The following is a 72,089-nucleotide window of genomic DNA, read 5'->3' as shown; positions in this document are numbered from 1 at the left end:
TTTTACAGATAGTCTTCTGCAGCTGTGGAGAACTTAGCACAAAAAAATTATTTGTATAGAAAATTATGCCTATAATGTTAAAGTGTTGTCTGATAAAATTACAAGGCAATTTTGATCGCATACACACATTTCTATAAAAGTCGTGACTGGTTTTAACTGCTGATGTCCATGTCTCGCACATAGATTTCTGCATTGTGTCACCATGTCCTCATGACACCTTTGGAGTATGGTCCGATGATGATCTATGACTACAGCCAGTGAGCGTTATTAAATGAATTTCCAAATGCGTTCAAGACTGATTTTCATTTTTATTAAATATTTTTGACGGTCACTACTATTTCCATTTACGATTAAAAAATCCTTGATACCACCTGTATACAAATGACGACGCCAGCAATAACATTTCTTACCAGTTGCTTGAAAGCTTCCTCAAAGGCTTGTGGAAAGCCCAGTACCCGCCTAATGGCGAGACAGCTCCTGAGGACGGCATTAGTTTCTTGTAGAGACGTCGGCAGGGAGCCTGTTGTACGCAATAGCGAAGTAATTTCTCTGTCGCATCGTTAATGTGAGGGTGCGGGCGTTGCGGTAAACGGGGAGCGGTGCATCGGTTACAAGCTGCTAGACTCCCATGAGAGGTTCCATGCGCGCCAGTGTCACAGATGTACACTAGCAGAATGAATCCGTCAATGTCCTCGAGGCTTATGCTACAGCCCAGTACCCGCATAATGGCGAGACAGCTCCTGAGGGCATAATTAGTCTCTTGGAGAGAAATCGGCCGGATGCCTGCAGTATGAAATCGCGAAGGAATTTCTATGATGCAGCGTCGATATGATGGTGTGAGGGTTACAGTAAACAGGCAGCAGTGCATCGGTTACAATCTACTGGACTCCCAGGAGAGTTTCGATGTGATGACTGTAGCCGTGATAGTATCTTAGATGTACCGAAGCATAATGATTCCGACAATGTCCTCGAGACATGCAATAGTCCGGCACCCGCCTAATGGTGAGACATCTCCTGAGGACAGTATTAGTCAGTTGGAGAGAAGAGATAAGTAATCGCAAAGCAATTTCTGTCTCACATCATTAATGTGAGATTGAGGGCTACAGTGAACGAACAGTGGTGCATTGGGTACAAGATGCTGGGCACCAACACCCATGAGAGGATCCATGTGGTTACCCTAGCCGCGAAATATCTTAGATATACGCTAGCAGATTCATTCCAACAATGTCCTCGAGGCTTATGCTGGAGCCCAGACCCCAGCTAATGGCAAGTCAACTCCGGAGGGCACCATTAGTCTCTTGGAGAGATATTGGCTGGAAACCTGTAGTATGCAATCGCGTAGCTGTTTCTCTGTTTCTCTGCCAAATTTTCATTGTGAGGGTGCGACGGTTACAGAAAAAAGGCAGCGGTGCATCGGTTACAGACTAGTGAACTCCCAGAGAGGTTCCACTGAGAGACCGTGACCACGCCACCATCATAGATGTACACTAGCAGAATGACTCCAACAGTGTCCTCGAGCCTTATGTAATAGCCCAGCATGCGCCTAATTGCGAGAAATCTCCTAAGGGCTGCATTAGTCTCTGTGATAGACATCGGCATGGAGCCTGTAGTATGCAATTGTTAGCAATTTCGGCGTCACTTTGTCAATGTGAGGGTGCAATTATAATAGTAAATGGGCCGCGGTGGGATGGTTACATGCTACTGGACTCCCAGGAGAGTTTCGATGTGGCAACTGTAGCCACGCCTGTATCATAGAAGTACACAACCATAACGATTCCGATAATGTCCTCGATGCTTATGCAATAGCCCAGCACCCGCCTATGGCGTGACGACTCCAAAGGGTGATTTTAGTCTCTTGGATAGACGTCGACAGAGAGCTTGTAGTATGGAATCGCAATGCTATTTTTTGCGTCACGTCGCCAATGTGAGAGTTCAACGGTTACAGTAAACACACAGTAGTGAGTCGGTTAGGATCTACTGGACTCCCAGAGAGGTTCCGTGTGGTGACCGTAGACGCGACAGCATTACAGATGTACACTGGCAGAATGACTCCAACAAAGTCCTCGAGGCATATACAATAGCCAGACACGTTCCTAATGGTGGGACACCTCAGGAGGGCGGCATTTGTCTCTTGGATGGACGTCGGCTTGGATCCTGTAGTTTGCAGTTGCGAAGCAATTGTTGTATCACATTGTCAATGTGAGAGTGCGAGGGTTACAATGAATGGGCATCGGTGCATCGGTTAAAAGCTACTGGGCTCCCAGGAGATGTTAAATGCGGTGAACGTAGCCGCGGTAGTATCATAGGTGTACACTAGCGAAACGACTCCGACTGTCTCCCCGTTTGCAACTTCTCAGCACAATAATGGCGATGCAACTCTTGTGGACACCATTAGTCTCGAGGACAGATGTCGGGTGCGAACCTGTAGTATGCAATTGTGTAGCCAATTCTGTGATGCATTGCCAATGTGAGCGTGCGAAGGTTACAGTATACAGGCACCCGTGCATCGCTTACATACTACTGGGCTACCAGGAGAGGTTCTATGGGTTGACCATAGTCACGCCAGTTTCATAGATGTACATTAGGAGAATGACTCCGACAAAGACCTCTCGGCTTATATAATATACCAGCACCTGCTTACTGGCATGAGAAATCCTGAGAGCATCTTGGTTCTCTCGGTGGGAAGTCGGCAGGGCGCTTGTAGGTAGCAATCGGGAAGCAAGTTCTCTGTCACATCATCAATGTGGGAGTGCGAGGGTTACATTAAACGTACAGTGGTACATGAGTTAAACGTTACGGGACTCCCAGAGGAGGTTCCTTGCTGTGTCCGCATCAGGGGCAGTATGTGCAGTAGCAAAGTAACTCTGATATTACCCTCGAGGCTTATGCAATAGCCCAGCACCCGCCTAACGGTGAGACAACTCCTCATTTTGGCACGTATCTCTTGGAAAGGGGTATTCATGAAGCTCGTAGTATTCAATCAAGATGTATATTCTGTATCGCATCGTCACAGTGTGGGTATCAGGGTTACAGCAAACATGCAGTGATGCATCGGAAGCAAGCTACTTTTCTCCCAGGAGGGGTTCTTGGCGGTGTCCGTATCCGCGTCAGTATCATAAATGTACTAGCAGAATGACTCTAACAATGTCCTCGAGACTTATACAATGTCTGTGTAAACGGCAACGGTGCATCGGTTACAAGCTACTGGACTCCCAGGAGATTATCCATAGGGCGACCGTAGCCGCGCCAGATATACACTACCAGAAAGACTCCGACAATGTTCTCGAGGATAATGCGGTTGCCCAGCACCCGCCTACTGGCGAGACACCTCCTGGACAAGTCGGCAATGGGCATCCATTATGCAATTCCGAAGCAATTTCTGTAACGCAATGTCAATAAGCCGGTGCGAGGGTTAGGCCGTACAGTAAACATGCAGTGGTGCATTGGTTACACGCTGCTGCCATTCTGCGAGAGATTTCATTCGATGACAGTTCTCGCGCCAGTAATATTCATGTACACTAGCAGAATGACTAAGACAATGTCCTCGAGAAAACTCGTGAGAACGACTCTAGGCAGCTGGAGACAAGTCTTCAGGGAGTCTTTCGTACACAATCACGTAGCAATTTCTGTATCAAATAGTGAGTATGAGAGTCCTACGGTTACAGCAAACGAGCAGCGGTGAATCGGTTTCATTCTACTGGACTCCCAGGAGATATTCCATAGGGTGACCGTAGCGGCGCCAGTATCTTAGATACACGCTAGCAGAATGATTCCGACAAGGACCTCAAGACTATAGTGCAACGCCCGCCTAATGGCAAGACAATTCCTGAGGGCGGCATTAGTCTCTTGTAGAGCAATCGACAGTGTGCCTATCCTATGCAATCTGAAAGAAATTTCTGTGTCCCATCGTCAATGTCAGGGTGTGAGAGTTACAGTACACATGCAGCTGTGCGTTGGTAAGATGCTATTGGACTAACAGGAGACGTTCCATGCGGTGACCGTAGCTGTGCCAGTGTCATAGATGTATACTAGAGAAAGACTCCGTCAAAGTCCTGGAGGCTTATGGAATATCCCAGAACCCGCCTAATGGTGAGACTACTCCTGAGGGTGGCAAAAGTCTCTTGGAGAGACGTCGGCAGAAAGCGTATAGTATGCACTCGCAAAGCAAGTTCCGTGTCGCATCGTCAATGAGAGCGTGCAAGGGTTACAATAAACGTGCAGCCGAGCTTCGGCTACAAGCTACTGGACTCCCAGGAATGGTTATATGAGGTGACAGTATTAAGCCCAGTATCACAGATGTACATTAGCAGAATGACTCTGACAATGTACTTGTGGCTAATGCAGTAGCCCAGAACCCACCTACTGGCGAGAAACCTCCTGAGGCCGGCGTTAGTCATTTGGAGAGATGTCGGCAGGATGGTTATATGAGGTGACAGTATTAAGCCCAGTATCACAGATGTACATTAGCAGAATGACTCTGACAATGTTCTTGTGGCTAATGCAGTAGCCCAGAACCCACCTACTGGCGAGAAATCTCCTGACGCCGGCGTTAGTCATTTGGAGAGATGTCGGCAGGGAGCTTGTAGTATGCAATCGCGGAGCAATTTATGTTCCACATCGTCATTGTGATGCGAGCTTTACGGTAAACAGGCAGGAGTGCATCGGTTACAAGCTACTGTACTCCCTGGAGAGCTTACATAGGGTGACCGTAACCGCGCCAGTACTACAGATACAGACTAGCAGAATGACTCCAATATAATCGAGGCTTATATAGTAGTTCACCACCCACCTAATGAGGAGATAATCCTGTGGGCGGTTTTAGTCTCTTGGAGAGACCGTGGCATGAACCTGCAATATGCTATCGCGAAGCAATGTCTGTGTCACATCGTCAATGTAAGGTTGTGACGGTTACAGTAAACGGACAGTGGTGCATCGGTTACTAGCTACTAGACTCCCAGGAGAGGTTCCATATACACTAGCAGAATGATTCCGGCAATGTCCTCGAGGCTTATGCAGTAGCCCAGCACCCGCCTAATGTTGAGACATCTCGTGAGTTCGGTATTAGTCTCTTGGAGAGAAGTCGGCAGGAAGCCTGTAGTACGCAATGGAAAAGCAATTTCTGTGTCGCATCGTCAGTGTGAGGGTGCGAGGGTTTCAGTAAACGAGCAGCGGTGCATCGGCTACAAGCTACTGGACTTCCAGGAGTGGACTGATTATTTGATCGTAGCCGCGCCAGTGTTATAGAAGTACGGTAGCAGAATGACCCTGACAATGTCCTCGAGGCCTTTGTTCTGTTCTAAATAGTCCATGATACTTTAGAATGTAATTAAATGCTGGGAACGACATAAGAAGACACTCAAACAGATTTTATTCGATCGTTTGATTTTTTTTTTAATTATTAACTTTAGAACAAGAACGGCTTACTAGGTAGAAACATTATAATGAAATCTACAAATGTTTCTAAACATTCTATCAGATGGACTAATTATATGGTCCTCAGCAACATTTTTGTTTCGTTTCTAATTGTCAGTTTTTTTCTCAGTATTCGGTAATCACTGTGTCGAAGCGCTAAGGCTTTTTACTGTAATTTTCACTTCATGTTGATACCAAGCTAAACAGTAATTGTCCGTTGTTTCTTACAAGTTTCTTAAAAGGTCCTCAGCATATGTACACCGCATTGTGTCATAATAAGAAACTATAAATTAATAGTAGTGCAGTTTCTCATCAAATCATAGCTAAATCGGTAAGTGTCTGATTTCAGTGTCATTTTACCTATCTAAAGCTTCCATTCTGTTTCGTCGATGGTGTGTACCAGTGCAAGACTCGTGGGGTACGCACAACTGCGTGACAGTGTGTAGTAGAGATGTGGTTACTCTATTGCCGAGAGCGTGATAAACCTTACTTGCAAATGTAGCTCTGTGTGAAAGTGAGAAGACAGCAGCCAACATAAAAACTCGTTGAATTCCACTTTCGATTACTTTTTTCTTTCACGACTGGAATAGTCTCCATTCTGTAAATAATTTCATACATTATTCCGTTCTATCATTTGCTCTTAGTATAATAGTACATTCACCTATATACCTCTCAGTAAAAATACGCTATGTGCTATCCTCATTACCAGATACAGCTGCAGAATTGAGGTACTAGCTTTGGAAATGATTTTCGTTTTATTCATAACTGGATCCGTCATGCAAAAGAGACAAGAATCAGTAATAAGATATTGAATGAAAATATTCGTTATTGTTGATTGTAAGGGCATTTCTTTACTCTATGACTGAGATCCTATAATTTTATTTCTATTATGTGCAACATCACCAAAAATTACATCAAAGCGTATGTAAACCAAAAGTACTTACAAAGTGCTGAATATATTTCTGAATTTACAGTGGATTCATTGCTTCCTTTCGATAACAAAACGGAAAGTACTGTGGTCGACCACACATAGAAATGAAGTGGAAAGTTGTTCCAATCAGTTACGCTAATCGACGAGTATTTCCTTGTATGTTTATCGTTCCCATACCGATGTACAGTCAATGTTGGGTTGAAGTACACTGCTCATAAATGAGATGGTTTTACCGTTGTTCTGACCACCTTGTTACGTGTCATGATACGTATTTTCCATTCATTTGTCGTTCACCTGGCGGAGGAGAGCGTAGTAAGAATACGAAGCACTCATCAACTGAAACAAGGCACACGAAACAACAAATCCATTAACACTCGCAGCTAAAGAAGCTGAATATAGAGAAATCTATACGTTCTTGTTGAGCTGAACTAGCACTATTTTCTTTGGTTAAAACAAGTAGTAAAATAAGATCAAGACAAGCATGTATGGGAATGTATATTCTTCTCTCCAAAATTCTCTCTGTATTTCCAAACAAAAAATTTTTGGTTGGAGTCGTTCTTTAATGTAACACATTTAATACAATAACAATTTTACTAAAGGAAGGTCATCCATGGTTGCGGTTATAACAGACAATACTCGCATGAAAATACTTAAATTTTTGTGACAACTACGTCTCTAATACTATACAGAGTGCATCAAAAAATTTACACACACTTTAAACTCACACCTACAAACGTAAGTCTGGTTAAACTCGTTGTTCAGAATGGAGAAGAAAGGATAGGTTCAGTTGGATTTCTGCACCGATTCATTTCTAAGTACGAACCACGAAAGATTCCGTGAAGTGCAATAAATTATCCAGAAGGTTTATTACACCCACCGCTTGTATCTCAACTAGCTATGTGTCCTCTCTGCATGATCTATGATTGTTCACTTCATCATATAATAAAAGACTTGTACTTATTGGAAAAATATTTGACTGGAAAAATCGAGCAGCGTATGCACTGGTGAACGTGCAGAAAACTCTGTTGGTCCACTATGTCCAATATTGTCTTCTGGAACATTACCACCGCGATGCGTTAGTGCATTCCTATGACACTGCTGTGGGGTGCCAATTTGTTATAAGGAAACCTGTCACTATCGTACTTAGTAAAACAGGAAGGAGACATCAGCAAGCACTGAAGCAGTGATACGTCCTTTCTCTCCAGTTTCAGCTGATTCAGGACGGAAAGGTCCCATGAAACCTCTGGAAGACAAGCCGGAGCACGTGATGAAAAACACAGCTTTGCAATTTTAGTGTGAGGATTATTTGCAACCCAGTAAAAACAATTCTACCAATTCACTGTTCTGTTTAATTTGGGTTGTGCCTTATCCGAGGAAACAGTGCTGGCCGTAAATCCTAGTATAAGTATATCGATGCCTTGAACCCATTCACTAAACTGTTCCCTGCGATCTGGCTCGTCGTTGGTACTGCTGTTCCATCCTAAGAACTAGTTGATGCAGCCTGTTTCTCTTTATAATGTATCGCAACCAAATAACACTTGCATCACTCTAACATGAATCTGGCTTCCAGGTTCTGAAATGTAGATTGAAACAGTTGCAATACACATTCCAGGATTCATCACTTGTGTCTGTGTGAGGTTAGTCTCATTGGATTTTGAATATATAGCCACAACTCCATGGAACTCGAATTCAGCTTGAAGATTTGTAACTGATAACCTCGTAGCTGGAAACGACAAATGAGGATCTATTAGACGACGATCAGTTTGGCTATCGGAAAGGTAAGTGCACCACAGAAGCAGTTCTTCCAATATAACTATGTCTTCACATTAGAACGTGCGACCTATAAGAATGGAATACCAAGAACAAAATGCTCGCATTAGAAATGTTGGAAGACGGGGCTGCAGTGTTTCCCCCTTACTGTTCAATCTTCAATCGAAGGGATCAAAAATAAGTATGAAAAGATATTGATGATATGATTCGGTGATGACCTTCCTATCCTCGGTGATAGCGTGGAAGAACTATACGAAAGCAAGTCTAATTAGTACAGAATATAGATTGAGAGGAGATTGGAAATAGGCGGAAGTAATGAGGAGCAGCAGAAATATGATTACGTATAAACTTGACATCACAATTGGGTGCCTCGAAGTAGACGCAGTTAAGGAGTGCTTCAATGTTGCTACCGAAATAACACACGATGGTTGAAGCAAGAAACACATGAGAAACAGATTAGTACTGGCAAAGAGGGCGTAACGGGCCTAAGAAAGTCTAGTAATATTAAACTTTGGCCTTAAAATGGTTCAAAAGGCTCTGAGGACTATGGGACTTAACTTCTGAGGTCATCAGTCCCCTAGAACTGCTTGAACCTAACTAACCTGAGGAGATCAAACACATCCATGCTCGAGGCAGGATTCGAACCTGCTACCGTAGCGGTCGCGCGGTTCTAGACTGTAGCGCTTAGAACCGCTCGGCCACCGAGCCGGGCTTGGCTTTAAAAAGAACATATGAAAATTACTGCCGAGGAGAAGGCACAAGATTATAGGAATGTGCTAAGACATCAGGAGATAACTCCCATAGTAGTAGAGGGAGCTGTAGGAGATAAAAGGGGTACCGCAAGGCAGATATAATCAGTCGGTACTTTCGCGAAACAGTCCCTCAAATACTCCTCAATGGTACCCAACTACCATACCAAAAAACAGTAAAGGACCTTGGATTAATCTTGGATGAACACCTAAACTGGGAAGAACAAACAGTCTCAGCTTGCCGGAAATCGCTCTCCTCCCTACATGCAAATTTAGAAAAATATTTCCAACCCATGTTAAACAAAAAGTAGTCCAAACACTAGTCTTGCCTAATCTTTACTACTGTGATGTAGTTCAACACGGCACAAATAGTGAAAATTCGAGATGCCTCGAGCTAGTGATGAACGCTTGCGTTAGATACGTATGCAACATACGGTTGTATGATAATATCAGTCCTTCATATTCCCAGCTAGGTTGGATACGCCCACATAAGGCACGCGATCTCCACACGATGTGCTTACTTCATCGATTTCTTAGCCACTGGTGCCCTCAATACTTATCTTCTCACATTAAACACCTATCATCATTCCACATCCGCAATACCAGATCGGATATGTCTAGCATCTTGGCTGTACCTTTACATAACACAAAATCTTTCTCCGTGTCATTCTCCATCTCAGCCATACGACTATGGAACGCGCTCCCCTGTGATCTGCGTCTTATCCAGAACCACTCAACATTCAAGAGGGAACTCAAGACTTACATATTAGGAACGGTATAGCCACCATTGTTGTGCCCCTCTCATCTTTTTCTTTCTCCTCTCCATCATAGCTTCGAATTTTACCATTCTATTTCTCTTCCTATAACCTATCTACCTCTTCTATATCTCTTTTACCACATTCCATCGTCTTTTGTCTCTGCTTGATGAGAATAACTCACAAGCTGCAAGAATATAACGAGAAAATTCCCAACTAGCAATAGGACTGACATTCATAAAAGAAAAATATGTTTACTTTCATATACATAGTCATTATTATTATTATTATTATTATTATTATTATTGATTGTTATAATTATTTTTTGATTGTTATAACTATCATTGAACTACTTTTATAATTTCTATTTTTTTCTTTAACATTAATACTGTATAACATGTTATATGTCCTTAATGTTCTGTAGAAACTGAAATTTGTTGAATCTGAGTATGCCTGGTTAGGTGTAAGAGAGGGCCTGAAGGCCATAATCTTGCCAGGTAAACTAAATGCATAAATAAATAAATAAATAAATATTGGAACATATACAAAAAATTACTGAGAAGCTAGGGTGCACGTGGTACTCTTTGATGAAGGGGTTGACACACGAAAATTCGTGGTGAGCAGCACAGAACCATTCATAAGACCGACGACATGAAAAAGAAAACAAGACTACTTTAGGCACTTATTCAGAAAGCCCTTTTTTCCAAGGTGTCGGATATTACGCAGTCTTCCACTGCCACTTCCACACTTACATCTACATCTACATCCGTACCCACATAGATACCAAGCATACTTGGTAGCCTGCATTCGTTCTTCAAACTTCGAAAACTACTCTTGCCATTGACACAGTTTCATAAGGCTACAACGACGGTTCTACAGTCATTTATGGATGAAACTTAACATCGTTTTTCTTCTGCAAACTTAAACTTGTGGTTGGGAAATAAAATTTACATGACAGTTACAAACTTGCAGATTTTTGTACACCCCTTAGATTTGTACGGAACGAGCTCAATACCATAGATTAGAGAAATAACATTACATAAATTGTTATATGTCTAGAACTATATGCGATGATTAACTTCGTGAATCCAGTTGGGCGTGACCCCGACAATACAGGAAACAATGCTTTTAAACATAGTGAGATTGTAGCCGAAGTATATCAGGTTTCTTTACTGGGTTAAAATCCCTCCAGAGGAGTGACTAAATAGTTGCCAACGATAACATTTCCTTCGTAAGTTCGATAGATGGGCTACCGAACGAACGTACAGGTAAGAAAACTAGTCTTACTTTTAGAAATACTTGTAGGTTTGTAACAAGGCCAGCTTTCACTATATTCAGTAGATTTAAAGCAAACACACTTAGTGGAAACGTTTACTGTATTCTTCCTGATGTAATGATTGTTCGCAACGGGCTACAAAATCGAGAGCAGATTGTAAATAGCAGAAAAAAGGAGAGAGAAGAGAGAAGTAGCCTACAACGAATGTAAACTTAACTGATATAACGTATTTACTGAAAGTGCAGCCTTATATGGAAGTAAAACGTGATATATGTACATGTGAGATTAGGACAGCACAGAAAAAATTGAAATCTGATTTTACAGAAGAATGCTGAAAATTTAATGGGTAGGTTGGCCTACTAATGAGAAGGTACTGAATCAATTCATGGAGATGTGTGGCAGCAGCTGACGAAAAGATTGGACTGATTGATAATGAGACTTCAAATAACCGTCAACATGTATACCGCCGTTGTAAACAGGTGCCCTTAGGATTCAGACTGACCTGTCAAATGCCATTTATTGTAGCTAATCTGAATATGATTTGTGATGAAAGAAGTGGTTGCGCTATTGCTCTAAATGCACATGAGTTAATCCTTGCTGAGTGCAATTAAGTTTGGATGAAATTAGCTTGATGTTATTTTAAAATTGCTCCACCATGTTATAGTTCCATAGAACAGCAAGCAGTCCACCAGACGGATCCATAAATTTTATGGGTTGATGTGCTGGTCAGCCAAGCCACACCTGGCAGAACTATGCTGATTACAGTAGAGAGCTGGGACAGCATTTAGTCATCATAGTTGGTACAATGGTACGACTACTCGAGTGGTAAGCAGCAATATTACCAATCCCATTTTTCAATTGGTTTTAATCTTCTGATGACTTTACTACACGGTAAATAAAAGCATCGTCTGCGAACGATCTAAGAGCACTGCTCACATAATCTCTTGAATCTTATATGTAAGTTAAGAACAGCAGAAGGCTTATAGCGCTTCTTCGGGAAACGCCGGAGAACACTTCTGTTGTATTCAAAGATTTTCCGTCGATTACTATGTGCCGTGACATTGCTGTGAGGAAATTTCGGATACAGTCACATGCTCCATAGCCACGCAATTTGATTGGAAGTTTCTTGTGAGAAACTTTGTCATAAGGCGTTTGATAATATACAAATATGGAATCAATTTAATATCCCCTGAAGAGAGCACTCATTTCTTTGTACGAATGTGCTGGTAGTATGTCACAAGAACTACATTTTCTGAATTCTTGCTGACTGTGCGTCTATAGACCATTACTTTCGAGATCGTTCATAATGTTCGAGCACAGTATCGAAATCTTGCTGTAAATTGAATTCAGCGGATTGCTCCTATCTCCTTTCTTGAGTATCGGTGTGACATGTATAACCTCTAGGTTTTTGGTACGGATCTTTCGTCGAGCGAGCGTTCTTGCATGATTGTTATGCATGGGGCTATTGGATTAGTGTAATCTGAAAGGGAGCGTAGTGATATGCTATCTGGTCTTGAAAACCTCGTTACTCCGAGGACATCTCGGCCTAACTTCCTCATGTTGGCCGTTATTGGTGTTTCGAATTCTGGAATATTTTTTTAATTACATTTTCCGTTCACTCTTGGTCGGTTTGGGTGCTGCGGTGGTCAGTCTCGCAGCAGCTATCTTGTGGTTACTAATCCCTGCATCCATCATGATTCTCCTTATTTGCTCATGATTATTTATTGCTCAGTGGTCAAGTACATTACCACAATCACGTACACATGGAATGTGCTGCTAAACTCATTGCTCAAAATAATTTTCGTACAAAGCATTTACTACACTTTCTGACGAAATTCTACACCTACCACCAGCTCTGAATACGTATTTTCTCCAACAAATCGAGGATAAACTAAAGTAACCACCAGCAGTAGCTGTAACAACTTGAGCTCCATTGATTTCAGGACGCACTTTTAGCTCTGGTTCTTTTGAAACATAGCTATGATAGTTTACAACTAAAATATTCATTGTAGCTGTGTCTACCCTCTTCCTGTGTTCATCCTGCACCCTTAGAAGCTAAAGCCCTTTCTGCACTTTCCATGGACCCTCTGCTCTTCTCCGTCTAAGGGATTTAACCAAACTGCGCGTGTTTTTGGTCGAAGTCAAATATTACTCCAAGTTCCTACTACATGCTAGTCCCATTCTGTAACACCTCAGTCACTTGCGTGAAAGGGGAGTGTTCCACAACTGGACATCTCTCAGGAGACCAGGATTCTAACTAATTAAAAACCACGCTCAACTCCGTCCCTTGTCTCCCGACTTTCTCTCCCAAACGTCCATTGTTAGTGGTGGCCAAAGCATTCGCCTATGGCACTGGGATGGTTCCAGCACAAGAAATAAGGATGCCACCAAACAATCAGTTGTATGCACTTCCAAGACCTTGACAGGACAACTACTCAGAGATTGTAAGAAAGGCATTTCCGATAGTGTTTGTGTTAAAAAATTCTTGACTATGTTTCTGGGGCAAAGTGCTCTCTAATTACAGATCATAAACCTTGGACACATTGTTATGGCCCCAATACAACATCCCTGAGCAAACAGCTCAATGCCTCGAATGCTAGACGTACCACCCAGTTTAAGCCCATGGCACAACTTTCGAACACTTATACCTTGATGCATCCAGCATCTAGCTAAGATAATTTCGACCAACAGGAGTTCCTATGCTTCCGGACTGACAGTTCACTACAAAATACAACAAGCAGTTTCTCCTTCATGACCACACATGTAACCGCAACCACACGCCATCACCCCACCTTGCAGCAAGTCCGCCAATAGCCATAGCTGACTAGCCTTCCTCTCCATTTGCTGGTGACTGATCCCAGCCCCTGGAAACACATAGCTCCAGGGTCCTCAGTTGTCGATGACGTCATTCTCTTTGATACTGAGACTCAAATGCATTGATAATCATTCCAGTTAAATTGCAGTTATGAGTCCTGAGCTTGTGACGCTGGGGACATTGGGGAATATCCTCCATGAATAAGTTGGTTCACCAACATGTGTACTGGCCAGGTATCGACAGCAACATCAATATAATGGTACATGCCCACACAGTGTATGCCTGGCTTCAAGGGGAACCACCAAAATCCTTTCTACCTTGGCCTACATCCTACCGTCCCTGGTTCTGCAAAAGTCGCGACTCTATGAGCATACTTCTGGGATTGATTTGGTTACTCATTGTGAATTTCTACTCAAAGCACTGATATATGTTACATACGTCTATCTACATATACATACATACTCCGCAGTGCACCATGCGGTGCGTGGCGGAGGGTACATCGTACCACAACTAGCATCTTCTCTCCCTGTTCCGTTCCCAAACACAACGAGGGAAAAATGACTGCCTATATGCCTTTGTACGAGGCCTAATCTGTCTTATCCTTTCTTTGTTGTCTTTCGGCGAAATATAAGTTGGCGGCAGTAAAATATTGTGTTCACCTTGACTGAACTCGTTCTCACTGCCTTGCCCAAGGTTTCGAACATCGAAAGGTTACCTTGAATTTTGGCCTCTGATAATGGGTCACAATTCACAGCGTCTGCTTTCAAGGAGTTCTGTGCCGCTAATGGTATAAAATGTATCTTCATCCCTCCCATAGATCCTTTCTCAAACCGTAAAGTGGAATGTCTCTGTTGGATCTTTAAGCAACAAATGAAGAAACGTGTCGAATCCTCCTGCCACTACATGAGTTATCACCCTGTTTTTTAGCAGCTATCACACAATGCCATTGAGATGTCCCATGGGTGGGAAATGGAGACCCTGCCTCATCTTCTGATGGTGTCCCTCCTGGCCATCCCAGCATCATGCACCTGCCATGGCTGTGTGAGTCAACTCCTATTGCAATACTGTGATTTGGATGCTGTAGATGGTGGTAGAGACCTACAGGCGACGAGTTACGTGTGTCGAAACACAGAATGGGCTTCAGCGCCGCTACTACAACCATCTCCATCTTCAAGCACAGCATCATATCAACCACCACCCCATCCCTCCTTCTTCATCTTCTAGTGACCTTATGTCCCAGGGCTGGCGCCAGTAACGATTGCTGGCGACTCCCTACAGGCACACAAAATCTAGCTTCTGTACCGATGGAGATCAGGGGAAGCCTCTAGCGCTCTCACCTCTAATGATATCTAGATGAACACTCCTCAACAGGCTGTCGAAGGGACTGGGTCACTGGGCCTTCACCCACACCTTTTAAACCCCCCCCCCCCCCCCTCCAGACACGCACAAAGCATTCCTGAGCATTTCCACCCATACATGCTTGTTTTGGGGAGGGAGGCAATAGTATATTTATGTGTTGTGTTTAACACACTAATCAGCATTAATGTAGTGTTACACATGACTGAAAACTGTCTAACAAAGTTCAGACAGTTTTTCAATTTCACGCCTGTGCATAGCATGTTGGTAACCTCAGGGGTAGAACGCACACCTAAGGAGATGGACTAGGATAGCTGTCAGGGGCAACGTGTCATCACAGTTCTGTCCTCACCTGTCGAGTGTGCCACCATCTCACCAAGAGTTCGGTGCCCAATAGTGTTCCACGTAGCTGGCATACAGGGTGTATCAAACCTTTTGGGTGAGATTAATACAGGTGGTAATTTGTCCACAACCACTTATATTGAGATAGGGAACCAATGATAGGAAACGCATGTTTATTGGTTACAGACATAGACAGCATACAATGCATAACAGCAACTTTGCTCGTATTAATTGTTCAAAGTGGTGACTGCCAGTCTCAGTTCATGCATGGCAACGTTGCATAAAGTTCTTCTGCACTCTCTCAAAGATCCCTGTTGTCTGTCAAACTGGGAGACAGGCAGTAACATGCATCACCATGGACACATCACAAGCTGTCTGATGCAATGGACAACAGATGCTAGGGACAGTGGTGTGCATGTGGCATAGATTAATGTATGGGGTGATGCATGCACTCATCACACAACACATTTGCTATGAGTTAAGTTGTATATCATATGTCTGTTTGGTCCTCAGGGGTATAGCAGACGCCTGAGATCTTTTAGAGAGAGTGGCAAACTGTATGTGACGTTGTAGTATAACCATTGAGACGGGTGGTGCCGCTTTGGACAATTTTTATGAGCTTTATTGTTAGGGGATATACTCTGTGTTTGACCATAACACTATAAATATGAATTTCTGACCATTCATTCGTTGTCTCAGTATAACTGATTATGGACAAACTATCACCTGTTTGAATTTGACCCAAAAGTTTGGGGCACCCTGTATAAATGGCTGCCTAGTGCACAGTCGATAACCTCAGGGCTTGCGCATGATGCTGTGGCCATATCTTCGCTATATTAAGACTGATTGATAACTACCTTGCTTGTAACCAACTTACTCTCTTTGGCCACAACTTTGATTTGTAATTCTACTATCGTTGCCCATGTTGTCATCGTCCTGGCAGCATTTTTGCGTAGCACCTTGTTCTCGTCTAGGTTGTCTATTCTTGTCCTATTCTCTTGTCCACATATTTGACATAGGTTCAGTCACTTGTTTGTCGGTATGACGTTACTTGCTGTCTGTCAGTCTGTCACTCATGAGCGTGATAGTTACTGTGATTTTATGTTTCTACATGAGTGGCATGTGACATTTATTGACTAATTTATCACACCACACGATGGTCGTAGATACAAACTTGTAGTAAATGGTTTGTTCTAATGATGTTTTGTGTGTTGAGTTTTCTGCAACATACATATACCGCCGATAATCGCCTACTGGAAACAAAATTCCTGAATAATTAACCTGTAAAGCGTCGACTACGCCAAATCCCGGTACCATTGTCACCAGAAAAGCTAAACAAAACTTATTTAATAATAGGGGAGGAAATAAAATGTTACATAGTTGCACCTATGAGATCCCTATAGGTACAAGCATCTCGAAAATTTATTCACTGGTGGTAGACTGCTTTGAATGATGCCTAGGATTTTACAGCACTCCGCAATATCATTTCTTTCAGATGTGCTAGTTCTGCAAAGTTCGCAGGAGAGCTTCTGTAAAGTTTGGGAGGCAGGAGACGAGGTACTGGTAGAAGTGAGGCTGTGAGGACGGGCCGCGAGTCGTCCTTCGGTAGCTCAAATGGTAGAGCACTTGCCTGCGAAAGGCAAAGGCCCCGAGTTGGAGTCTCGTTCCGGCACACAGTTTTAATCTGCCAGGAACTTTTGGCTTCCAGCATAGTTGTGGGCATCTATTTTTTTAAAAGATGTAGATCTTTTAGTTTTAAGCGTAACATATTTCAAATTCTTGTAAGGAAGTATATTCGAGTACCATGCACGCCAGGAAATTTAAAATGCCGTGTCACTTTGAAGATTAGCAATATTTCTTTTAACTGAATCGGTTTTGTGGGAGCTCTGTTTACAGACAATCCCCTAAATTTAGTTTACAATGAATTTTGGACTGTGTAGTGAATTCCGGTGAGTATATGGTTCTAAAATAATCTCAGACGAATCAGTTATACCTTGTTTGCTGTAGCAAGTGTCTTCTGTGTCGCACACAAACTCCGTTCACTGCCATTTCGCCACTTAGATCTTAACGGAATTGGTTGCTCCTGTTTGATACGAAGACTGCTAAGAAATTCCTGCTCACATATCTTGTATTTTTTAGCCAATCTCAGTGTTATACATAACGCTTTGGCTTTGTAACTCAACATCACTTGAATGTTCGTCATTGTAACAGTAAATTCATCAGCGTTATACCTTAAAGCGAAAAGGTACGAAAGACCTCTCTGGAAATAGCAGAGAGTCTATGAAATTCCTTTATCTTTGTAGAACTGAGCAAGAGAAGATCCTTACAACATCTCCCTTTAGTAGAGAGGGAGCAACATCTGTGCAGTGATGTGCGAAGAACCAAAGATGCAGGGGCCAAGTAACGAAGACAGTGTAATTAACAAAATAAAGGAGTACGACATACAAATTTTAGGTTTAGGTGAAGTGTTGTGGAAGAAAGAAGAAGAACTGAAAGATAGAGACTATAAAGTGCTATTCAGTGCAGAAGAGGCAAGATCTAAACGTGCCGCATTAATATCTGCATAAAAACATTAAGAAATATTACTGAATGGAAGAGTGATAGCAGCTGAGGCACTGCGCAGGCCTGTGGATATTGTCATAGAAGTTTACATACCAACATTTGTTACTTCTGAAATACGTGACGTACATGAACAAATAGCGCAAGTATAAGAAGGATATGGAAAGAGACAAGTAAAAACTGCAATAACGGGACACTTCTTCTTGTTTATCTTCTGTGTCTCATCGGCTCTGGGTTATGAACAGATTTGGCATGATAAGTTTATGGGATGGCCTGGTGCCAATCCCGCTGCCTCAGCCGCCCCCGGGGTGGAATATGTGTACCCCAACTGTCTGTGTGTGGTGTTATTCATATAAAAGTGAGGGAAAGGTTTTGCATGTTCGCACGTTTGCATGTTTCGGTGCTCGGGTAACAGACTCGTATTTCCCAAAGTGGTGTGTGGGAAACAGCCTTAGCACCACATCTAGGTAGTCTGGTACACAGATCGTCGTCGTTAATCCGCCAGGAAGAATCGATACGGGGCTTGCATACCTACCTGTCCTGGAAGTGTAATAATACAAAGCCTTCATTTATTAAGAAAACTGCATAGGAAAAGTGAGGATCAGATGGGAAAACCAGGTTGGGTTCAGGAAAGTAAAAGGAACACGAGTAGCGATTGGATATTTGAGAAAGATGAGATAAACAGTGTTGGCAGTTTATTGGGATATACATATCTGTTTTGGTAATTGCGAAAAAGAGCTTCAAACCTTTCGCAGAAGTACCACTCAGGAGATATTGAAAAAAAATATCTGCAGTAGGAAGACAGATGTCTGATAGAAGAACCATACACAAGGAAAGGAAGGGCAGTGTTGGGCAGGGGCGAGTGTTTGCCATTAACGCTAATCCATATTTATACTGAGAAGTAAAGAGAAAAGTAATGTGTAAAGCCAGATGGGCGACAGTTAGAGGAGGAATGTTAAAAACTGTTACATGTATAGATGATAATGCGATGTTGACTGCATCAAAGAAAGAACTATATGATGGACAGGAACGAGATAAAAGTATTACATGAGTATAAATGTAGAATAGCCAAAAATGAATGAGACTAACCGAACATCAGGTTTCCATCAGAATTTGCTTAGAAAGAAAGAAATTGGGCCAAATAAACTCTTCTAGTTACTTATAAAGTTTGCTGACGGTAAATGGAATCTAAATGGAGGAGGTAAGAAGCAGAATACTTATGATCAAAAGAGTTCTAATATTATGAAGAAAGAGATACTTGAAATGCTTACCTGGAGTGTCGTATTACATATCTATTAATCGAGGACAATCAAAAAGATGGAGCGAAAATTGAGCGAGTATTTCTGCAGTTTGTGGAGAAAAATGCTAAAAGTGAAATGGAAAAATGAATGGAATAAAAAATGATGGAGTACTTCTAGGAAAGAAAACTAATGTATAGAAATGTGTTGCAACAGTTCTTTGCTCCTAAATTTATTTTCTCCACGAGCGCAACCTTGGACAACGCTTATTGCAGAATCTCAGCATCTGGCCACCGCAAACCACACAAATACGGAGCCAACCGATGAGCCTCGTCAGATGCCGAAATTCTTGAAGGTTTGCGTGCGAGGAGACGTATTTCGACATATCTGATAGCAGAGTGGAGGGTTAAAACGAGGTTTTATGCCAACAGTCCTGCTGTATATGATGATTTTAGAATAATCGACTAGCTCCCCTGAATTTTATCGTTAGGTGTCTTTGAGGGAAATTTATGCGTCTTTACAGTACATTGTCCTAAAACAATATCTGCGATAGAAATTTTACAGATTTCCTGTGGAAATTGGCTGATTACACTTGGCCGTAAAATAAGTAGACAAGTATCGTCTCTTTTCATTTGAATAACAATCTCATTGCAAGAAAATGAAACTTCAACCAACCTCATCGATTTCACCGAAACTTAACCACTCGTTTGTGTCGTCACATTTTGGCATTTGTAGACTGCTTAGATAGCTGAAACGGTTTTACGTCTGTAGCAGCCTTCATGTTCTGAGGAAGGAAAATTCAGTACTCTAGGAGAACGTGCTTAACTATTGTGTCTGCTAGACATTTCACCAATGAAGTGTGTTCATTATCAGTCACTGCTCAAGTAAATGTTGTTTATCGGCTAAACTCGGCTTCCAGGTGACTGATGTACCTCATCATCCACAATCACTCGCGGAATTACGTTACCCCAAAGTCTGTCACTCGTGGGCTTACGGTACCCCACACTCTGCACTTCAGCTTGCTGACATAACTACTGAGACGGAAGCGAGCCTAATCTGAGACACTTGTTCTTCTCGTGTAAGTTCTCGTTCTCCGTTCTGATGACATGTAGAATATGAAATGAGAGTCGATATGGTAGACATAGAGAACCTTGTATTACAGTCAGTGTTTCACGTAATGTTGGCAGACTTGCAAACAAGTTAGGCGCAATGGATGGGTAACATTCGTTAGAAATTTGTAGTATCATTGGATAAAGTTGCCACCAAACAGCTATTCAAGTTGGTATGTAAGCTGAATGATACTGGAGACATGCAAGAACATATTCGAAAAAATATGACACACATAACACTTTATCGTCAATGGCACATACGTGCGACAACTATCACACAGTCAGCTCAGTGCATCATGAATATTAGTTACACAGAATAAACATGTACAGAAGAAAAGATAAGAAAGCTGAGTTTTTGTTAGATGACTATCAGTTTGGCTTTCGGATATGAAATGTACCATAGTGGCTCTTCTCACTTTTTCCTTGATAATGAAAGGCATACTTCAGAAATGTTTCAACAATGTAACATGGCGCAACATGTTCTAAAGTTGATGTAAGCCATATTGAAAGACGGGTAGAAAACAATACGAATAAAAATCAAGATGGAACAATAACAGCGGAAGAGGAGGAACGAAGATCTCACATTACAGCAAGGGAAGACAGTGGTGCTAGCTTTCTCCTCAGCTGTTCAGTTTATGACTAGAAGAAGCAAAGGACCGAAATAACAGTAAGATTCCGTAGTCGGATTACAATTCTCCTTAAAGGCTATCAAAGGCGAGACTCGCTAGTGTCGTTAATATCCTCATTGAAAGCGAACAGAGTCTTCGAGACTTATTGAGCTTATTGAGTGGAATGAACAGTGTAACGACCTCAGAATATTGACTGAGGGGAAACCAAAGAAAGAAGGAAATGAGGGCGACTAGAAGAGATGAGATTAGCGAAAAACTTATCATCAAAACTGGGGATAATAAATTAGCCGAAATGCAGGAATTCTGCTACCTCGGAAACAAAATAACACATTATGGACAAAAGAAGGAGGACACATAAAGCAGACTAGAACGAAGCGAGCGGGCATTCCTGGGCGAAACAAGCCTACTAACATGAAATGCCGGCCTTCGTAAAAGGACGAAATTTCTGAAAATATACGTTTCGCGTACAGAATTGCATGGTATTGAATGCTGGACAGACGGAAGCGAATCGATGCGTTTGAGATGATCGTTGAAGATCAGGTGTCCTTATATCATGACAAATGCAGAGGATTTTGGTAGAATGGGCGAAAAAGTGAATATTAAAGATCAATGACAAGTAAAAAGGGCATAATGATAGGACATGTGTTAAAACATGAGTAAATAACGTCCATGGCACTAGAGGGGGCTGGAGAGTGTAAAAATAATAAGAGAAAACACTGGAATACACCCAACAAATAACTGAAGACCCAGGCGGCAAGTGCTACTATTATCTGAAGAGGTTGGCACAAGAGAGGAATTCATGGCGCACCGTGTCAGAGGTATAAGGACCTAAAAAAATAAAAGGAAACTACCCGATGGCTGCGACGGAATGAAGTAAGAGTGAACATCCCTTAAACCATCCTACTGTATTCCTCAAGTACTAAGTAATCTGGCCTGCTGAAAATGCTGATAATATTGAAACAGTTTTAGATATCAAGCAGTATTCGCTTGGCCATTAAGTGACACCTTCTGCATTAAGGATTAACTAGCTCGCGGGAGTTCTATACAATCAACACGGCAAACATGAAATCTTGAGCTGGTCAGTAAGTTTCTCTCTGAAGTATTACACTTTCTGACAAAGACAGAGGGACAGGTTCAAATGCTCGTCCATTACACAGTTTTAAAGTCACCTACGATGTACTTTACCTCTAATTATTGCAGCAGTGTTGCTACATCGAAGCACTGTCCCTAAAGGAAACGAGGTGAAGCAAAATTGGAGTTTGGGCACAGTTACCATGTTGTCTACGAATGACAATTTCATCTTAACGTACTGGCCATTGAAATTGCTACACCACGAAGCTGACGTGCAACAGACGCGAAATTTAACCGACAGGTAGAAGATGCTGTGATATGTAAATGATTAGCTTTTCAGAGCATTTAAACAAGTCTGGCGCCGGTGACGACAACTACAACGTACTGACATGAGGGAAGTTTCCAACTGATTTCTCATACACAAACAGCAGTTGACCGGCGTTGTCTGGTGAAACGTTGTTGAGATGCCTCGTGTAAGGAGGAGAAATGCGTACTACCACGTTTCCGACTTTGATAAAGGTCGGATTGTAGCCTGTTGCGGATTGCGGTTTATCGTATCGCGACATTGCTGCTCGCGTTGGTCGAGAGCCAACGACTATTAGCAAAATATGGAATCGATGGGTTCAGGAGCGCCGTACTGGATCCCAACGGCCTAGTATCACTAACAGTCAAGTTGACAGGCATCTTATCCGCATAGCTTTAACGGATCGTGCAGCCACGTCTCGATCCCTGAGTCAGCAGATGGGGACGTTTGCAAGACAACAACCATCTGCACGAACAGTTCGACGACGTTTGCAGCAGCATGGACTCTCAGTTCTGAGACCATGCCTGCGGTTACCCTTGACGCTGCATCACAGACAGGAGCGCCTGCGATGGTGTACTCAACGACGAACCTGGGTGCACGAATGCAAAACGTCATATTTTCGATTTAATCTAGGTTATGTTTACAGCATCATGATGGTCGCATCCGTGTTTGGCGACATCGCGGGGAACACACGTTGGAAGCGTGTATTCGTCATCGACATACTGGCGTGTCACCCGGGGTGATGGTATAGGGTGCCATTGGTTACACGTCTCGGTCACCTCTTGTTCGCATTGGCGGCACTTTGAACAGTGGACGTTACATTTCAGATGTGTTACGACCCGTGGCTCTACTCGTCATTCGATCCCTAAGAATCCCTACATTTCAGAAGGATAATGGACGACCGCATGCTGCAGCTCCCGTACAGGCCTTTCTGGATACAGAAAATGTTCAATTGGCCAGCACATTCTCAAGACCTCTCACTATCTGTAAACGTCTGGTCAATAGTGGCCGAGCAACTTGCTCGTCACAATACGCAAGTCTCTACTCTTGATGAACTGTGTTATCGTGTGGAAGCTGCATGTGCAGCTGTACTTGTACACGCTATCCAAGCTCTGTTTGACTCAATGCCCAGGCGTATCAATGCCGTCATTACGGCCAGAGGTGGTTGTTCTGGGTACAGATTTCTCAGGATCTATGCACCCGAATTGCGTGAAAATGTAATCACATGTTAGTTCTAGTATAATATATCTGTTCAATGAATACCCGTTTATCATATGCATTTCTTCTTGGTGTAGCAATTTTAATGGCCAGTAATGTATTTTAAGTGTGTTTTGCAGTCTTACGTTAATATAACCACTTTCACAGCTCGGTTACCCTGCTGCACTTACCCGGACAAACGTTTCTCTCGATACGTAGTAGAATTTGCCGGCAGTCAATCCGAGTGGCTTCTGAGTCCTGCAGATGACGATCACCAACGCGCGCTGCAGCTTTAGAGGTGCGCCGGGCCACCCGCATGAGTAGGCGGACTCAGCAAGTCGGGAGTTCTGCAAAGAAGTAAGAAACATGTTTCGTACAGGGGCTTGCTCGCACGCCTTCCCTCACATTATTACGTGATTCGCAGGAATATGTGTATATAAAATTTTCTTAATCAGTATTACGTTTGGATGTATCTGTAAGTTTTCATATTTATTCCTGCGAGTGTATGAAGATATTCAAAGGAAGACAATAAGGGAGCGGACGGGACAAGAGTATCGTATCATCTGACAGCTAGGTATTTATTGGACACTATTCTTTCTGAGACATCAAGCGTGTAGGTTGTAAATTGCGTGTTCATGTTAATAAGAGTGTAATTGTATCAGTAATCACTACTTTCGACTGAATTAAATAGATGTTAATACAAGACGTGACTAAGGCAGTATAGAAATGTAAAACGCAATTGCTGGCATATCAGATAAAGATCTGTAAGTCAAGTTTACTTATAAAGTGAACTTCAAACGTCGCATCTAGTAATAATGACGTTGTTTTAATATGCAGAGTCGTTTCTGGTTTTACATTACTCGGAAAACTATTGACTCTCAAAAAACAGTTGAATACTTGTATGATATCACAAAGGAAATACTTTTGTCGAGATAGTACATAACTTGTTATCGGAGCTTAAAAACTCTGTAATTTAGTAATCGTACAACACATTTCAGAAATATATCCCATACAGGAACTGTGGGTTTCTGTGTGTTTAGTAATTAGTGACTTGGGATCACTTCCACTGATGAACCAAAATGCTGCGACCACGATCCACCACTAGTAAATGATGATGTTTCTTCTAATGAGAAGTCGAGAGTTCTGTTCTAAGCCAAGACTCGAACTCGACCCCTTGGTTTTGGTAGGCAAGTGCTCGACCGAGTGAGCTACCCAAGTAGAGCTCACAGCATCTCCTCACAACCATATCTCCGTCACTACCTCATTTCCTACCTTCCAAACGTCACAGAAGTTTTGCGAAACTTGCAGGAATGTCGGCTGAGAACTTGCCTGCGAAATGTAAAGGTCCCAAGTTCGAGTCACGATCCTGCACAGTTTTAATCTGCCAAGAAATTTAACATCAGCGCACAAGCAGCTGTAGAGCAAAAAATTTCATTCTGGAAACGATGCTTCAGGTGAAGAACACCACTTCACTATGAACAGGTATAGGAACAAAATTATGGCACACCACTGACTACGAAGTACTTCATCTTTCTCACATGAAGAACAGGAAAAAAATCAGTCAAAATTACAACAGAACTAGTGATTTATTTTGTCTGACCTGTATGCCTCTTCTCATTCGAAGAGGCATCATTGTTTTTGAGCAGTGACTCCCTTTCTCATATTGAAAGGGTTAATGTTGTTTCTTTTTTCAAAACACAGTATAATTTGCACAAACTCAACTAGCAGTAGCTGTTGTGACAGAATAATGAAACAGAAGATCATATCAAACAAGCAGCTGGCTACAAGAGTGGTTAATAGCTAACAGAAAAGCTGATTGTATTAGTTTTCAGTAAAATAAGACAAGAAATTTTATATTTATTTTCTTGCTAGCAAATCTCCTTTTCACTAGGTGTCGATAACTTAAACAAAATTGCAGTATAGGTTCCAAAAAAATGAAGAAAATAGCTTCTGCTATCTCACCTTGGTTAAGAAAGTTCTACAAGTTAACCATTTGGCTACTTACTCTCCTCTTCGCGTGCTAACATTTGCCAAAATCTCATTTGGGTACCTCGAGCTGTTTAGGAGGTGTAAGAAATGTTACGAATATTCCATCCTGAGCAGGTGATATGGGAAGTGAATGTGATAGATAAAATCCATTTTTCCGACACTGGAAGCAGATTTTGAGCCTCTACGAAGTTAAAAGAAAAATTCAAAATGGTTGATATATATCATACACATAAATATATAGTCCAATATGAACCAAACGCAAATTTATGGCGACCCATTTTTTGCATTGCAACTATTTCTAATTTTGTGCAGTGTCTTACTGAAATGTGAAATATTACAATAACTATGACCACTAAGGAAATGATAGCCACTTCACCATGAATCTGCCATACAGCTATAAACAACTTACAACTCAATATTTTTAATGCATAGATTTTGCAAGAACATGTGAGAATATCTGCACAGCTAACGGACCACACACGACCTTGTACTCGTAATGGGGATGCTGGACCTTGGCTAGGAAGCTAAGCTGCGTTCTCTGTGTGCACCCTGCACTCTGAGCAGTGCCTCGAGTCAGCACGCAACTACCAGCTTTCAGGCACAAGTGTTTCGGAGAATATCGTTCAGTGGATGTTGTTAAAGAAACATGGTGATCCGCAGCAGAGGACCTCTACGTGATCACATGTTGGTTCTACGACAAAGTCAGTTACGATGTCACTGGGCACAGACCATAGATCAGTGGAAATGTGCCGACTGTTTGGGAGAATCATGTGTCTTGATACGTCAATTCGACAATCGAGCTAAAATATTCTGCCTCACAGCCGAATTGCTGATCAAAAACTTCTACGAGCAACGTATGGAAGTCGGTGGTGGCTGTATAATGGGTGGCGAACATTCACCTGAGCTTCCACAGGACCTGCGGTAGGAATCGAATGCGCCGTGACGGTTGTGAACTACATGAACGTTATTGCGAACCAGCTGCATCGCTTCATGCCTTATCTCACGCCCGACAGCGATGGCATAGTCTAGAAGGATGACTGTTCGTTTCACCAGTACAGAATCGTGATACAGTGGTTTGAGGAGTCAGGTGGTAATTTAATGTTCGTCTCTTGGCCACGAAATTCTTCTGACCTGAATCCGATGCAACACATGTTTGATAATACTGGGCGCGAGCACGTCGCCATAGATCACTGCCACATACTTTAGGAAAATTGCGTGACCTGTGATGGATATACCGTGTCTAATGTGTCTTGAAACGTACGACGGAGTTTTTGAATCCATGCTACTTACAACCTCTGCTGTATTGCCGTCAAAGGAGAATCAACACGGCCTTGAGCAAGGAGTATAATTTTTCAGCTCATCAGTACGTTCTCCATCACAGCAAACTTCTTTAAGGAAATGTTGAAGCGGGAACGGTGGACCCTGACGTCTCCTACGTTTTATTTTGCTTCAAACGATCAGCTCAAATCAAGAGCAAAGTAATAGAATAGGAATTACTGCTAGGAAACCTCTCAGGCAAGAAACAATTTTACGTCACACTTCATGTCCACATGAATAAAAATAACGTTAAAAACTTTTATCTGTATCCTCGGAAATGAACTTACTTATTTACTCCAAATACGTCTAAGAGTGGTACCTTTCTTTTTGTGCTGTAAGATGACAGAAATTGTACAAAGAATGAAAATCGTATGCTAGACAGGAAGAACCGTATCTATAAAACTATTGTAGTGACTTACCTGATATAATATATCTTCAGCGTACCAGCAATACATGAATACTTCGTACATGATGAGTCCCAAGTATCCTTGCAGCATCAAGAGCGCTGCAATGTTCTCGGTATTCTATAAATGGAACGATATACAAAAATTACAACAGGAAATTCATTACTACATATACAAATGTGTGCCAGGTGCAGTGATGTGCGTATGGAAGAGAAAAATAAAACTCATTTAAGCGGTTGATGGACATAGAACATACCGTAGAACTTTGGTAGAGTGTGACGCAAATAATGACAGTAGCTCCCATGAACTGAAGGAGAACTGTTTTGCTCACAAGCCTTTCGACTTCCTTAATCAGCCTGTAAATCGAAAAGGCAATCGTACGCAGGATGTAGGATAATACTTGAAGATTTTTAAATTGACTTATCGTCACAATGAATGCGGGTTTAAGTGCTTAGACATTTTGCGACTATATTTTTTATCAAAAGGAGCCATTTAACATGTACCTTGCAATGCATACTCACTCTATGACGTCCTGATGGTGCTCGATGCAGCTGCAGAGATCTTTCCACATCATCTCGCCACTGGAAACTTCGACCGAAAGTTCCTCCTCTGTCTTCTGCTGTTTAGTACTGGTAGTGCTGCGGTTTCCACTCACTTTCCCAACACGTCTCAGTCTAGCATTGAGAACCTCCAGTTGACCAGCTGCGTGGATTATTGTGGATACAAACAGCAAGTCTGGACCCACTGCAGTGAAGAAACTGTACTGCATGCTGAAGTACTGCAGCGTGCTGAGTATTTCGTAGTACGGTGTCTGAGTGTCCCTGCTGGAGTACCAGGCCGTGGCAGGAAGTTCCCTCTCCGGTGGAAATACGCCGAGCTTCCGCATGATACTGGGAATTGTAGCCCACACGCCAGGCATAGACCCTCCTAGAAAGGTCATGTACAGCGTGACAGCTCTCGCAGATCTGTACGATGCGTCGAGGATAGAGATTGTTTCTGAATCGCCAGTCATCTTATGTTCCGCGCTGATATCGTCTATTCTCTGCACCATGCGAAAAAATTCTTTTTGTCTCAAAACGAAGCTAAAGAATTTTATTAGACTTAGAATTATGCTAATCATAAGACATGTGTCATGGGTGATTTTGTCAATGTTTCCCCAGAAGTGCCAGAGACCCTGAGTCTGAGCGACGAGGAAGCTGAAGAGTGTGAAGAGCACCCATGCTCTGTACAGTAGATACCACTTTGGTTGGATCCATGGCGGTCTCCACATACCAGCAAGCGCAAGAACACGAGCATTTATCCACAGTCCAGTATCTGACCAGGGTACGTTCTCAGACATCGCGCCCAGGTCACCTGTTAAAGAATCACGCGGTATGTATAAAACTACGACCCTACATAAGATCCTCAGTTTTGAGGGTGAGTCAAATAAAAACCTTAAATTTGTAATAAAAAAAACGAAATTTCGCTCCTTTATCCTGTAAGTTGGTAAGCGTGCTACGAAGAGCGTGCAGAATGACCTGTAGGTGGCAGCCTAGTGCAGATGCACACATACCGTCGCAGTATCAGCGTAAAGACGGCTGCCCCACTTGCGACTTGCACTAGGGGAGTACAGCGCTCTGTTATTCGGTTTTTGCGTAGTGAAGGTGTGAAAACTATTCAAATTCATCGATGAATGAATGGGCAGTATGGTGATGCATGTCTGTCACAGCACGATTGGAGTAGGAAGTTCGCAAATGGTGTGTCTTCAGTGGAAGATGCTCCTCGTCCAGGTTAGGCACAACGAGTTGTGACTCCACAGAACATTGCAGCAGTCGAAGCCACAGTGAAGGAAAACTGCCGACTGACACTGAATGACATAGCAGCATGTTTACAAATCAGTCCTTGGTCCGTACACTTGTTGATGCTTGTGAAGGACTTCTTCGGTGCTTTGAACGAGAAGGTGATGGCTCCCTTGCAGGAATCGTTACTGGGGACGAAACCTGGGTTCACTTCCACCAACCGGAAACTAAGACAGCGAGCAAGGAATGGGGCCATTCCTCATCACAAAGTGACATGTTTGGACCACTCAAAAACGCAATGGGAGGAAAGAAGTTCCGTTGTGATGAAGAGGTACGCTACGCGGTGCATGAGTGGCTGCGCGGACTACCAAAAGAATTTTTTTCTAAAGGAATTTATGCACTATGTGAGCGCTGGTGGACTTCCATTGAGCGTGGCGGAAATTGTGCTGGAAAGTAATACAGCTTTGTACTACTTCTGCACAATAAATAATATTTAAATGAATATTTAAGGTTTTAATTTGACTTACCCTCTTAGTTTGTACAATAGAGTGCCGAAAACGAATGCATTTGCCGAATGATTATGTAAAAACTCTTAAAACTTGTTAAACAAAACATTATTCTCCATGCCTACGTATTTGCAGCCGTCTGCCACTGGGAGGCTCGGAATTTTAGCGCGTAACGTGGGGGTGCGCACCGTACTACTGTCGCTGCGTGTGAAACGGCGCGCTGTGTTCGAGTTCGAATCCGCAGAGTCCGTCCACAAAAGAGCACTCTCTCCTTCAGCATTAGCACACCGCTGCCCTGCGACATGCGCAACACTCCGACGCCTTGGTTTCACTGTCATCGATCGTCCTCGACCAAGTCAGGACTTGACTGCATACGATTTTCATCTGTTTCCAGAACTTAAAGACCACCTTCGATGACTTCACTTTGATAGTCAAGAAGCGGTGCAGCCACATTTGAGGTTGTGGTCTGTCAACAAATATTGTATAGTGACGGGCCGCGCGGGGTAGCCGCGCGGTCTGGGCGTCTTGCAAAGGTCGGCGCGGCTCCCTCCCGTCAGAGGTTCGACTCCTCTCTCGGGCATGGGTGAGTGTGTTGTCCTTAGCGTAAGCTAATTTAAGTTAGATTAAGTAGTGTCTAAGCTTAAGGACCGATGAGCTCAGCAGTTTGGTCCCATAAGATATTACCACAAATTCCCTACAGTGACGGAATCAATAAACAGGTCTCTCGTTGGGAGAACTGTGTTCGTCACCAGGGTGACTATGCTGAGAAACAAATACGTAGATATGAAGAATAATGATGTAGAATGTTAGTAACGTTTGTTTTATTTGAAAGCTCTTAAGAGTTTTTACATAAAAAACATGGGGGTATTACTTCTCAGCACACCCCCGTGTATAAAATACATAAGAGCTTCCCATGATTCCGCAGCTAGAATCCAAACATTTTCAAAAAGTATGTTGTAAATTAGGAATAGACATCCACAACGATTTGACGTGAAAAGGCATATCACAAGAATAAAGAGTTTTGTGTGTACCCGATGGCCCATTGCGATTCATTGAAATTTTACTACTGGAGTGTAAAGGGTTAACTTCTAAACATATCGGTGAGCCGATTACTGGGTATTGCTCGCCATTCTGTAGCTGTGATAGAATTCATAGAGGAACTAGAGAAGGTCAAAAGGGTGCCCATCCAATTCCAATGCCAAACGCTGTAAGTGTCGTGTATCTTAGAGAATATTACTTTTAAAATGCCCGAATTATATAAGTACTATTACTTCGTCCCTCACGTTTGTAGTGACATGCCAGTGAAGTTAAAATAAGAATAAAACAAATGAACGTGGAGGTAAGCATATGTTCTTTCTCGGTTATACGAGTAGAAAACGTAATAGAAAGCGTAAAACATGATAATTCCGCTACAGTGCATCGATAGTTTGCCGGATTTGGATGCAGATGTAAGGTTATATTCTAACAGAATACAACAGATTTTATTAAAGGGGGAATATTTACTCCCTTACCGCTACTACTACGCATTATAGCACTGTTTGGTAATTGGTCTTCACGGCCGAGGGAATTAAGAGCACCGGCCGTGTAATGCTTTATTCTGTAAAGTGAGCTACTTCAAATGAGGAGATCCTACGGAACAGATTTAATTTCATTATATGTCAATTGCGTTTCATGACAGCGCTAGAATTATTTATGGTTCAGATTCCCACAATGTGTGAGTGTAGTGCAACATCTCAAACACATTGCTTTGCCACCAAAATTAAGTTTCTCATTCCGTATTTCTGGATTTCCGGAAGGCTTTTGGCACTGTACCACACAAGCCGCTCGTAGTGAAATTGCGTGCATGGTGTGTAGAAGAATCAAAAGCAGAGGTGTTAAAGGAAGCAACCAATGGAAGATTCCGTAACCTGTACCCACAAAATCATGACAAACGGTTTTGCCAAGCGCGCTCCATATTTTTATTCACCGGCAACTCCTAACATGATGCAAATCATTCTTGACAATTTCAAAACGACAGGCGAATGTTTCTGATAAAGGGCCAAAAAGATAGACGAAAATTTCACATGTACAGACAAAAATTTCAAGAAACAAGACGATAAAAATTATGAAAGTTTTAAGAGTTCAAGAGCTATTCCAGAAACATAATGATCGTTTTAAGTCTAGAACAACAGTTAACAGGTTACGCACAAGAGTGTGACGCACGAATGGAGTAATTAGACAAAAAATTGGGGGAGATGTTAAGAGATCTGAAGAGAGGACGTAAGAGATCATCTAGGATGCGACAAACAACCCCGAAAATAAGCTGGACACGATGAGTGAAGCTGGGAAAGACGCGACTGTTGAGCTACAAAAGGACTTACAAAAAAATAAGTAATGGAAGCACGTAGTCACGCATAACGTTTATCAAGATAAGAAGCCAGTGTAGGAATAGTCATCAAATAATGACCCGAATTTGGATAGGATCATCCCTGTTAATTAAAAAGATAATGAAGAAATAAAAATTCTGTTTCAATTTAAAGCAATTGAAGCCTATATCCGGTGTGCCAATTGTGAGGCGTTGGTGTAGTTATTAAACAGAGCTAACGAAACAGTGGTTCGACAAACAGTACGCGAATCGGTGAATTTTTGATGAGATGAGAAGATAGGCGCAAAGAGGAGGACGAATTGATAAAATTGACAGACAGACTGTCCAGCACATGGTGATTGTCCATCACCTATTGTGAACGTGCAATCAGCTGCATCAGTGTAAACAAATTATCAGGGCGTGGACGAGGGCGACGAAAGTAAACAATTTTTTTCCTGATCGAAAGTACGCTCTCTTTATGGACAGATCAACAGTCTACACCCCTAAATTGGGATTGAGTAGTTTCAGGACTGTCTTCCTAGATCTTGGTGCGCAGCTTATAAAATCAACTTTATATTTGCACACATCTTTGTGGAGAGGCAGCCGCAACAATGCGCGTGATCCCATGAAAGTGCAATACTTATGACTAGTTTAAATACGCTTTTCAGGAAGAATTCTGGGTGAAAAAACACAGGAAAATATCAGACTATACATTTTAGTGATGGAGCCTTACGCAAGTTCGAAGTTTCGAAATCCGACTCAGTAATTCAGAGAAGTGGTCAGGAGAAACCCGGTTTTGGACGCACCGTTAGAGGCAAAGGAGCTGATGCGGATATGACAAACCAAACTCCCGAACCGTATTCAAAAGCCACTGCATTAATTGGTCGTTATATTGACGTTGCAGACACATTCTTGTTTCTGCTTAGAGAACTTCGCTACGATCGGGAAACCGATATCGGAGAACCAGTGCATTTGGTACAGACTTACCACGATATAGGCCACCGATTCCGAAGTGGCGAGGGAGACATCCAGCTCGAAAAATGGGTAATCAGCGGAACGGAAATACTCAGTTTGGTTCGTGGATTCAGCCACATAGAACAGATGATAGGTGGAATCAGAGAGGACATGATGGCCAGAAAAGAGAGACCGCAGAAGCTTTTGATGTACGGAGCCAAAATCCACGAAGAAACCGATCAGAAAATGAAGTGGAACCGAGACAGTCGATAGCTGAGTGTCACACTTTGCCGTTAGACGAAATGAATCTGCTGGATCATTCGTTCTGTTATGACCAGATGAAATTACAACCATCTCGAAATAACTGGCGGTTCCTCATTTGCGGCGAGAGACGACTCATGGGAACTAAAACAGACGAAACATTGATTCACTTTATTACATGAATGATGAAAATGTTTACCTGTGGTGATATGATCGTTTATTACAAATGGTTCAAATGGCTCTGAGCACTATGGGACTCAACTGCTGAGGTCATAAGTCCCCTAGAACTTAGAACTACATACACCTAACTAACCTAAGGACAACACACACATCCATGCCCGAGGCAGGATTCGAACCTGCGACCGTAGCGGTCGCGCGGTTCCAGACTGTAGCGCCAGAACCGCTCGACCACCAGCGGCCGGCTGTTTTGTTACAGAAGAGGCTGATAGTTAAAACTGTCACTGACTATTAAAGCATCACTTGATACACTAATTAACAAGCTGTTCTCTTGAAGTATGATGTTCAGCATTTGCAAGAGTACATTTACATCTGAGATGGTGCTGTTGTGCCGAGAGAGATGGTGTTTCTTCTACAACCTCCCCATTCGCCAACGATATCGATGTCCTTTGGCAGCTTTGGAATGATGCTACAATCTTTGGATGATATCACACTCCGCGTATTAACAAGTTTTAGTTAGTGTAAGTTTAGGAACTTAGGAAATTAAATAATTCGGAAGTATTTTGTGCATTGTAAGAAGCATAGGAATTACGTAACTGGGAGGAATTTTGTGTTCTGTATGTGCGGTAGAAGAGTTTGTGAGCATTGAAGTGTTGGAATGCGGACATGTAGTTGTATTCAGAAAATGAATACTGGTTTGGTGTGATAAGAGACCACAAAATAAGCAAAGAACGCGGTTGGTAGAGTGATACTGGAAACAAGAGGAGGTCACGCAATAATAAGTTTACTATCCATAACTTTTCCGTGTGTACTGTGGGCCATGAAGATTATACACGATCACATTTGAAAAACTGAGACCAGAAGGCGTCGAAAATCGAATGATAGATGCCACATTTCCGACATTAACGTCTTTGTCAAGTAATGAACAGCCGTTTAGAGAGCCATGGTGAAAGGAAAAGAAAAGAGGAGTTGAGGAAGAATGATGAAGAGTATGTGGATGACTTCCGGTGGGATTCAAGCCAATGAAGCTGTATTGAAAGAATTACTGTAATGAGTCCACTGGATGAGACGTTCGGATGAATTTTCCCGATAAGGAGGCCTTGGGACTTGTGTGTTTTTAATTTGAGGCCAGCAGTGAGATTTATTGTGCGATGATTTCCGACAGCTATGGAGCACTCATGTTAAGTTGTTTTGCGAGACACGACGGAGCACCGAGTTTGTGGGCATTTTTGCTGTATCTGTGACTAAAGGCGGCACTAGCGAGAGGCACTGAGCGATCGTTTAGCAACGATTAGCATTGAAATTCACGTAAAGGTATGTGTGATCGACCAACTGATAATGTAAGATTACCTGTGTACTTTTGTATATACTGTTCGCAGGGGATACGACTACCGTCCAGAAGAAGACCATGTCACGCTAATTAAGGTATTTTATTTTACAGCAGTTATATCACCCATGCTGAAAAAACATTTTAACGTGAAAAACAGAGATAATATATGAAGACCGGTACAAGTGTTTGTAATTGATGGTGTAAAGAATTTTTCAATCGTGATGAGAGATGTTTCGTAGTCTTCAAACTTACGTTCGTGATGCTTGTGTATTTCAAAGTGGTTCTACGCAAGTGTACTGTGTAAGCCATATTTAAACTAAACCTTGATCGAGAGGAGTCAGCAAAAGAGAAAGAGAGAGACCAAGGCCCACAATATAAACCAGGAACTATGATTACATGCAGTACAACCACAGTAATTGATTGTAAGGTGCTTCAATAAATTTCGAAGTATGCACTACTGTCCATTAAAATTGCTGCACCAAGAAGAAATGCAGATGATAAACGGGTATTCATTGGACAAATATATTGTACCAGGACTGACATGTGATTACATTTTCACGCAATTTGAGTGCATAGATTCTGAGAAATCAGTACACAGAACAACCACCTCTGGCCGTAATAACGGCCTTGATACGCCTGAGCATTATGGCAAACAGAGCTTGGATGGCGTGTACAGGTACAGCTGCCCATGCACCTACAACACGATACCACAGTTCATCAAGAGTAGTGACTGGCGTATTGTGACGAGTCAGTTGCTCGGCCGCCATTGACCAGACGTTTTCAGTTGGTGAGTGAACTGGAGAATGTGCTGGCCAGGGCAGCAGTCGAACATTTTCTGTATCCAGAAAGGCCCGTACAGGACCTGCAACATGCGGTCGTGCTTTATCCTGCTTAAATGTAGGGTTTCGCAGGGATCGAATGAAGGGTAGAGCCACGGGTCGTAACACATCTGAAATGTAACGTCCACTGTTCAAAGTGCCGTCAGTGCGAACAAGAGGTGGCCCAGACGTATAACCAATGGCACCCCATACCATCAAGCCGGGTGATACGCCAGTATGGCGATGACGATTACACGCTTCCAATGTGCGTTCACCGCGATGTCGCCAAACACGAATGCGATCATCATAGTGCTGCAAACAAAACCTGTATTTATTTAAAAAAATGACCTTTTGACATTCGTGCACCCAGGATAGTCGTTGAGTACTCCATCGTAATCGCTCCTGTCTGTGATGCAGCGTCAAGGGTAACCGCAGTCACAGTCTCCGGGCTGATAGTCCATGCTGCTGCAAACGTCGTCGAACTGTTCTTGCAGATGGATGTTGTCTTGCAAACGTCCCCACCTGTTGGCTCAGGGATCGAGACGTGGCTGCACCATCCGTTACAGACATGCGGAAAAGATGCGTGCAATCTCGACTGCTAGTGATACGAGGCCGTTGGGATCCAGCACGGCGTTCCATATTATCCTCCTGAACCCACAGATTCCATACTCTGCTAACAGTCATTGGATTTCGACCAACGCGAGCAGCAATGTCGGGATACGATAAAGTACAATCGCGATGGGCTACAATCCGACCTTTGTCGAAGTCGGAAACGTGATGGTACGCACTTTACCTCCTTATACGAGGCATCACAACAACGTTTCACCAGGCAACACCGATCAACTGCTGTTTGTGTATGAGAAATCGGTTTGAAACTTTCCTCATGTCAGCACGTTGTAGGTGTCGCCACCGTTGCCAACCTTGTGTGAATGCTCTTAAAAGCTGATCATTTGCATACTACAGCAGCTTCTTCCCGTCGGTTAAATTTCGCGTCTGTAGCACCTAATCTTCGTGGTGTAGCAATTTTAATGTACAGCAGTGTACTTGCTCAATGTAAGTAGAGCAAATTCCGTCTAGCATCCACGGATGCCTTGGAAATATAACAATATAAACTAGCTGCACGTCCGCTAACAGTGGTTAATCTTGCTAAAAACAATTTTTTTTCGAATAAACCTTGTTAATATTAGTAGATTGATGTAACGTTACTTTTATCATAAAATATTTTATAACGTTGTTATGTGTCCAAGAAGCCTGAACTCGTTGACGTAAACCATTTCTGGCGTACGGAGCCAAACTCGTATTTGTATATATCTGTAAACAATTCACAGTGTTGGAAGGCGTAAGAGCCTGAGTATTTGGTTAGAATCTCAACGGCTATGTTTTTTGAGGTCACAGATACGTAATTATTACTGCTTTCTCACGAGAGTGCGTAGAATAATATTTTCTTATGTTACGGTCATGGATAAAGGTTTTATGTGGAAATTAATCACTGTATGCCTAATGTCATGATGTAAACTGTTTGAGGGTTTCTAGGTCACAGCCGGCGCCAGCAGAACTGAAGCAGCCGTGACTCAGAAGGGAGCCTTAGAGTGAGAGATTGAATGTTCAGTCTTTAGTAAGGCTCATTTGAAAATGTTGTGTTAACAATTATGAGAGGAAAAATATTGGCTGCTAATGACTCACCATGTGCATCAGAAGGGCGACGGAAAATGAGTGTCCGGGAGGTGTAGATATCTGCCTTGTATGGAATGCATGAATTACAGTTCACAGAATCGACATCGTCGACATTCACCAAATGTTCAGAACAAACCATAAACTTGCACGCCAGATGATCACAAAGGTTCGCACCATCGAGATCGAATGCGAACGCCTTGAGAGTTACAAACTGTGCGAGACGTTCAGCTAGTTATGCACTCTTAAATAATGTATATAGAATCATATTGGCGTAACAGTGTGAGTAGGCTGTTTAGGTTTTTATATTGGTAACGTCGTGTAGCGCTCTATATGGAAATCACTGGCTGTGCTGTGTGCAGTCGTGGCTGGGTGGCATTGTTGTAATATTCGCCATTGTAGTGTTGGGCTGTTGGCTGGCAGTAGTGGTGCTCGCTGTATTGCAGTATTTCGAGTAACCAAATTTTTGTGAGGTAAGTGATTTGTGAAACGTATAGGTTAATGTTAGTCAGGGCCATTCTTTTGTAGGGATTTTTGAAAGTCAGATTGCGTTGCGCTAAAAAATATTGTGTGTCAGTTTAAGCACAGTCATGTATAATTGTTCTTAGAGGACGTTTCATACTTAGACCCTTAGCCGAGGATACCTCACTGGAATCTTCTGATTTTATCCTTGTAGTTTGTGTAATTAGTGTAGATTTTGTTTATTGCTATCACGTAATTGTAGAGAGAATCTCCTTTGTAGTTGCAATCTTTCATTGTTGTACATTAAAACAGGTGTGGCACGCATGTAAATTTGCACCAAGTATTTCGCAGCTGCGCTTGGAATTAACTAGATATTATTTTCAGTGCTATGGTTATATGTTCTCTTATTTTTGCTCTTCAAATTGCGTTTTTTATGTGTTGTCGTATGAAATATTGTGACAATAATGGCGTGTGAAAAACGTATTACTAGGCTCCAAAGTAAACTGAGAAATGACAGTGAAGACGAAAGCAGTGTGTTAGCGCCACCATGTAATGAATTAACTCATGTTCTAAGTAGTAATTTGGTAACTGTGCATAGGGAAATGGAGCGAGCTGCAAATAATGGTGTAGGAAGTGAAACAATTAGTGAACAGGGAAGCATTATCGATCGATCGGTCGGGAACAGCTCGCCTCAGGATTCCGAAATGACAGGACACAATCTTGCAAATACTGTAGATTCAGGATTAGCGTCCTCACCGTTTTCTCAAATAAATCAAGACACATTTTCAGCTTTTCAAAATGCGAATATTGCCGGTTCAAGTGCACTGCCGATTAGCACTGAGGTACATGTTTCAGACACCAGTGCACTGTTATTACAGTTAATGCAACAAATGGGACAAAGGCTACAAAAGTTACACACTACGCTTGAACAAAATCAGAAACAAATGGGACACAATCTTCAAAAGCTAGACACAATGGAACAAAATCTTCAAAAGTTACACACAATGGAACAACACCAGAGACAAACATAGCAACAGTTGAAACTTCCTGGCAGATTAAAACTGTGCGCCCGACCGAGACTCGAACTCGGGACCTTTGCCTTTCGCGGGCAAGTGCTCTACCAACTGAGCTACCGAAGCACGACTCACGCCCGGTACCCACAGCTTTACTTCTGCCAGTACCTCTTCTCCTACCTTCCAAACTTTACAGAAGCTCTCCTGCGAACCTTGCAGAACTAGCACTCCTGAAAGAAAGGATATTGCGGAGACATGGCTTAGCCACAGCCTGGGGGATGTTTCCAGAATGAGATTTTCACTCTGCAGCGGAGTGTGCGCTGATATGAAACTTCGTGGCAGATTAAAACTGTGCGCCCTACCGAGACTCGAACTCGGGACCTTTGCCTTTCGCGGGCAAGTGCTCTACCAACTGAGCTACCGAAGCACGACTCACGCCCGGAGAGCTTCTGTAAAGTTTGGAAGGTAGGAGACGAGGTACTGGCAGAAGTAAAGCTATGAGTAGCGGGCGTGAGTCGTGCTTCGGTAGCTCAGTTGGTAGAGCATTTACCGCGAAGGGTAAAGGTCCCGAGTTCGAGTCTCGGTCGGGCGCACTGAAAATCTCATTCTGGAAACATCCCCCAGGCTGTGGCTAAGCCATGTCTCCGCAGTATCCTTTCTTTCAGGAGTGCTAGTTCTGCAAGGTTCGCAGGAGAGCTTCTGTAAAGTTTGGAAGGTAGGAAACGAGGTACTGGCAGAAGTAAAGTTGTGAGTACCGGGCGTGAGTCGTGCTTCGGTAGCTCAGTTGGTAGAGCACTTGCCCGCGAAAGGCAAAGGTCCCGAGTTCGAGTCTCGGTCAGGCGCACAGTTTTAATCTCCCAGGAAGTTTCATATCAGCGCACACTCCGCTGCAGAGTGAAAATCTCATTCTGGACAGCAACAGTTAGACACAATGGAACAAAATCATCAAAAGTTAGACACAATGGAACAAAATCTTCGGAAGTTAGAAACCACACTTGAACAAACACGTGAAGATTTAACTACTGAGTTACATAACATTGAATCGAAATGTCAAAAAGTCTGTAATGACGTAAAAACACAAATTTGTGAGCATTTCCAACCTCTTTTTTCGCGTCATGAAAATGCATTACAGAATCACGAAGCAGCCATAAAAGAACTGGAAACTATTGTTCATGAAAATCACGACACCTTGCAAGCTATAATTGACTCAGTTGCATCTACCGATTCGGTTACGCAACTTGCAAAAACTCAGAAAAACTTGAAGGACACAGTAGATACGATTTCAACACAAATGGACACTCTGAAACTTGGTTCAGAAAAACACACAGAGGAAATAATTTCACTAACGGATAAAGTAGCCGAACTTGCAGATCAGTTCACTAACTTATCTACAAAGGTACATGATGATCTGAATGACACAAGACCTGTAGCCTTCACGGACACTGAAGAGTATGAACAAATTAGAAAATTAAAAACTAAATCAAAATCAAATCAATACACAGTACAAAAGAGAAATCCGGGAAGTACAAGATCAGTTGGCATACAAGAATTACATATTTCAGAGGACACTCGCGCTCCAGTACGGGAAGAGGGACATAGAAATACGGAACAACCACAAAATAATAACACAGGACACTTCGGAAATTATGAAAGAATTTGGCAAGGCGCATTGGATTTTGAGATGGAACTGCCGAAACGAAGTAACAATGAGCGATGTGCGACTCGCCGACATGATGATTTTCGCTATAAGCTGTTCATTACTACACGTAAATTCAAAACATTTAAGAATTCTGACAACGACATTCATCCACAAGCATGGCTTCATCAATTCTCTCATTGTTTTCCTCCCAACTGGTCATTGGAGCACAGGTTCGAATTTTTGTGTGGCTACTTGGAGAATGAACCAGCTGTAAGAATGCGATTGGTCATTCACGATTGTCACAGTGAAGGAGAATTTTATCATACCTTCCTCTCAGCATATTGGTCTCAAGCTACACAAGACCGAGTAAAACATAGCATCATAATGATGAAACGTTTCGAACAATCTGAATTTTGCAGTCTTATGAAATATTTTGAAGACATGTTGCATAAGAATCAGTATCTTTCAAACCCATACAGCCCCTCAGAACTCATCCGCATTTGCTTAATCAAATTGCCTGAACATTTACGACATATTATTTTAGCAGGACGTTGCAAGGACGACATTGAAGCTTTTCAGGGACTCTTACAAGAACTGGAAATTGACACTGACAATCGCGGAACGCGAAAACAGGAGCACAACAATTACAGGTCACATCTGTCACAATTCCGCAATGACAGAAATAATATAGGATAAGGTTATTCTTACAACGTAAATCGTGACCAAAACAGACACCACCCGTATGACAACAGTTGGCACAGTAGTAATAACTACAGGGAAAGATCACCTCTCTGTGGTAATTACTATCACAAAGACAATCAGAGAAACAGACAATATGGGAACCAAAATTATTACTATCAAGGGAGACTGAATAACTTTAGATGCAACGGTCCAGCGCGCAGTTACGATTCAGAGAGAAATTCTCCGCCACGTGACCAACAAGAAAGAAACTATGGAATCTACCGACATGACGACAGACGATATGATCGTAACGACAGACCTGAATTGCATCAGAACTGGCGGGATTCAAACAGAGCAGGGCCCTCTCGACAAGGTGAATTTGTAGAAGTTAGGTCTCCTAATCCCAATAACGAAGCACGCCAACAAAGAGACAGACAATGATTCGCACCGCAGGCAGCCACGGGCGCTGGCTGGCTCAGGGAACAATTACATAGACGCTAACCTTGAGAAAAATTTTAGCATTCTTTAGCGATGTACCATATACCACATGATAATTCCACTGAAACTGAAACTCTGCGTACTAGGAAGAGTAAAGGTTTACACCACATTTCACATGTGAAGCCGTTTATTGAAAGATAATCTGCTTTATAACTTTGTCTTTGCCATATAACATTTCATTTTACATTACTAGTAAGCTTTGTCAGACTTAGAATTTGTCAACATGCAACAATGTTTGAAGTTAAATATCCAGTCAAGAACCAAGAGAACTTATTTAAACAGAAATTACGAATGCATTGTTATTGCGAACAGACGACACAGTGTTATTGTGTGTGTACATTCTTTCTTGTTAGTTGCACGATTACGTAGCGACTATAAGGCTCACTTACTTAGAACATTTACCAGTACTGCTAATGAGATTTTAATGCAACATTTAGGTTTAGTTGAAAATACATTCTGGATTGAAAGTACTTTCTGTGAGATACCAGATGACACAGTGGTTAGTTTATGTGACAGCTACACGATTTTATCACGACGCTACTAATGAGTGACAATTTACAATGTTGCTTTTGCGGTGTTTCTGTTTTATATCTGCACAGTTTTTCTGAATTATTCTGGAAAGTAAAACATGTTTTAGTAGTAACTTTTGTGGTATAGCTACAATGAGACTGCCTTTTCCATAGCACAACAATACGTTACAGCACAGTACTTTCTTCATCACGGCAATAAGCGTAATAACTAAGATATCTATACGCAAAGCATTTCACTTTTGTTTATCATGAGGTATGTACATTGACTTCTGCAGAACTTAGCTTTCGGAGGACGATAACTACGACACTTCCACAGCGATTATCTTACAACAAGACGCACAGTTTAGCGCTACAGTACACGTATTTGAGTGATTAATTTTGTACTTAAAACATTTATTTTTAAAGATATTTGAAGTACAATGACACAAAGTTTTTCCACGATACATTTCATTCCATTGCAATAATCTGTAACACTTGAGGGTATAATTACATTAATCCTCAGGGCGGTACACGCTTATTTTGTGTACCATGTGTTTGGCAAACACAAGGAGCCCTAGCTAATATGGTATTTGCTGATACAACTTTACACCACGGTACCATATTTCTCTAACACATAATTTACACAGCTATCTGATCATTTAACTGAGAAACAAACATTTTTGTTTTACTATGTCAGTGACAGATATTTACGCAATTACACAGCTGGATAACTTCACACTTATGAAGTTGTATTTTGTCTGTACTGTGTTAACCCTTCATATTTTTCGGAACCATTGTGATATTATGAGAGCTTTGAATGATATATTTGGTATGGGATCATGATTTTTGAAGTACGTTTGAGGTAGATGACACTATTGAAATGAGCAGAGAATTTTTTTTAGGTTTTGAAATTACTGGAGGAAGCTACGACGATTTTGAGAATTGACTGAAATGTTATGATATTATTATGATGACGATGTGTATTATGCTGTTGGGATGTGTTTATGATCAATAAGATGATGCTACAATATATGAGGAATTTGATTATGCTTCGTAATTCTTATGATGAAATATTGAAGAAGTGTCAGCGAATATGCATATGTATAATAAGGTAACGAATAATGAAGAGTGGTTAGGGACTCAGATTTGTGCAAAAGGATGTTGGAAACCAAGAATCGTACTTTAAGAATTATGAAATGTGTGTACATGTGTGAATGTATTAGAATGCTGTCGAAAATTTTTTGGACACTGTTTTTGGTGTTGTTGTGGTCTTCAGTCCCGAGACTGGTTTGATGCAGCTCTCCATGCTACTCTATCCTGTGCAAGCTTCTTCATCTCCCAGTAGCTACTGCAACCTACATCCTTCTGAATCTGCTTAGTGTATTGATCTCTTGGTCTCCCTCTACGATTTTTACCCTCCACGCTGCCCTCCAATGCTAAATTTGTGATCCCTTGATGCCTCAAATCATGTCCTACCAACCGATCCCTTCTTCTAGTCAAGTTGTGCCACAAACTTCTCTTCTCCCCAATCCTATGCAATACCTCCTCATTAGTTACGTGATCTACCCACCTTATCTTCAGCATTCTTCTGTAGCACCACATTTCGAAAGTTTCTATTCTCTTCTTGTCCAAACTCGTTATCGTGCATGTTTCACTTCCATACATGGCTACACTCCATAGAAATACTTTCAGAAACGACTTCCTGACACTTAAATCTATACTCGATGTTAACAAATTTCTCTTCTTCAGAAACGATTTCCTGGCCATTGCCAGTCTACATTTTATATCCTCTCTACTTCGACCCTCATCAGTTATTTTACTCCCTAAATAGCAAAACTCCTTCACTACTTTAAGTGACTCATTTCCTAAACTAATCCCCTCAGCATCACCTGATTTAATTTGACTACATTCCATTATCCTCGTTTTGCTTTTGTTGATGTTCATCTTATATCCTCCTTTCAAGACACTGTCCATTCCGTTCAACTGCTCTTCCAAGTCCTTTGCTGTCTCTGACAGAATTACAATGTCATCGGCGAACCTCAAAGTTTTTACTTCTTCTCCATGAATTTTAATACCTACTCCGAATTTTTCTTTTGTTTCCTTTACTGCTTGCTCAATATACAGATTGAATAACATCGGGGAGAGGCTACAACCCTGTCTCACTCCTTTCCCAACCACTGCTTCCCTTTCATGCCCCTCGACTCTTATAACTGCCATCTGGTTTCTGTACAAATTGTAAATAGCCTCTCGCTCCCTCTATTTTACCCCCGCCACCTTCAGAATTTGAAAGAGAGTATTCCAGTTAGCATTATTAAAAGCTTTCTCTAAGTCTACAAATGCTAGAAACGTAGGTTTGCCTTTTCTTAATCTTTCTTCTAAGATAAGTCGTAAGGTTAGTATTGCCCCACGTGTTCCAACATTTCTACGGAATCCAAACTGATCTTCCCCGAGGTCCACTTCTACCAGTTTTTCCATTCGTCTGTAAAGAATTCGCATTAGTATTTTGCAGCTGTGACTTATTAAACTGATAGTTCAGTAATTTTCACATCTGTCAACACCTGCTTTCTTTGGGATTGGAATTATTATATTCTTCTTGAAGTCTGTGGGTATTTCGCCTGTCTCATACATCTTGCTCACCAGATGGTAGAGTTTTGTCATGACTGGCTCTCCCAAGGCCATCAGTAGTTCTAATGGAATGTTGTCTACTCCCGGGGCCTTGTTTCGACTCAGGTCTTTCAGTGCTCTGTGAAACTCTTCACGCAGTATCTTATCTCCCATTTAATCTTCATCTACATCTACACTGTTATATTTATAGAATTTTATTTTCTACACGTTTGTAACGCAAATTCTCAACCTGTGGAAATATTTTTATATGAGACTGTCACTGTAACGGAAACTGCTGTCGTAAATATTTCAGTAAGAAAGGTATGTGACCTTGATGTAATGCTATTTGGGTGCCCAGCTGAGAGATAGTCGTCTGACAAAAGAAAGCCATTAGGTGGAGAAAAAAAAAAGAGACCATTATCCTCGCTATTGACATTTCTTTGTCGAAAGCATCGCAAATACGACACACTCAAACTTGAAAATATATGATTACACTGTGGAGCTCTTAATTTATGATATTTACTAAAATGCCTAATGAAATGATGAGAGTCATTTTACAACTATTGTTTCTGCAGTTGAGAGATTGCTCATTTTGTTTAATATCTAGTTTCTAGCTGCACTGCAGCGTTGGTTAAAATAAAATTTTATAGATGTACTAATATAAATACTTTATGCCTACAGAGCCAGTAAATAATAACTTCATAATCTACTTCAAAAAAACGAGAGAGCACAAAAAGACATTTCCCTTCACAGGAATTGCATACATAATTTTTGTCAATGACTGGGTAACTTATTTAGTAGTGTAAGTTAAGGTGATGCATCATCTAGTGTTAAGATGTAACATAGGTATTAAACATGGCCATTTGTACTATAATATTTTTTCTGCTTGAGCTTTCTCATGTTTAGATATAAGTTATTGCATTTGCTGCTGCTGTTTGACAGGCATAGTGCTACTAAATTTCACTTTGTATTACTCTGTTAAGCCAGTTTTACTACAGATTTATTTTTCTTGTTGCTGCACATTGGCTCATATTAGTTGAAATGTTGCATTTGCTTGGTAATTTAAATCTACTGCTGCTTGCTTTGCCAATTTCCATTTTTTTGTCATTGCTGTTTGTGTTAATTGTTTTGTGCTGCTGCATTGCCTCATCCCTTAGTATATATATCTGAGCTCAGTAGATTTAAGTTAGCTTAAAATGGGGTAGGCTATATAAGAGAACGAGTTGTGATGAATTGGAAGAAATGCATTGAGAAGCTATAAGAATATGGTTTGGCCAAAAAGTATTTTGAAAGAGGATATGAACAAAAAAGTAGGGTTTGGAGACAACAAGTTTAGGTAGGATTTTCTTGGAAATAAATGATGTAAGATAATGGAAAATAAATAATGAGGTAAGAAATATGTGAACATATAAATACAGAAAGCATGCTTGGATAGGATGTTTTGGTGAAAACAAATGTTGAAATAAGACGAAAGATCTATGGAATGAAGTTTTGGGTTGGACTGCAGTACTAAATGTTACACTGGAAACGAACCCTGTCCTTTCCATCGTGTTATCCCCCTATGTGTTTGTGTACTCTTGTATATTTGTGTTTTTCCTGTCTTTATGTGTTTAGGTAATAAGAGTTATGTTGTAGAATTTTTCTAATAATGTGTTATTTACTTTGTAAAGATGTTTAGACATTATTTATTCTGTTTTGTTTTAATGTTCATGTGTGAAGTTGATGTTTCAAAAGTTATTCTGATCTTTTATGTAGGTACTTATGTCATAATTCTTGTAACACTGGTGTACGTGTTTATTTCTATTCTTTTGTAAAGCCTGTGTTATCTGTATTGTTATGTTCTTTAATGATGTATTTTGTACCTTTGTTATTGTATTTTTATGTTATCGAATTGTAATTGTTACCAGTTCTTCAAATTAAGTATCATGTCACTGCACACGTTTCTGTTGGTCATAATATATGCACAGTATGTGAGAAGTTGGGACTGTAAGTGCTCGCACGTATGTTGATAATTCAGCAAGGGACTGGATAACAGCATTACTGGTTCTAAGGACATTCCAAAAAGTTTTGTGAGTACACAAGTGGTGGTTTATGGACTTGCTATTGTTGTGACTTGGCCAGACAGCCAAGGAACTGTGAGGTAGCCGAAAGGCACACGTTTAAGCTCACGCAGGCTGGCGTGAGGTCTGGAACAGGTCAATTAATGAATACTAGCAAATAAAGTACGTAGCTTCTGGAATACTTAACTTTAATCCATAGTTGGTGAACATCGCTCTTGATGATACATGAATTACAAGATCAATAGCAAATGATAATGGTGCCTTGCTAGGTCGTAGCAAATGACGTAGCTGAAGGCTATGCTAACTATCGTCTCGGCTAATGAGAGCGTAATTTGTCAGTGAACCATCGCTAGCAAAGTCGGCTCTACAACTGGGGCGAATGCTAGGAAGTCTCTCTAGACCTGCCGTGTGGCGGCGCTCGGTCTGCAATCACTGATAGTGGCGACACGCGGGTCCGACGTATACTAGCGGACCGCGGCCGATTTAAAGGCTACCACCTAGCAAGTGTGGTGTCTGGCGGTGACACCACATTCCTCCCCCGCAAATCGGCGAACGGCTGTGTTATAAGGCTTCCGCCCGCCGTGGGGAGGACCCCATGCTGACGTATACGACGAGGTGGGGAGCCAAACAACAGGCGAGGCTGTGCCACCCGCATCCTGCCATTCGGTCCGAGGGGAGCTAGGAAACTCCTGAAAACCTAGTCCAGTGTGCACGCCAACATGCGGTGTATGCGCCCGAAGAGCGACAAGAGAGGCCGAAGGGTCGACCTCCATCAGAACGGGGCACCCGACGGGCGAAGACGACATCAGGTCCGGAGCGGGCAATAGTTCCGTGTCGTAGGACAGCTGGTCACGGGAAGCGCTCGGCGGCGCGTGACCCAGGGAGGATCCCGGTGGTTGCACCGACGCGTCCACGGCGGGCATCGCCGGCGGGAGAACAGGCGGCGGTGGCGGCGCGTCGCCATGGGGCAAAATGGAAGGCAACGTTGGTAACACCTGTGGATGGGGCGAGACAGTAGATGGGTCCCCAGGGCGCTGACCGGACGGCACCGTCGCTGAAAGCAGACGGGGAGCGGCTGAACCCGTGCGACGACAGAGGCGCAGCTGATTGAGATGCCGACGCACCTCACCAGAGGCCCCCAAAACCAGATACATAGCGCGCCCGAGGCAGCGAAGAATGCGCCCTGCGAGGCAACGCCGTGAACCTCGATAGTTGCGATAGTATACAACGTCGCCTGGAGCAAAAGCAGGTGGCTGCCGCTGCACACGGACCTGATGCGGCGGATGTAGCAAAGTCATCAAGGTTTGATGAGGACGACCGTGGAGCAACTCAGCCAGTGAGCGACCATCTCGGGGTTGAGAGCGATACGAGGACAAAAAGAGCAATAACGCGTCCTCCCGAGGATGCCACTCTTTCAACTTCAACATCTGTGATTTGAAAGTTCGGACTTATCGTTCAGCGGCACCGTTTGACTGAGGCAAAAACGGCGCGGATGTCAGATGTTGAATACCATTGGCCTTGCAGAATGACTGAAATTCTGCGGACATCAATTGTGGGCCATTGTCGGAAACAATGGTCTGTGATAGACCTTCAATGCAAAAGATAGCAGATAACGCTTGGATGGTGGCAGATGACGTCGTGGAAGACATCCGGACAACAAAAGGAAAATTACTGAATGAATCTACCAGAACCAACCATCGAGCATTCCAGAATGGACCAGCAAAATCGATGTGTAAGCGTTGCCAAGGGGAAGTGGCTGTTGGCCATGCAAAGAATTTCCGCGGTGGTGCGGATTGTTGTTCGGCACACGCCATGCAAGAAGAGCACATATTCGTAATCGCAGCTTCGATTCCGAACCAAGTACAGTGCTGACGAGCAAGTTGTTTCGTGCGCACTATACCCCAATGTCCTTGGTGGAGAAGCCGTAGGACAGAGGACTGTAACGAACGTGGGACCACGACCATGGACTGATCATTATCAGAACGCAACAGCAAAACACCACGTCGTACAAAAAGTTCAAATGGTTCAAATGGCTCTGAGAACTATGGGACTCAACTGCTGAGGTCATTAGTCCCCTAGAACTTAGAACTAGTTAAACCTAACTAACCTAAGGACATCACAAACATCCATGCCCGAGGCAGGATTCGAACCTGCGACCGTAGCGGTCTTGCGGTTCCAGACTGCAGCGCCTTTAACCGCACGACGGTACAAAAAGTCTCTCCTTGTGAGCAAAAAATCGGCGAACCAACAGATCCTCGATCCGTGACTTTGAAAAGGGCCATTGGGTGGCAACATAACGCAGAACGGTAGCAAGGACAGAGTCAGCAGCTCTGGCTGTAGCTACACGACGCAAATCAATCGGAAACGATTCGACCACTTCATCGGTTTCCGAATCAATGAACATGCAAGCAAGTTCGGAAGAATCGAATGCTCTATCCTCAGCAACAGGCAAACGGGACAACGCATCGGCGTTTCCGTGCTTAGCAGTGGACCGATACAAGATATCGTAGCGGTACTGCGAGAGGAAAATAGACTAGTGAATGAATTTCTGCGCTGTACGTGGAGGTACAGGCTTGTTCGGATGAAAAAGCGACGTCAAAGGTTTGTGGTCTGTGATGATGGTAAAGTGACGACCATACAAGAAATCATGAAACTTAGAAACACCAAAGACGAGAACCAAAGCTTCTTTCTCGATCTGTGAATAATGTCTTTGCGCAGGCGAGAGCAATTTGGACGCAAAGGCAATAGTGCGATCGTGCGATCCATCTTTGTGCACAAGCACAGCACCGTTCCCGAAATCCGATGCATCTACCATCAACAAAAGGGGATTCTGGAGATCGAATGGCGTAAGGCAAGTATTGGAAAGCAACGCCGATTTCAACTGGCGAAAGGCGCGTTCGCATTCCGTCGTCCAGACGAACGGAACACCTTTACGGCGTAAACGATGAAGCGGAGCTGAAATGGAAGAGGCGTGGCGCACATAGCGATGATAATAATTGATTTTTCCCAGCACACTCTGTAGCTGCATCAAATTCTGCGGCGAAGGCATGTCTTGTATGGCACGGAGGTGCTCGGGACTGGGATGTATGCCTTGGGCATTGATTACATGTCCCAGATAGGGTAAGTCACGAGCAAAAAACCACACATTTGTCCTTTCGCAAGCGAAGACCATTTTGTCGCAAGACCTGAAATAATGTTCTGAGATTGGCTAAATGTTCGTCTTCCCTCTTTCCGTAGACCACAATATCGTCCATATAGTTTGCTGCAGTAGGGACCGACGCACAAACAGTTTGCAGATATTGCTGAAACAATGGAGGGGCGGATGCACACCCGAATGGCAGTCTTTTGAAGCGATACAAACCAAGATGCGTGTTAACCACCAAAACGCGCTGGGATTCTTCGTCCACCGGTATTTGCAAGTATGCATCTCCGAGGCCCAACTTCGAAAAATATTTCCCAGGCACAGTTTGTCAAAAAGATCTTCCGGGTGGGGTAAAGGAAAAGTTGCTATCACTAGTTGTGGATTCACTGTTGCCTTGAAGTCCACACAAAGTCTCAATTTTCCGGAAGGTTTTGGCAAAATCATTAAGGGTGAGGCCCAGAGAGAACCCAGCACACGTTGAATCACACCTTGTGATTCACAAATCGTGTAATGTTCTTGCGACCTCATCACACAATGCGTGGGGAACATTGCGCGCTCTGAAAAATTTCGGTTGCGCGTTGACTTTCAGTTTCAAATGTGCTTTATAGTTCTTAGCGCAACCTAGGCCCGGTGCAAAAATGTCTGCAAATTCTTCACATAGACGAGAAACACTGGCTGAAGGCACAGTCTGGTTCACTGATAGAACCTGATTGACTATAGACAAGTTAAACAACTGAAATAAATCTAAACCAAACAAGTTCACAGCAGAAGAAAAACGAAGGACGTAAAATGACACAAGTTCTGTTTGTCCCTTGTATGTTGCAAGAAGGCTGCACTGTCCTAACACAGGGATTGCTTGTCCTGAATAACTACGTAACTGAACATTTGCGGCACACAACGGAGGGGTGCCCAGCTGTTTGTACGTGTCGTGATTGATCAGTGAAACTGCAGCTCCGGTATCGATCTGGAATGGTATCACGTTGCCATTAATGTCCAAGTCCACAAAAAGTTTATTGTTCTGCTGACAACAAGAGCGACTGTCTCGAGCAACATGAACTGACACTGGTACAGAACCACTTGCGACTTGACGGGCTTTCCGGCAATGCCGAAGCACACTATTTGTGGGACGAACACTGTCACTGTGAGAGAGAGTAGCACTGGGCAGAGTGGAATGAACTACATGAATTTCCATGGGTGAAGTGTCGCGAGCCTGAATATCCTTGGTTCGTTTCTGATTCCGGCGCGAAGCAAAGGGCCTGGAATGGTTGTCAGTGTCCGTTCTGAGCTTTTTATGGCAAACACTTTGAACATGTCCGTTTTTATTACAGAAAAACCAAATAGCCTGGCGTGACGGGCAATTCTCACACGAATGTCTAGTAGCACACTGCGGGCATGATTTCACTGCAATTGCTTGCCGGCGCGGGACATGTGGCGGAGAGCTTGGCGGCAGCTGCGAGGACAGGCACGAGGGCTGTTTACTGTTCCATGTAGCTTGCCCGGCGGGCCGGTTAATGTGACACACAGCTGATGAAGTTTGAAATGATTCCTGAGCAAAGTCAATTGTGTCCTGCCGATCCAATATGTCCATCACTTGTTGAAGGGAGGGATTGACTAGTCTCAAAATCTGTTCCCGAATACGAACATCAGAAACGTTCTGTGCAATTGCATCACGCACCATAGTATCTGAATAAGGAAGTCCGCATTCACACTCAAAAGCACAATCCCTAGTAAGGCCTTGCAAGGTTGCAACCCACTCTCTATTAATCTGACCTGCCATACGTTTTGTACGAAAGAAGATATAAGTTTTTGCAACTACATTAACTGATTCTTTGAAATATGCATCTAATGCAGACAAAATTTCGTCGTAGGACAGAGTTGCTACGTCGTGTCTGGGAAATAATTTCACTATCACACGGTACGTGGCCACTCCGACGCAAGAAAGGAGAAAAGGCTGCCGCTCGTTACCTTGAATTCTGTAGGCGGCGAGATGGAATCCAAATTGGCGTGACCACTCCGTCCAGCTTTCCAGTGCAGCATCAAAAGGACGAAAAGGTGGTGCAACAGCGTGTTGTGGCTGCGGTAGCGGTGGAGCGGCGGCTGCCGCATCGTTTTGCATTGCACGTTGCCTCTGGACGATCTGTCCAAGGGCATCCAATAAGGCCTGCGTCTGCTGATCCTGCAAGCGATAAAATTCGGACAGTACATCTGGAGATTGTGGCGAAGCCATGACACAAGTAAATTAGTCTGTATCAATACGAACGCAAAATCCTCGTCGCCAAGCCACTGTGAGGTAGCCGAAAGGCACGCATTTAAGCTCACGCAGGCTGGCGTGAGGTCTGGAACAGGTCAAGTAATGAATACTAGCAAATAAAGTACGTAGCTTCTGGAATACTTAACTTTAATCCATAATTGGTGAACATCGCTCTTGATGATACATGAATTACAAGATCAATAGCAAATGATAATGGTGCCTTGCTAGGTGGTAGCAAATGACGTAGCTGAAGGATATGCTAACTATAGTCTCGGCAGATGAGAGCGTAATTTGTCAGTGTAGTATCGCTAGCAAAGTCGGCTGTACAACTGGGGCGAGTGCTAGGAAGTCTCTCTAGACCTGCCGTGTGGCGGCGCTCGGTCTGCAATCACTGACAGTGGCGACACGCGGGTCCGACGTATACTAGCGGACCGCGGCCGATTTAAAGGCTACCACCTAGCAAGTGTGGTGTCTGGTGGTGACACCACAGCTATATTGTCTGCAAGACTCTTCGATGGTGATTGTGCACCTGCACAGTCGTAACAGATGGTTGCTGGCCATCTCTACAAGGACTACAGTGGGTCTGCATCTTTGATGGCCCACCAATACCATTATATCTTCAAGGACCGCAGTGGGTCTGCACCTCTGATGGCCCACCAATACCATAATCTATACCAGGACTGCAGTGGGTCTGCTTTGTGATGACCTACCTACCAATATTCTTCAAAACTTCGACTGACTCCGCTGTGGGTTTGCTCTGTTGTGGCCCATTATCTGCCTGCATGTCAAGAGTCAGCACCGTCTTTCCGTTAAAAGGACAACACTACTTCTTCAAGACTGCATGGAAATCCACTACTTCCGTGTGCATTTTCTTTTACTGCTCAGACTTTGAGAAAAACACTGCCAATTTCCTGTGATGAACAATCAGCACTGTCTTTATGGACTGTGAGAAAATTTTAGCTTTTGACCAACATTGTATCAATAAGTGTGTGCATTTGGTATCTTTGTTATTGTAATTATGAAAAATTATTTCAAATCTGTATTGGCCACTGCCCAAAACAATTTGTAAAATTTTTTGTGGGGTGCATGGGGGCTATGTAAGTAGGCTGTTTAGGTTTTTATATTGGTAACGCCGTGTAGCGCTCTATATGAAAATCACTGGCTGTGCTGTGTGCAGTCGTGGCTGGGTGGCATTGTTGTAATATTCGCCATTGTAGTGTTGGGCTGTTGGCTGTTAAAAGCGCATAGCGTTGCGCAGTTGAAGGTGAGCCGCCAGCAGTGGTGGATGTGGGGAGAGAGATGGCGGAGTTTTGAAATTTGTAAGACTGGATGTCATGAAGTGCTATATATATTATGACTATTAACGTAAATACATTGTTTGTTCTCTATTAAAATCTTTCATTTGCTAACGATGCCTATCAGTAGTTAGTGCCTTCCATAGTTTGAATCTTTTATTTAGCTGGCAGTAGTGGCGGTCGCTGTATTGCAGTAGTTCGAGTAACGAAGATTTTTGTGAGGTAAGTGATTTGTGAAAGGTATAGGTTAATGTTAGTCAGGGCAATTCTTTTGTAGGAATTATTGGAAGTCGGATTGCGTTCCGCTAAAAAATATTGTGTGTTAGTTTAAGCACAGTCATGTATAATTGTTTTAAAGGTATGTTTCAACAGTCTGATGAGAATTGGTGGAATGTGATGGCATGCAGCCGAATGTTAAACAGTCTGTTTTATAAGCTCATCGAGAGGCTGAATTTTTCCAGCGCTGCCAGATAATATGAATTTGTAATGTCATACGCATTTTCAGGAGGGATTATTTGCACTTAATGGCTATGATTTTTCCACACGGACCAGAAATGAAGCAAAAGTAAGCTATTTTGATCACCTATTGGCCCAAAGGAGGGCTCATAACATAGCTGTAGTTCTCTTATGCACATTTCTCCACTCTTGCTTGGTGTTGCCGTTGCAAATGATGCATACAAGCAAGAATTGTAGGGATCAGAACACGTCCAACTTCTCACAGTACAATAAATAACTTTTTCTAGCCAGTTTTCCATCCAGTCGGTTCGATTCCCGGCGGGGTCAGGGATTTTCTCTGCCTCGTGATGACTGGGTGTGGTGTGATGTCCTTAGGCTAGTTTGGTTTAAGTAGGTCTAAGTTCTAGGGGACTGATGACCATAGATGTTTAGTCCCATGGTGCTCAGAGCCAACCAACCATCCTGTCGGCGTAATTGTATACAAATCCGATAATGCACTGATGTTAGTAGATCCTAATGCAACTCTCTTAGTACCTCCATTTTCCAGGGTTCCCTTCACAGACATTTTCTCTTTTATTCCCGATTGGCTGGAGTTGAAAACAGATTAGTTTTTGAACGATGGGATGATTTTTTTTTATCTCATCTACAAATTTTAAGGTGTGATACCGCATTTTTTTTTTTTTTTGGACGCTTTGTTTCAAATTTCTTCATCTTACGTCTTCCAATTCTGTAGCACTGACTCCACTTATGCCACCATCTACTGCTTTCCTTGACGTCACTGTAATCAGTGTGGCGAACAAATTTTTGTGTGTAACGTAGTAGGTCATTATGATGCTCATCCTATAAATTCTATTGAGCATCACTGAAATTTGCAAACACCAGTATTTGTAAAAAGTGCACCCTGTTCTGCCTTGAATATCCCTAGTTTTACTTATGCACTACACGATCATATTACTGTGAACTTATTCGAAATCTGTTCATATTGTTTTTTTTTTACTATACTGCGGATCATCTTCCATATACGTGATTATGTTAGTACCCATTTCATGGACAGCGATTGTCATTTACTACGTTTCACTGGACACGGGACTTGTTGCTCTCTGTCCGACAAGGGCGTCGAACTACATCCCTCTACACTTGTTTCAGTATACTTTCACTTGTTAAGCGCGTGTTGTCGTCATTGTATTCCTCATGTACACTGTCCGTACACTGGAGCGTACACGTCACCACACATTCCACAGGCTCATCTTGTACAAACGCTAATATTTCACCTGCCTTTTTTTTCTCACTCTGTGAGGTTTCTTGAGTACCTTAGTGAAGAGAACACTGCTTGCCGCTCCCTAACTCTGCTGGAAGATAGAGGGAACCTAGCTGCTAAAAGTGCATGCCGACTGTAGGTAGAGACACAATCCCTGGACGACCGGTTTCTTCGCCCAACCTGTTTACTGCAGGCAGGGACCCATTTCTTCCTCAGAGTATGAGATGACACTATGGAGTCATTGAGCAGATGGTTGCTAAGTAAATATGGGGCAGGCTTTTAGTCGACCTGAAACATACGCACACTTGTGTGTGTAAACAAGGAACTTTCCATGAACCTTTAGGCACCACTGAATTATACTACACATTTAGATGTTGCACATTTGTCAACGAACATGAAATATTGTTATGCGCTTCAATCGTAACTCATGCTATGCAGAAAGATGCATAATACTGCTATTAATGACGTCGTCTTTCTCCTTTGTGTGTATATGGTGAATGAGCATTTTAACGACACTAGCCATAGCGTCAATTCATTTCTTGTGAATCATGAACATTTCCACGATTGCTCATAGATTTACTGATGACCGGTCAAATGTTAGAGCAGGGAGTTGTCGGACTACATGGAAGTGGACACTGCTACTGTAGAAGAGAAGAACTATTACCTGTGGGGAGCAAACTATGGTCATAAATTCTATGCTAGTCCGCACACTGTATACAGTCAAGGTGTATCATTTGCATGAACCATTGATTTTTGACTACTGAAATGTGTCATACCAGCACGAGGTGATCTGCTCAGACTGTAGACACTATATGTATCGTTTCCGTGTTCCTCATGTGTGACAAAAAGAACACTGAAGTGATTGTTGTGTTTTGTAATTCTTTTACTGTAATTTTCAGGGCCAGAAAATTGTCATTATTTCCGACCAATATCTACTTTAAAGACGAGCCATTAGTCTTCATGTGCATTACTGTAAGATTTTTAAGGCACGCCATCGTTGGTGGTGTATATTATTTGCACCTGACAAGATGATACTTTTAATGCATCCCATCACAAGTGCTACAGTTTGTGAGCATTTATAAATACGCCATTTTTGGAGATACTTTATGCTTGTGTCTCTGATGCTTGATTCTGTCTTAACTAATTTTGCTAGTACGTTACTCAATTACGGATGTGCACATCATATTATCCATAGAGGAGCACAAATGTGAGCAGTCATCGGGGGCATTAGTAGCCGTTTTTCTAATTTTCATTAGCTGTAACTTTGCTTCTTAGAATTTAAAAATTTTTACTGATACACTGCCATACAATAACAGAAATGTGATAGGAGTTGATTTTCTTTTGGCTAGTTTGTTTCAGATATGTATTTCTGTAATTGTTATTCTTTTACTGCTCGGTTTAAGTTGCTACATTTCTGTTTTTGAATATGCCGCGAATTATTCAGTGTGAAACACTGTGAGTTTTCTGTTAGATGTGACTTATTGCATAAGATTTTCAGCATAAGTTATTCTTTCGTGCAGCATCCTATATTATGTGGCTATGTTTCAGACTGAGTGACTGATTAGGTGCAGTAATGTTATTAATATGGATAGAGTAATTTATTGTAAATTGAATTGAGTGTATCTGAAGCTTAACAACAAGCTACCTAATAGTGTGTGAGTCTATAATGGCGCTGCCCCAATACAAGAAGAAGTTAGTATTTGGTATGACTGTGTAGCACTGTAACATTCTGTGTTCCTCACAATTAATATACGATATCATAAATAAAGATCCCATTGCAGAAGTACCGGTATTTACGTGTAAAAGTGAGGTGGCTTTTATTAAATGTGCCTGTGTGTTTTGAGGAAGTTTACCATGGAGCTAGGTCGAACACTGTCAGCCGTGGCACTATACTCAGCGGACAATGAACGCGTGAAGAAAAAAGGTACTAAAACATCCTTATCCAAAAAAATGACTTCGATAGACATATGAGCAGCAACTTTTTAAAACGCATTATGTCCACTGCTGGACAAAATTGAGTTTGATACGAAATCCGGTATTTTATTACCGGCTCTACACACTCCTGCCATCAGATTGTGTTCAAACGCATTTTAACACCCAGAAAAAAAGCGCTGAAAAGTAGCAGATGCAACAAATAGCATTTTGTCTTCTATTATGACTGAATCAAACAGCATTAAGTCCAAGAGTTGCCTTTATTTTATTTTATTAAGCTATGTTGGCTACAATGTAAGAGTGGTGGAATAAAGCGAAACCCTTTAACCGACCAACAATGACCAGTTACTATTCGTTTGCACTATTACAGCATTGTTCTGTATGAACGTTTATCATTCTGAATGTTAGACTTATAGAAGTCAGACGTGAAAACGTATTTGTGCTAAGATGGAGAGCATTATAACGAATGAATATGTGACTATCGAAGAGGAAATTAATCGTGGATCGAGAAAACGAATAAAGAGCAAATAAAGAAGGGAAATAGGGTATGAAAACAGGTAAGAGTAAAGAGTAATAATGTTACTGTTATTGCAAAACTGTACAAATTAATCTATTTGTTCTTACCTGTATAATTATGTCTCTTGTAATTTTTTACTGTCAGATATCAGGATAAGGATCCTCATCTCATGAGCCTCTAACCTCTCCTTGCCGCATAAAGTAGGACACTTTTGCTGTTGGTCGATTCCTGTTAACAGGTTAGTATTTGCTAAACATGACAAAAAGGAACAAGACAAAACGCTTTCCTTCCTTCTCAATGTGAGAAGACCTAAGTGCAGGAGAGTACGGAATGATCCGAGAAATAAAACCAACTTCTCTCACAACGCAGTATCATCGAAGTAATAAATCGTCAAATTTGTGGTTTATCACTCTGATAAAACTTGTTAGAGGAATAATATTGTAATTGCTACCTTTAATGCTTTTCAGGTTTATTCAAACGGTGGTAGGGTTCCTGTCTGTGCTGCTTTCTTCGGGAAGCTTTTTGACATTGGCCAAAGAAGAGTGCATACCATCGCTTATGGTCTTAAAGCAGGTGAAGGAGTGCTTCACAAGATAGGAGGAGATCATAAGCTGGAAAGCATAGTGCAAAAACGAAGAAGGTAACTGAATTCATTGCCCAAGTACAAGCAATGGAGAGACACTACTCCAGAAGTAATAGCCAGCGCCTTTTTCTGCCATGTGACCTGAGTATAACAAACTTTTCCTCATGTATAACAATTCAGTGACATCTGATCTGAAAGTAAAGAAAACATTTTATACGAAAATATTTAATATAAAATTTAATATAGGTTTTGGAACTCCAGCAAGTGATACTGTAGCTTCTGCCATTAAATGTATTACCAAATGAAAACTTCTACAGACATCAACACGAAGAATAAGCTAATGATTGAAATTGGGTTACATAAGTAAAGAGCTAGAGCTTTCCACAAATTAATTAAGCATACATATGACTGTAGTCTGACATTTGTCTTTGATCTACAGCAGGTACAATCTCTCCCAAAATTATCTATCGCTGGGGCATACTATGCAAAACATATATCCCTGTCCTCCTTTTGTGTAACTAATTTCGGAGGTACAGAACCTACATTTTTGCATTTGGAATGAAACGCAGGCAGGTAGAGGGTCACAAGAAATTTCCTAGGTCTTCACCTATTTCTTTAAATAATTGACCATTGACACAACTGTCACATTTCTCAGATTGTTCGTGGATGGATGCACTGGCCAAAACATAAATCACCAAGTTATTTATGCAATTGATTTCTGGTTATTCAAAGAATCTCCACTACATTTGACTAATGTACTTCTCTTCTTTCCAGTTCGAGGACATTCCTTTTCACCTCCTGACAATTTGGACGAATAGAAATGAAATTTCGCAAAATTTCAGAAATATTTAAATCAAACACGTACCAGGAGGTTTATGCAGAAGTGGGCGAAACAAGGATTTTAGGGAAAGACTGGGAAATATTTCATTTCAAGGAACTAAGTACCATTTTTAGGCCTGTAGATGGGATCAGTGATCTGAAAATTAATTTGATGAAATACGTGGTTGATGTGAAAATCAAAACGCACATCATCTACTATTCTGATCATCCTTCCCATCGCTTTTTTCCATTAGGTAAACGTAAACACAGCTTGAAAAAGTATCAGATATTACCATCTCATCACTGATGAGATGGAAACGAGAATAGAAGGACGATGTGAAAAAGCTACCAAGGCTCAGATATGGAAACAGCTGGATAGAAAATGAAATACTTCACTTTTTCACTCAATCAGCCTTCCATGTAATGAACTTATTGCCCAAGATACTATTTGTGACTGTTTAGAAGAGGAGCCTGTTTTGGGAAAAATATTGTGAACTTTGTTATTGTAAATGAAGCACATTTTTATTTTTCTTCCTACTTCTGTCGTCAAAATGTTTTACTGAATGCTAAAAAATGTATTTTCAAAGAATAAAATGTATTTTTACCAGTTCTATGTCACTGAAAACTAATCAAAACGCGTTGTGCCATAAATAGCTTACACTAAAAGGTAGCTTGTCCAACAGAACCCAACAAAACGCATTTTGTTTGTCACTGAAGTGCTCATAGCTTGAAAGTATAAAAAGCAATTTCCTTGTATGAAACACATTTTGATTAACAGCCTTACCTGAGAAGGTGGTGTAAAATTCGTAAAAATTAATAGAATATTGTTTGCGGTGTACGGTTTTCGCTTTTCCTGAAAAATTTTGGGTCACAATGCTCTTTGAAAAGTAGCTCCTCATGTGTTATAGGTGACTCTTAAAATAACGTCATAGACTTCCATTTTGTTCACAACCAAGATTTGATATTGCATAGCCTGTTTTCTCCGAAACTGTCACGCAAAGTGTTTCGGAATATTTTGTTGTCATTATTTTGATCGAATACTCTTTATGTTACACTGAGCATAACTGACATTCTGTACTACTGGTGGCTCTCCTGTTTATTGCCTTATTTCCATCTCTCTTTTTTAGCATGATGAAGGGACTGTATTCTATTTATCGTGCTCACAACCTGCATCCAGGCCACAGATCACCATTAGAGCCCCTTGTCCAAATTTCAAGTGTTCAATTGTTTATCTCAGTAGTTAACTCACGTGTTTCGTTTTTCGATATTAAACTTATTGTTGTAATGACCATTTGTTTGTGTTACAGATGAGATGATCCCTACTCTCATTAATATGTCAATGTGCGTGGTGTGGTACCCATATTTTCATACTTGGTAGGACTTCCGCTATTATTTATCATTCACTAAAAAGTTTCCTTTGTGTGGACGTCATGATTTAATTAAATTAATTTGCCTGACGATATCAGATCCTTCTATCCCCCGTAGGTCGCCATAGATCGAATTATTGCCTCTAGTGACATGTTAAACAGCACAACCGACATCCCACACAGCACAGACACAAAGAAAAGAGTAGGTAAGAAACTGGACGAACTGCAGTTTGTCTGTAAGGAGTTACTGGGTACCTCGCCTCCCCTACAACGATATACTTATAAAAGAGCACTCAACTACTGCTGACAGTTTGTTGCTAGAGTTCAATCACCCTGTATATCGCTTACAGGCACGTTTACAAGTAAATATAGTCTTAGGAATATTTGTGTACACATACGAACTCCGATAATTTGTGTGGAGCCCGTTCATAGTTTCCCGATATGATGTGCAACACCACAGTTAAGAACATTTTTATCATTGTTACCGAGTGAGTTGGCACAGTGGATAGTACACTGGATTCGCATGCTGGAGGACGATGGTTCTAATTCGCGTCCTGCCAATCTGATTTGCGTTTCCCAAAATTTCCCTAAATCGCTTCAAGTAAATGCCAGGATGGTTCCTTCGAATCAGCATGACCTATTTCCTTCCCCACCCTTCCCTAATCCGAGCTTGTGCTCCGCGTCAGATGATTTCGTTCATCTCATAACCTTCTTATATTACCCAGAAATATAGTGAATAATTTCTTTAGTTCCTCAAAGACAAACGAGAATACAAATAGTGCCCTCCAAAATTTATTCAGTGTCCCTCGAGGTACCACCTTTTTTATACAGATAGCATTATCAGCTGTACGATAAGATGCAGATAGACACTGTCAGGATCTATGGATCTCCCTTTATCTCATTCTTACTAAATTTAATTTTTAATTTCAAGCACAGAAAGAAAATTAAGTAAACTATACACTTCATTGTACGTACTGCAGTGACTTATCATCGCTCGATACACCACTTTGGCGCTGGCCGAAGTGGCCGTGCGGTTAAAGGCGCTGCAGTCTGGAACCGCAAGACCGCTACGGTCGAAGGTTCGAATCCTGCCTCGGGCATGGATGTTTGTGATGTCCTTAGGTTAGTTAGGTTTAACAAGTTCTAAGTTCTAGGGGACTAATGACCTCAGCAGTTGAGTCCCATAGTGCTCAGAGGCATTTGAATCATTTTTGAACCACTTTGGCTAGTCTAATTCTTCAAATCGTACTTTGAGATAGAGATTAATTTAAATTGTGGTGAGTATAATGAAGCACTTCCACCTTCTCCATAAATTCACTGTCAAAGTATATCGTTGAAACCCATGTTATATTTAGTGATGCAGCTATGCCGTTTGTCCACGAAAAGCACTACAGTCATAGTCACTTGTCCAGGGGAACGCTCCCCCCCCCCCACCCCCCACGCCCTTGCAACTACGACTAAACCTTGATTCACTTTAAAACTTTAGAAGATGTCGTGGTAATGAACCTAGAACGCTCTTAATGAGACAGACATCGGTTGCGGAAGCGTACGTGCTCATATGCTCGTCACTTTCTTTGCACGCAACAAATCTCTAAAAAACGTTTCCTTGTACACACAGTTTCCAATTTCATCTTTACGTACCGTGTAGGTCGGCCATTCACAGTAGGAGCAGCAGCTATGTGACTTGGCTGTATTGTTACCCGGAGTGGATTTTAGTCTTTCGTAGTGCGTATCATCTAACGACTTCTTCGATAGCAGTAAAGACGTTGAGAAATGCGTTCTGGGTGATTGGATATGCCGTTTCCTGAGAGTCATTAGGTATCACATGAGGTGATTATGGTGGCTGCACAGTATCGCTAATGTCCGCCCTGTAGCTTGTGGGCGTAAAACAAAGGGCTCCCACTGAGATGGCTAATGACCGTATACGGAAATAGTCCTATTCTTACGTGTGTACAAACGGGCAGACAAGAAAATACGTGATTGAAATGAACTTTCTGTCACGGTTTACTCAAATGATTTAAATGACGGACACTAGTTTCAGAAATGGACACGACCTTCTATCAGAGTTTCCACCACTAGTGACTTGAGATCAAGAAAGGTCTTGCTACGGCCCTGGTTGTTACCACCACATTGTATGCATAAGAGGCCACAAACAACACGTGGTGTGTACTAATTGATCTTGCCGATCGGGTAACCGACCAGCTAACTTCAAGGCACAAAAAATTATTCAATGCAAAGAGACATCACGCTAATATTGGCTAGCACCGCCTCTAGCCGTAATAACAGCTTCAACTAAGCGAGGAAGAGAGTCCAAAATTTCACCATATCGAGATGAAATCAGTCACTGACGATTAAATTCGTTGTAGCTATTAAATTAGTCCCTTGCTGATTTTTACCTATCATCTGCGGTTCCAAATATGCCCAGATGTATTTTATGAGACTAAGATCGGGTGATTTTGGTGCCTTACCATTCTTGAGTGTTTGTGAGACCCGCAAATCATGCGTGTAACTCTCTAAACGATGCAGCTGTCACCTCGGAATCCGAAAAAGTCCACTGAAAACTTATCTTGAAGGTGTAGAATACATAGCAATACTTTCGTGCTAATAATGTTGAAGTAGACAACCTTGTTCCTGTTTACTGTTATGGGGATGAGCGGGCCCAAGCCACGTTACGAGAAACACCTCCCCTATCCCACTCTCGGTCTAAATTACGCCATCTACTCACACGGGATTAAACGCCTTCTTGGCTGTCGGGAGACTAGACAGCTTGCGTCAGTTGAAAAGTGGCCAAAACGCCACTCGTAGGACTGCACTGTATGACTCCAGATAGCCACTGTACTCTTTCTTTGTTGTCTGGCTCACTGAGAACATACATCTTGATGTGCAGCTCTGAATGCCTCCCTTTTTTGGGGCACCTGACTCCGAACTTTTTAGGTTTCGTTAGTCATTGAGAACCAGTGGCACTCGTATCTGGTTTCAGTCTGTTGGGATCTGTTTACGACTGTGACACTTACCACGCGTGGCTGCGATGCTCCGAGTGGTAAACGATTCACTGTAGACACGTTGGAACGTCTGCATTGAGACACTAAATACTAAAAACTCATGCGACAGCTTCTTTCTGAGGACCTGACATTTCCCCGTAGACGCTTAACTATTTGAATCCATATAGCGACGTATACACGCACATCACTTCACTTGCACGACCTACGTCCTCGGTCACGGTATCGTCATGTAGCGGATCTACGATATTTACAGCGCTCCAAAGCGACCTGCGTGCTCAGGCGTTGATTAATTTCTCCAATTTTATCCAAAACCTGTTGGCTCTAGATCATTTCAGCGAACATACGTGCTCCTGTGGAGACTGTATCTGTTGATCTTCGAAGAAATCTTGCCTATTTCTTGATATATGTGGTGAGAAGTACCGGCAGAAGTTTTGGCAGTACATCAAACACTAATATATCCTTAATGTAGCAGTTGGAGTTGTGATGCAGGAGTCGTAATTGGAGGTGTCGAAATTCCAAGTTTTGTCCGTAAGAGACTCTTTTTCTACACTGCATGATCAAAAGTATCCAGACCCTTGTTAGCGGCCATCAATATGATGTGACTCCACCCTTCGCGTTTATGACAGCTTGACTACTGCTGTGGATCCATTCAGTGACATTTCCGAATGTCCGTGATTGAATAGCTGCCGGTTCTTCCTCAACCTATGAAATTAGATGAACGCTAGAGTCTGAAGCGAAGTCGAAGTCACACCCATCCCAGAAGTATTCTACTGGATTCAGGTCGAGACGCTGGGAAACCAATCCATTTCAGGACTTATTCGCCACAAACAATTGCTTCACAGATGCTCCTTTGTGAAGGAGTGCATTGACAACCCTGATGCAAATAATCATCGTTTCCGAAATAGACCGATACTGCATGGACCATCGCGGGCTGAATTGCTTAACGGACACCGTCACGGGCGCTGCCCCACCTGCTTTGCCCTCCTCAGCATCCGGCGCCGAAGGAAGGCCAGAAGTATCGCTTCGGGCCGCATGATATTGTGTTTTTCAGGATTGCTAGCGGCAGCAGACGGTGGGCGCTAGGCGAATTCCTTCATCGACTTGGCGACTGCATGTATCTCATTACAGGCCCAGACGGATTGCAGCACCGACATCGCACTGAAATTCGCCATTGTCACGTGCACGGTGATCCTTCTGTACCTCTTTCCCCCGCTTCACGGAACCCGAGGACAGTGTTGCCACAGCATCCGCAAGAAGATGTCACCACGACACCGCAGGACGACCCTATGGAGCCGGAGCCTTCGCCTCCTCCGCCTCCTCACGTGCTACCGATGGAGCTGGACCGTCCCACGCCGCAGCTGCCGACACATACTGCATCTTGGTATGGACCTCATGAAGTGGACGCGTACCCTTCTGTCGGTGTGCGACCGGAGGTATGACGTCCCCTGCAACAACAGCGTCCGATCCATCAGTGCATCCACGCTCCTGTCTCCCCCCCCCCCCCCCACACTGCTCCACCCATTGTCATGCCTCATATACGACGACGGTTCATCGCTTTCGGGGGATGGATTTTACGGCGTAAAGTCGGCGGCGGTACGTCACTCGGGAACGACAGGGGAAAGACGGTTCTGAGAAGTTAGGCGATGATTCGTAGTCTCTTCATTAGAAATCCCTACGTAGCACAGACAGAGATCAACAGTCGCTACAGTTTAGTTGATTTTGTGTGGGGCCATTTGCTTCCGACACATATGTGTAATCAAAGTATTTGTCTTGTTGTAAGAAGACCATTAATACGAGTTGTTTAATTGTTTGTCTAGCGAACCGATTATGCACCATTCCTAGACACAACATTCTCATATCATAACATCGTCTTTTCCGTACTTCACTATTGGCACTACACATGGTAGCATGTAAAGCTGTCAAAATGTTCAAACAAATCAAACACTGGCATTGGATTGCCATAGAGTATTGCGTGACTCATGGCTCGTTTACAGTCATCTACGGTCTAGTGAAGTAGGTATTTACATGACCTGAAGCTTCGCAAAATGTTGACTGCATAAATGTGTGGATTATAGCTGCATGATCAGTGTACTCTGTTCTTACTAACTCCCTAAGCACAGGCATCATACTAGCTAGACTGCTGGTAGCACTTTGTCACGAACAAGTGATTCCTTCCTCTGATTTTTTGCTACCATCTTCGCAATGGTGGACGGCTGAAAACCGTCAGTACATGTAGTCTTCCTGATCTCGGATTAGCTGTGGTTCTTCCGTCGCGTTTCGGCTTGAGAATGACATCATCAACAGTCGACTTGCGTAGCTTTGGATTGCTGACATGTCCGTGACGAATTTGTTATTTATATGGCATCCAGTCACCAGTTGACGTTCGATATCTCTGAGCTCTTGTGGCCGACTCATTCAGAGCTTACAGTTTCTCTACTGACAACAATATTCCTCACCACTTTATATTCTGGCGGCTCTAACTTTCGTGACATCTAGTGGTCAGATCCGCACTACATACTGGAGGGCGGACACTTTTTATCACACAGAATATATCGCTCAGCATGGAAGACTGTCTAATCATAGTTACCATCGTAAGACTCAGAATGTACCCGCCCAGTATTCTTGAGGTGAAGTGGCGGCTTTCGTGCACCTACTTTGAGTTTGTCATTTCTGTAGAGTGGAAATCAAGTGATCGTCATGCGCGCTAACCGTCGAGCCCACAGAGAAACGTGTCAAATCATTCATAATAGCGGTAGCTACCTTTCTTGTACTATTAACCCGTAACGAAATTACGCAGCAGCCATTACCCCCAGTATTGATAAGCACCTAATGATATTTCAGTCAGAATTGAACGTAAGTGTATACTTTTCAAAGTGAAGAAAGGTGAACAATAATTAATTAAACTTCACACATATTAAATACACATAATTTGGTATGTGTGCCACAGAACTTATAAGTAATGAGTGATTGAGATAGTTGCATTTTACTCTCTGTTTGCTCTCCACACAAACAAAAGGTTAATCAAGTTTCCAGTTGGTTGTATTTTTTACTTTGGTTTCACTGCTACCATAGGAAAAACCTTACATTCACATTTTTAAGTTGTGGCGTATTCTGACAGTATTCATAAGGATTCTTCGATTACATCAACATTCACCAACTTATTGACTGCTTTGTTCCGAAACTAGTTTTCCGGCTTGTTGTATCAGCAGCCTCCTGCAGATTGTGTATTGAGTTAAAATGTTCCTACATTCTTTCAACATATGGTGTACATCGCAGGCATTTGCAGGCATTCTACAATTAGGAAAAATGTTGAGGTTGGAACTATTAGTGATGAGAATGAGAATTTTCATTTCTTGCGCCGAACATCATTCTCTCTTCTGGGAACCCAAAATGTTCTCATCTTTTGCTGTGGCAAAGCTCTGCTAGGAAAACGTAATATTTTACTTTGTGATGTTAGAATCATCGTCACATTTACTTGCAAATCCACTAGTATTATATCTGAATTTTCTTCGAATGTTATTCAATCTACGAAATATTTACAAAAAAAAAAAAAAAAAAAAAAAATGGTTCTGAGCGCTATGCGACTTAACTCCTGAGGTCATCAGTCGCCTAGAACTTAAAACTAATTAAACCTAACTAACCTAAAGACATCACACACAGACGTGCCCGAGGCAAATATTTACATTGTCTGTTATTGTGGCTCCGGTGGCTAACGAATAGCTGACTGATCAAACATTGAAGTAACATCAAGACAATAACTCAGTTGAACTCCTCGGCGAAATGAGCCAATCCGATGGCTCTTTGCCCTATATTTTAGTCGTAGCTGAAAATGTCCAGTTCCGTCTATCCGTTTCAAAAAACGTTACACTGCGTCATTTGCTACAGCTTGTGTTCCAAAATTGTTGGTAATTTTTCATTGCCCATTTAACCTTAATAATGGAGTCCAATGAAGTGTCGACGATGAAGACGATTCGTGAAAATAAATGTCCTTAGTACCTAAAGCATAGTTGAATATTTTTTACTCCTAGAAAACGAATCGATCGTTAATCTAGTCAAAAGACAGATCCTCACGAATGTCTGTTTCAGTGTTTTTTCAGGTGAAATCGAATGCCTGTTGATGACAAGAATTTAGCATAGGTCAATGATATTCTATGATATTAAACATGTTGTAAAGGAAAAGAGCACTAATCTAATTCAGTTACTAGACTGTCAGTGAAGTTTTTGTAAGTTACAAGAGAAATGAAGTTGGTTTAACTGTGTTGAGGAAGGAGATGATGTAATTTAATCGAACGTTATGAAAGAAATTCCATAGCTTGCCTAGATCTGAAATGAAGCAGATATTATAACCTCTGTGAAATGTTTCGCTGTGATTATATTTTAATACAATGGTCAGTTCTCGCTAAGTTGTTTCTGTAACATATATTTCCTACCATCTCTCCTGTCTGCATGGAAATCATAAGGTGATCATTATTCAATGTAAATCTTAGATTAATTGCATGTAATTCAAAGCCAAATTTTGTTTTTTATTATAAATATGTTTCCTGTCTTAACCTTGTATTTTGAAAGTATTTTACAGGATTGTAATTGTGGAGCGAAGACGGCATTGGTGTTAATAGCATGCTAATGCAACTGACAGGCCGCCATGGCTGCAGTCTTTAATGCATATTGCATGAACAATAAAAACTGTATTTTTTCGAACTTCTGTTTTCGATGTCCAATCCAAAAGAAATGTAGCTAATCGACGCAAATACTAGCGCTGAAATTCTTACATTTCTTTCCACGGTCATTCCTGATTATATTTGAAGTGGACCAACAATTAGTGATTGCGTCGATATTAAAACTCAATTGTTTCATTAAGATAATTCTGTCTTCTCATCTTGCTAATCGTATAAAAACAAATAACATTTTATCACATACGAAAGAGAGGAAGAACTATGATGACAAGACCGTGACACGAGTTGTGAATGTCTTACATTGTTTCATTTATGTTTCATATCCCAAACATAAAGTGAAAATTATTACAATGGAAATAAGAGGAATCACTCGATCGAACCGAAAATAGAAGTGTTTTTCAGAGAAAGATTAACATGAACCGTGACTGAGAATGGTAACATGCCATTTCTTAAGGTAAGGACAGCAAAATAATTTCCTTATCCTAAAGTATATACAAATTTTGATACTAGGATTTACGTTCACTGAAATAAAAACTCTTTACCATATGGGAGATAGCCACCCTTGTAACACTTGTAACATAGTTCATGTAATAGCCAAGTCATGCCAGATTGCCATATGCATAGTTCTTCATTGTTGATCTAGATAAAAGTGAAAGTTCAGCTCTATTACCAGGTAGACACTTTTCCAATTCATAATTCATTCAAAATTGTTTCAAACGATTTAGCCGAAATTTCCTGTTACAGTAAAAATGGTAAAGAATACAATAATGGATAGGAAAGGAAATCACAGCGTGGGACTTAACAGTGAACGAAACAAATTCGGTAACAAGTATAATGAAAATTCACACAGTTAAAACATGATGTAGCATCATGCTCTGAAAGCGATGCACGTGTTATAACAGATAATATTTTGTGTGAAGTTGATGCTCACCTAGACAGTTTTTTACATAATGTAACTGTTCACCATGATGACGCTTCACGTTGAGTAAATGTCCTAGTAGACAACGCTTCCAGTGAATTGAATGTGGAAGTAAGTAATAGAGCAACTGATCCAATTACACTGTTATTACGAAGTATTCAAGCAATGGAAAAAAGCAGATAGGGACTTAGAATAACAATCGAATTGTAGCCGTTAGTCAACACAACATAAATGAATGGGAGATGATTTACAGAAACAGTCCCATAATTTAGAGAAATTCACCATCAATTACAACACTCTGGCAGTGGAGTATAAAACATTAGCAGATAATGGTTCATAGTTAAACAAGGACTCTCCTCGTCAGACATGGTCTAAAGAACAAAAATAATTAAAAGAGACTGTAGTGAGTTAGGAAATAAAGTCGATAATTTTGTTGTAGAACAGAAAGCTAAAGTACAGAAGCAATTAATTGACCACTTCAGGAACAATGTTGATGAATTTTCAGAATGGCTTTCGCACAAAATGGTTCAAATGGCTGTGAGCACTATGGGACTTAAAATCTGAGGTCATCAGTCTCCTAGAACTTAGAACTACTTAAACCAAACCAACCTAAAGGCATCACACACATCCATGCTCGAGGCTGGATTCGAACCTGCGACCGGGCGGTTCCAGACTGAAGCGCCTAGAACAGCTCGGCCACAGCGGCTGGAGGCTTTCGCACAAATATATATATAAATCGACGATAACTTAATTTCAGTATCAGGTTGATTTGTAAATGAAATGGTCACAGCTGCTGTGTCTGAGCAAGAGAATTCTAGCGATTCGACAAAGTCTGAAGTGTCAAAAATAAAAGTCTCTTACACAAAGATTTGCCAGAATGACTTGACGAAGTGACTGCACAAATTAGGACAGTGTAACATAAATTGTTTGCAGTTATGGGCATAGTTAAAGGCAACCCATCGTCTGCTGATGGTAGTCCTATTGCATATTACGTGGCGTACGGAAATGAGATGAATTCCAATTTATCACCAAGCCAGATATCTTACAAAGTCGGAGTAACGCCTACTATTGTCTTCAGTACTGCCAGAAGAATGTTTCATTAAACACAAAGAATTCCAAATCTATTTCCCACATAAACTTGTAGTACACCCAATTGTGTTCATAAGAGCTTTCACTTGTGTGCTACCTCAACCTCGGATTGGACGACAAAAGATCCACAGAAAAACAGGATATGTCCTTGTTGATGGCAGCCTTTGGTCTACAGACACGGCAAAATTTGCCAAACATGCGATTAACAGTAGTGTTTTTATCAAAATACTGGTCAAGATGTCATCAGGAAAGACAGAGGAAAGAGATATTCAGTCCTGAGCTCTCTCATGCTACACAGTACAGCCAATGTAGATATTTTTAACACTATTTAATAATCGCAGTTCGCATGGGCGTACTTCTCGTAAACATGTGATAAGAATTCTGAAAGCAAAGCTGCCTTTAGATGTTTGCGACGAATTAGTACGAGTTGGATGAGGCCTTAGAAAATTTTATGTCAGTACTTGAGTCTGTAGATAGGTTACGTGAAGACGTAAGGGTTAATAATAGTTACAGTAACTGCTAGAGAAACACACTGTCATAAAATCAGCAGCGTGTGCCGAACCACAGCTTTGCTTGGCCTAATGACAACCATGGTGCACATTTGATGTCACCTCCTTCACCATCTGGGTATGACACACGACATTCCTATTACTGGCCGCTGAACATGAATTATAGTAGCAGGAGACAATATATTATCGGTATCATCCTGTTTAGCAAGGCTGTTGGAATTTGAGAATCAGAATCAAAGTCATGTGAATAATACCCACCAACAGAAAAATCCTATGTGTTAGTATTTTATCACACTCATCCACCAAATAATCTTATGTATTAGTATTATATCCATCCTCAGGAACTATAGTTGTATGTACCGAAATAATCATCAACCATATGCAAAAATGAAATGGAATTTCCTAACCAGTTTGTCACTTAGTGCCCTTCTTCAGCTGGCTTACACGGAAACACAACCCCAAATAAATTGAAGTTAGATAAAGCATTAAAAGTAAGGGCGAAAAGTTTGATGAATTTTTGAAATATTAAGATAAAAATATGGTGCATACTTATAACTATCGCATTTTTTCCTAGTCTCAACAATAAGATGTACGCAGCATATAGTTGCAGTCGTAAAAGGGTACAACCTCAGTTAGTAGTACAATGGTAAATTCATTAAGAAAATACGAGCTCATAAATATTTAAATGCGGTTCATAGCGCGTGTACAAAAATTGTATAAAGGAGCTTTGTAAGTGCGCAGAAGTAGTGTAGTAAGCAATATAAAATCGTTATTGACCAGTAATAAGGAAAATATGCTGTATGGATCTGGCGAAACTTGGGGGAAGAGGGAAATTAGTTCCAAATATACAGAAGCGGGGAAGAAAGGAAGAAGCTGAACTATATATGTAAGACACACATGGAGTTTTCTGGTGGGAAATCGAAAGTTGTGACAAGATTGCAAACTGGATGGGAAATGATTGGTGGAGTGGGATGGTGGGTTTGGGAAATAGAGATCGGGGAATGTCATGAATGGGGACAAAATTTTCTTACAACAATTAAATTCTAAGAACTGATACGGTGTACCAATCGCGATAATTGGCTGCTACATGATTACACCAAAATATAAAAAATAACGTACCAATTCTGACTTATGGAATTTAATCTACTGATTATAACTCTAATGGAATGACTGTCGCACTAATTGTGGCTTACTAAGTAATTACATTATACCTTTGGAAGTTAACAGGTTCCTATAACTAATTATATGTGAGAGAGGAATTGATTGTATGTCAGGGACGATAAAGCACTTCAGTTACAACAGACCAATTCTGGGAAAAAGAGGGACGAAGACGCAAACTAACAAGGAAAACTGTTTGAGTAGAGCATGACATGTGAGGCAGACGGGAGAGAAGAGGAAAGTGATAAACACGAACACGTGAAAAAATTTACTTATAACAGTTACAGTCTCATGACTGATAAGGCGCAGGTACCAAGGTAACTGTCTGCTACCTGACTACCGACTTTCAACAATTTACTGAAGCTAACATGGTAATTTTAAAATACTGAGTGTAGTTTATTAAGCATAACAGCACTCAAATGATTATCGCATTAATTGTGGACCACTGAATGATAACGTTGTATCATTTGTAAGAAGTAAATCTGTAGTTTGACGATACACTGTTGTACTGATTTGTTGTTCGTTAGCTATATTCCGTCACATTTAAAGGCTGCTCACAGCTACAATTAGTCCACCTTTTGATAATGGTAC

General features: G+C 41.9%; 1 protein-coding gene and 1 non-coding gene across 2 annotated transcripts; both read right to left on the bottom strand.

Annotated features, from left to right (window-relative positions):
• Positions 1 to 27,740: 27,740 nt before the first annotated feature.
• Positions 27,741 to 28,235, bottom strand: LOC126413228 (uncharacterized). The gene has a single exon (XM_050083126.1). The coding sequence runs from the start codon at positions 28,233 to 28,235 to the stop codon at positions 27,741 to 27,743; it is 495 nt and encodes a 164-aa protein (XP_049939083.1).
• A 10,353-nt stretch (positions 28,236 to 38,588) lies between these two features.
• Trnas-cga (transfer RNA serine (anticodon CGA)) lies at positions 38,589 to 38,663 on the bottom strand. Its single transcript has one exon. It is a non-coding gene; the product is annotated as a tRNA-Ser (tRNA).
• Between the last annotated feature and the right edge of the window lie 33,426 nt (positions 38,664 to 72,089).

Source organism: Schistocerca serialis, chromosome 7 (assembly GCF_023864345.2).
Source record: "Schistocerca serialis cubense isolate TAMUIC-IGC-003099 chromosome 7, iqSchSeri2.2, whole genome shotgun sequence".
Classification (NCBI taxonomy): domain Eukaryota; kingdom Metazoa; phylum Arthropoda; class Insecta; order Orthoptera; family Acrididae; genus Schistocerca; species Schistocerca serialis.
Note: the sequence above shows the minus strand (reverse complement) of the source record. Positions and strands in the feature narration are given on the sequence as shown.

Coding starts and splice junctions, on each gene's coding strand:
- LOC126413228 (XM_050083126.1), bottom strand. CDS start 28,235: ATGACTGGCGATTCAGAAACAATCTCTATCCTCGACGCATCGTACAGA.